This window comes from Salvelinus fontinalis, chromosome 11 (genome assembly GCF_029448725.1).
Source record: "Salvelinus fontinalis isolate EN_2023a chromosome 11, ASM2944872v1, whole genome shotgun sequence".
Classification (NCBI taxonomy): domain Eukaryota; kingdom Metazoa; phylum Chordata; class Actinopteri; order Salmoniformes; family Salmonidae; genus Salvelinus; species Salvelinus fontinalis.
In genome coordinates this window covers 31,270,922-31,331,869 of record NC_074675.1, presented here as the reverse complement: position 1 = coordinate 31,331,869, position 60,948 = coordinate 31,270,922, and the positions used below count along the sequence as shown (strand labels likewise).

The window sequence follows — 60,948 nt, the reverse complement described above, 5'->3', positions numbered from 1 at the left end:
CCAATAAACCAACACAGAAACAGAAAACATAGAATGCCCACCCAAACTCACGTCCTGACCAACTAACACATAACAAATTAACAGAAATAGGTCAGGAACGTGACAATTAGAGGAAAACATGAATAATACTTATAATATTTTGGAAAAACATATGCAAATATGTTATTCTATCATCTGAATAACAGACATAATAAATCAAAGATAATCCATTGTAATACATTTACAACAAAACAATACAATTCAATACACAATACAAAGCAGATACAATTACTGTAGCTGCAGATAAGATCCGTTATCATTACACCATACAATACAAAAGCTGTTACAGTAATACACAATCAAACCATGCTTAAATCCAATATATCTGTTGATAAATAAAATAAGAAAAAAATCCTTAATGTACAAGGTGTTATTGTGCGTGCGTGCGTGCATGTGTGCGTGCGTGCGTGCGCCCTGCCATCCCGCTATCCCTCCATCCCTCAAGGACCTGCAACATATCACCACACAAAGTAGTTTAGGACACGCAGTCAAACAAACTCTTAAGAATCAAACAAATAGACGTCCTTTAAGTAGTGTTGAAATCTAGCTTGAAATATACTTATTCATGTTATCATTCTAGAATCGATTGATTACTTCACATGTATAAGGAATGTATATGTTGGGGCCAATGAAGGGTAGATGGGAACTAGGTGTGTGGAAAGTTACTGAGTGTAGAAAGTTCATATTCTGTTCCATGTTTCTAAGGAGGGAGATGAAGGGCAATAGTTAGTCTCTGATAAGGCAGGCCAGCTGCGGAACTAGGGAGGAGCGAAGAATGCGTCTTGACGTCGAATCAACAGATGAAGTGAGAAGAAACCGCTGGGAGGGAGGCCAGAGAGGCCCACCACAATGACTCTCCTACTACAGTCCTACAGTCCTATCTCACACATACACTTCCATGGCCACAAATGTTTTAGTATCAGGCAGATCTGACTACACCAGTGAGAGGTACCAATTAAATTCCTGCCTAGCAACTGAGATGTATTGGTTGTCTAGATTTGTAAGGAGTTAACCCCGCCTATTACAAGGTTATAAATATATGTGCTTGTGTAATCATGCCTTGTCTTCGCAGATGTATGACCCAGTGGGGGAATAAACTTGGTTTGAGCTTTTTCTAGTTGTCCGTCTGAGTTTTTACTACAGTTTGTTCAGAACAATTGATACAGTATACTTTGACATTGAAGAATTAGTTCCATATTAGTATCATATTAAATATCAATAGCATACGACTATATTTAGTCTTACCTGGGGATGTGCTTGGCCTCATTAGAGAATAGACCAAATCCTCAGGTGGATTTGCAGTTTCTATAAGGGGTAAGGATAACACATCAGAATAATATAACCAGTTATATGCAGAATGATAAAAAGGTCAACCTCAGCATAGGTCACATCAACAAGTCCAGTTGCTGCTGAAAATGTACATTTCCAGTTAACAAAGGAAGGAATTAGCTTATTGCATATTCTGCATCTTCATTGAAACTCCAAAATCGCACGTTTAGATTTCACTGATTGCCAACCTATAGAATGAGTCTTACCTGTGGTCTTCCCCGTCTTGACCTCAGAATAGACTGGATTTTCTTTTGGATCAGCTGGCATTTCTGAGGAGGAGGACTTTTTTCATGAGTAAAAAACAATGCTGCTTTTTGTATTAATGTATGGGACGGTTGAGAATTACTTTTATTTTTCTTGTCCAACTTTTTGAGTTGAATCTTGGCGTACATCACATCACTTGGTCCAGCAGTAGCAGCACCAGCATCTGAAACATACAGGTGATACACTAATATCTCTACTTACTGTTAGTATGCTAGTCATATCAAACATATGAAGAATAACAGCAACAACAACTCTATACTGTATTCATGCTAAACTTCACATACAGTATACAATACCATTGTCATTATTGTCTGAGAGAGTGATTGTATCGTAGATGTTAGCGCCACCTGTTGATCAAAGAACAGATAGAAAGATGAATGTGTTGGTTTTCCCTCATGCTTGTCTAGGGACTTAAAGTACAGTAACATGTTGTATACAAAGTGAATGGTGAAAAGTTAGTGTGTGAAATTACAGAGAGGGGAGGGTAACAGTGGTGTGGACTAAGAGACTGACCATGCTTCCGACGTGTATACCAACCATCAGGAGCCTGGCCCTGGGTAGATCCTTGGTCCTGTTGGGTGTCCAGGTTGGTCCTCTGTGGCTGGGGGGGCCTACAGGGAGAGAGATAGTCATGAAACACACATATTATATTTTACTGTATGAAAAGGAAAGTAGTTGAAAGACAGGTGTACTCACGAGAAAGTCCTGTTGCAACAGGAACCTGTAATGAGAAATGCATACTATTATATCAGGTCATTAATGTTTTGAACTTTTGCAATTAGACAATTTTCTCCTAAACATGAACAAAAAAGTTTAATGAGAAATTATAAAAGTCTCACCTTTGGCGTTTTTATATCGACACAGCAGTACCAGGAGAATGGCCAGTAGAACACCAGCAACAACCAGGCCCACAACCACTCCTACTAGGACTGATGTAGAGGGTCCAGGAGTTACGCCTGGAGAGAGAACAGCAAATCACCATCAGACTCTGAGGTAGTTAAAAAAATCTAAATAAAGTAGGGGACAAAGTGAATATATATTTGGCAAATGACTTGAGATCAGATGACCAGCCTGAGCTTGCAACTCCAAACCTACAGTATGCTTTTTAACACTCCAAATCTCTGATGACCACAGATATTATGAAAATTAATGTGATCTTAATTATTTTCTCACCTCTCACTGTCACCCAGCTCTCTGGTGATTCTCCTTCATTAAATTTACACTTATAGAAGCCTTCATCTGACTTGGAAACTGCAGGGATGGTCATCTCTAATGTCGTCTCATTCCTGATGAGTACTCCATCTTTGTAGAAATCAACCTTCGGTATTGGGTTTGTTTCCTGATATCTATTTGTACAGCGTAGAGTCACAGAGTCTCCCTCAGTCATGGGATAGGCAGGGCTCTCCAAGATCAGACTGCCATCTGTGTAACATAGCATGTCAATAAAACTGTAAATCTGGAGTAATCACTCACACTATATTAACATCTGATGAGCTTGTATTCTATGAAATGCAACCATTCAGTTACAGAATTGAACATCATTATCATACATTGTAATGTTAAAAAGGTTAGTGAATGTTGGACAAAAGACGTACCAGACACTGTGATGTTGACAGCATTACTGTACTCTCCTGATCCAGACTCACACCAGTACACTCCACTGTCCTTTTTATGTGTGGATTTTATGGTACATGTGGACCCTGCTTTTGATCCCCAGTTAGAGACACACCCTGACTCCACTGCTTTCTCTCTGTATCTCTTCAGTCTCCATCCAGTAGAGTTCCTCTTCTCCTCACAGCTTAGTGAGAGAGACTTTGATCTAAAGTGTTGAGTTCTGTTAGGTCTTATTTTGAGAGACACTGAAGGTTGCGGATCTGAAACAAAGAGTGACAGAGTCAAACGTACACAGTGGTTATATATATACACATGAGGGTGACTTAAATATGATTAAATGCAGTTTCAATGCAGTTAGTTACCTCCTGACCAGACAAACTGAGGTTCACTGTAGAGTGTGTCATAGACCGGGTCTCCTCTCCCAGCTCTACACACATATCCTCCTGTGTGACTAGGACCAGCAGGGATCAGAGTGTAGGAGTCTTCACTAGTCCCATTGCCAGATAGAGGCTCTACAGAGTAGGACGTGTCCGATAGAGAGAGTAACCCAGCTGTGTAGAGAACAGTTCGGTACCAGAAGAACCTCCAGCCTGTAGATGACTCTTTAACCCCACAGCTCAGAGTAATTGAGTCTCCAGGGTTCAGCCACTGAGGAGAGACACTCAGGAGAGCTTGGGGTTGATCTGTTACAAAGGATAATGACACGATTAAATTAGCTAAATGTTCAAATAATTTCAGATAAAAAAATTACCCATTTTGTTATTATGGTATAGTACCTTACTCTAAAATCAAAATATAATTGATCATTGATCTCACTGTCTGTTATTTGACCTCATTCCTTTTGTCTTTTTCTCACTATTCTGTCTGTTTCTCTTGCAATCCCATAAAAACAGACTTACCTAACACGGTCAATTGTATAGCATTACTGGTCTGGGAGTGTTTTAAGCCATTTCTTTTCTGAAGACCTTCACAGGTATATAGACCATTCTTTGCAGGACTGATTCTGTACTCAGGCTCTGTATTCGTGTAGACCGACTTCCCACTGTTATAAAACGCATACTCAATCTCTTCTCCCCCTTGAATGTCACAACTGAGAGTGACAGTCTCGCCACTGAATATCTGGGGCCAGATGGGTTGGAGGGTCAGAACAGCCACAGGTCTCTCTGCACAGACACAACACAGAAAATAAACATTATCACACACATTAGAATGTAAAATAATGTTGATCAGCATTCATCACAACATGACCATATCATAAGTTGTCATTTCTGAACATACAGTATGCAGTCTGATTTACCAAGATCTGGTCATCAGATTACTGACATATACAGTGATGTCCATACACACACACACACACACACACACACACACACACACACACACACACACACACACACACACACACACACACACACACACACACACACACACACACACACACACACACACACACACACACACACACACACACACACACACACACGCACGCACGCACGCACGCACACACACACACACACACACACACACACACACGCACACACAACACACAATTACTCACCTTCCACAGTGATAGTGACAGGATCACTGATGATTGATGATATGGATCTGGACTGGATCTCTCCCTGACACCAGTAGAGACCCTGGTCAGACTCAGCAGCTCTACTGATGGTGAAGGTGACGCCTGTTGTAGAGTGTCTGCCAGACAAGGTCACTTCTTTAATAGTGTTGTCTTTGTACCATGTGTAGCTCCAGCCACTGTCAGACCCCACTAAACACGTCAGAGTAAGTGTCTCGCCAGCGTATGCAGGGTTTGGTGTTATGGTCAGTGTAGCTTTGGGTAGGGCTGTGTTAAAAGAGCATAATTTAAAGATCTGGAAACATGCTTAGTAATATCCATAGATTTAGCTGTTGTTGGAACGTTTTCATACTATACAAATACTAGGAAAAAATGACTTGTCTGTGCGCCAGTCACTCCCTCCTTTGGCGTTGGAGGAGATAAGGTCTGAGACAAGTTGTGTGGGGTAGTGTCTGGAACCATTGTACGTCATCTCTGATGTTACACCTATCCTGGGATAGGGTATGACCCAGAGGCTCACTCGCCTCAGGACTACAATTGATTTATGCCATATAAGTAGTTGGTGTTTCTGTACCAGGGACGAGATTAGAGCCTCGTCTTAGGGGCCTAAGCTCTGTACAATAAGAACAGTTTTCATAACAAATGCTATCTGGCTGGGGATACTCCTTGATCATATATCAAGTCTCACCTTGTGACCCATTCCATACATCTGTTGTTTGTCATGGAGACTAAGAGGGTGTATCCTTGCTATAAAATATATTTTGTATTCTTTGTGTCAGAGCTGCTAGACACAACACTTGGAAGTGTTGAGTTGACCAGTCTCATTATTGTAGAAGCAATTGCTCTATGTTCCCTTATTTACCTGTTTGGGCTGAAGGGGCAGTATTGAGTAGCCAGATAAAAGGTGCCCATTTCAAACGGCCTCGTACTCAATTCTTGCTCGTACAATATGCATATTATTATTACTATTGGATAGAAAACACTCTCTAGTTTCTAAAACCGTTTGAATTATTTCTCTGAGTGAAACAGAACACATTCTGCAGCACATTTCCTGACCAGGAAGTGGAATGTCTGAAATCGATGCTCTGTTCAACTTCCTGCCTATACATGGGCATGAAACGTAAGAGTCTACGTACACTTCATAGACCTTCCCCTGGTTGTCAAGAGGCTGTGAGAGAAGACATTTTGTGTTCATCTTGTTCTGAATTGGAATACAAGCTCTTTGTATGACGTGGCCCTCATTTCCGGTACTCTTGGCAGCGCCAGTTGGACAGTGGGATTGCCTTCTGTTTAGCTGCCGTTATGGACGACTACTATCTCCGGCTCGGATTTTATTTGATACATGTGACCATATCATCGTAAAGTATGTTTTTTCAATATAGTTTAATCAGATTATTGAAATTTTTTCGGGAGTTTTGCCGTGTTCCGTCCTCTGACTTTGTTGACGTTGGAGAGATCCGTGCCACTTGGCAAGTGCCCATGCTAAATGAAGAGGGAAATTTGCCGTTCCAGATCCAAACAACGACTGTTCTGGACAAAGGACACCTTGTCCAACATTCTGACGGAAGATCACCAAAAGTAAGAAACATTTTATGATGCTATTTCTAATATCTGTCTTGCATGTGAACTGGTCGTCGGCGCCCAAGTGTTTCTGGCTATTGTGGCTACGCTAATATAATGCTACATTTTGTTTTCGCTGTAAAACATTTAATAAATCGGAAATTTTGTCTGGAATCACAAGATGCCTGTCTTTCATTTGCTGTACACTATGTATTTTTCAGAAATGTTTTATGATGAGTAATTAGGTATTTGACGTTGGTGTCTGTAAATATTATGGCTGCTTTCGGTGCAATTTCTGATTGTAGCTGAAATGTAAACTATGATTTATACCTGAAATATGCACATTTTTCGAACAAAACATATGCTATACAATAAATATGTTATCAGACTGTCATCTGATGAAGTTGTTTCTTGGCTAGTGGCTATTTATATCTTTATTTGGTCGATTTTGTGAAAGCTACTGATGGAGTAAAAAGCTGTTGGAGTAAAAAAAGTGGTGTCTTTTGCTAACGTGGTTGGCTAATAGATTTACATATTTTGTCTTCCCTGTAAAACATGTTAAAAATCGGACATGTTGGCTGGATTCACAAGATGTGTACCTTTCATATGCTGTATTGGACTTGTTAATGTGTGAAAGTTAAATATTTAAAAAAAATATCTTTTGAATTTCGCGCCCTGCACTTTGAGCTGGCTGTTGTCATAAGTGTACCGACGTCGGGCTTGCACGCCAAACAGGTTAAAGAAAAATGATTTGCCCAATTCAAGGTGAGTAATCGGTGTTCTGATGTCCAGAAACTGTTTTCGGTCATAAGAGATTATAGCAGCAACATTACGTACAAAAACGTTACAAACAATGTGAAAAAACAAACAAAATAGCATGGTTGGTTACCCTTTCTAGGGCAGGGGTTCCGCTAGCGGAACACCTCGACAACATTCCGCTGAAAAGTCAGCGCGCAAAATTTAAAAATATTTTTTAGAAATATGTAACTTTCACACATTAACAAGTCCAATACAGTAAATGAAAGATAAACATCTTGTTAATCTACCCATGGTGTCCGATTTCAAAAATGATTTACAGCGAAAGCACAATCTAGAAGAAAAAGAAACGCACACCTATTTAGGCGAGGTGCTGGCTAGCGGAGTACAAAACTTAAAAATAAAGGAGAGCCGCACACTTGGAGCTCAGATGCAAAAATGTAATTACCAACGTTACAGCGAAAGCACATCATATGATTATGTTAGGTCATAGCCAAGTCAAAAAACCACACAGCCATTTTTCCAGCCAAGGATAGGAGTCACAAAAAGCAGAAATATAGATCAAATTAATCACTAACCTTTGATGATCTTCATCAGATGACCCTCATAGGACATCATGTTACACAATACATGTATGTTTTGTTTGATAATGTGCATATTTATATCCAAAAATCTCAGTTTACATTGGCGCGTTACGTGCAGTAATGTTTTGATTCCAAAACCTCCGGTGATTTTGCAGAAATACTCATAATAAACATTGATAAAAGATGCAAGTGTTATTCACAGTATTAAAGATAGACTTATCCTCTATGCAACCGCTGTGTCAGATTTCAAAAAAACTTTATGGAAAAAGCATAATCTGAGAACGGCGCTCAGAGCCCAATCCAGCCAAAGAAATGTCTGCCATTTTGGCGTCAACAGAAGCTAGAAAAAACACTGTAAATATTCACTTACCTTTGATGATCTTCATCAGAAGGCACTCCCAGCAATCCCAGTTAGACAATAAATGACTGATTTCTTCCGTAAAGTTCCATAAAGCCCATCATTTAGCCACTTGTTGTTAGCGTGTTCAGCCCAGTAATCCATCTTCATGAGGCGCGAGCACATCCTCCAGGCAAAAACTTGAAAAGTTCCGTTACAGTCCGTAGAAACAAGTCAACTGGTGTATACAATTAATCTGTAGGATGTTTTTAACATAGATCATCAATAAGGTTCCAACCAGAGAATTTCATTGTATGAAGAAAAGCATTTGGAACGAGAGCAACTCTGTCGGGAGTGCGCGTCATGAGACCGAGGCTCTCTGCCAGACCACTCACTCAAAGAGCTATTATGAGCCCCTCCTTTATAGTAGAATCCTCAAACCAGTTTATAAAGACGGCGACATCTAGTGGAAGCCCTAGGAAGTGCAACCTCATTCATATCTCACTGGGATTTCAATAGGCACTGTTTTGAATATTGATTTCTCACTTCCTGTTTGGATTTCTTCTCAGGTTTTTGCCTGCCATATGAGTTCTGTTATACTCACAGACATCATTTAAACAGTTCTAGAAATGTCAGAGTGTTTTCTATCCAATACTAATAATACTATGCATATATTAGCATCTGGGACAGAGTAGGAGGTAGTGCAGTCTGGGCACGCTATTCATCCAAAAGCGAAAATGCTGCCCCTAAGAGACGAAATCGGCACCCATCTTCTCCGGTGCAATTACAAAATTGATCTGACTTCTGTAGTTAGTACCGTAACTATACTTTTTTACATTCATATGGACACACAGACCATTTCATATGGACACATCGACCACACAGACCATTGAGTGACTCAAAATAAAGTGTCCATTTGTATGATAAAAAACTAAGTAAAGTAACTCACCTTTCACGGTGATAGTGACAGGATCACTGATGATTGATGATATGGATCTGAACTGGATCTCTCCCTGACACCAGTAGAGACCCTGGTCAGAATCAGCAGCTCTACTGATGGTGAAGGTGGCTCCTGTTGTAGTGTGTCTGCCAGACAAGGTCACTACTTTCTTAGTGTTGTCTTTGTACCATGTATAGCTCCAGCCACTGCCAGACCCGACTGAACACGTCAGAGTTACTGTCTCTCCAGTGTATGCAGGGTTTGGATATACGGTCAGTGTAGTTTCAGGCAGAGCTAGAAAACAAAAAGCAGAATATCAAAACATCTGGATACATGCTTGATAACAAATGAATACATATAAAAATTTAAATAAACTATATAATGTATATATTGTACCAGTCAACAGTTTGGACATACCTACTCATTCAAGGGTTTTTCTTTATTCGTTACATTGTAGAATAATAGTGAAGACTTGAAAACTATGAAATAACACACATGGAATCATGCGGGACCCAAAATAGTTTTAAACAAATCTAAATATATTTTAGATTTTAGATTCTTCAAAATAGCCACGCTTAGCCCTGATGACAGCTTCGTACATTGGGTTGAGGTCGGGTGATTGTGGAGGCCAGGTCTTCTGATGCAGCACTCCATCACTCTCCTTCTTGGTAAAATAGCCCGTACACAACCTGGAGGTCTGTCGGGTCATTGTCCTGTTGAAAAATAAATGATAGTCCCACTAAGCCCAAACCAGATGGGATGGTGTGTCGCTGCGGAATTCTGTGATAGCCATGCTGGTTAAGTGTGCCTTGAATTCTAAATAAATCACAGAGAGTGTCACCAGCAAATTACCCCCTCAACATCACACCTCCTCCTCCATGATTCACGGTGGGAACCACACATGCGGAGATCATCCGTTCACCTACTCTGTGTCTCACAAAGACTCATTGGACCAAAGGACAGATTTCCACCGGTCTAATGTCCATTGCTCGTCTTTCTTGGCCCAAGCAAGTCTCTTCTTCTTATTGGTGTCCTTTAATAGTGGTTTCTTTGCAGCAATTCGACCATGAAGGCCTGATTCACACAGTTTCCACTAAACAGTTGATGTTGAGAGGTGTCTGTTTCTTGAACTCTGTGAAGCATTTATTTGGGTTGCAATTTCAAAGGCTGGTAACTCTAATGAACTTAGTCTCTGCAGCAGAGGTAACTCTGGGTCTTCCTTTCCTGTGGCGGTCCTCGTGAGAGCCAGTTTCATCATAGCGCTTGATGATTTTTGCAACTGCACTTGAAAAAACTTTCAAAGTTCTTGAAATGTTCTGTATTGACTGACCTCCATGTCTTAAGGTAATGGTGAACTGTCATTTCTCTTTGCTTATTTGAGCTGTTCTTGCCATAATATGGAATTGCTCTTTTACCAAATAGGGCTATCTTCCATATACCAACCCTACCTTGTCACAACACAACTGGCTCAAATGCATTTAAATGGAAAGAAATTCCACAAATTCACTTTTAACAATTAATCTACAATGTAGAAAATAGTCAAAATCAAGAAGAACCCTTGAATGAGTAGGTGTGTCCAAACTTTTGACTGGTACTGTATATATTATTTTTATTATTATTAAGTTAAATGAAGACAAATGGTGTTAGTGTACCAATCAGTTAACAGTCTTTCATATCGGACGCCACGTATCGAACCTACAGATGCAGATTTGATACCCGTGCCAGCCGCCACCGGGAGACCAACGAGGCAGCTTTTGGTTTTAGTTTAGAATCCTCCAATCCTCTATATGTAATTATTGGCGGAGAGTCACGCCATATTTTTCGATATACTGTAGGCCTACCGTAGGCGACATGAGTCCCACTAGTGTTGAGTAATGTGCAGTTAACCTGTTAGTGTGTATGGGGCGCTATTTTCACTTTGGGAAAAAATCGTGCCCAAATGAAACGGCCTTGTACTCTGTTCTAGATCGTACAATATGCATATTATTATTACTATTGGATAGAAAACACTCTCAAGTTTCTAAAACTGTTTGAAGTATATCTGTGAGTAAAACAGAACTCATTTTGCAGCAAACTTCCAGACAGGACGTGAAAAATCTGAAATCGAGGCTCTGTTCCAGGGCCTGCCTATTCAACTGGCTTATATCTATCGATATACATGCACTTCATACGCCTTCCACTAGATGGCAACAGGCAGTGGGAGGTGAAATGGGGTGTCTAGCTTGATCTGAGGTCGAACAAGAGCTTTTGGAGTGACAGGTCTGGAAATTTCATTGTCTTCGAAGGCAGGAGAAGGAACCCCAGATTACCTTCTGAAAAGCGTTCGGTATACACGGCTAATATCTCCGGCTCTGATTTTATTTGATACATGTGATAATATCATCGTAAAGTATCTTTTTTCAACCGTGTTTTATCAGATTATTCAACGTTTATCGGGACTTTTGGAGTTTTCCGTTGTTTGCGTCGAGAGAAGATGGACATGTTCGCACCACTTGCCTAGTTAAGGTTGCTAAAGCGACAGGAGAAAAGGACATTCTAAAACCAAACAATGATTTCTTCTAGACCAAGGACTCCTTGTACAAGATTCTGATGGAAGCTCAGCAAAAGTAAGAACAATTTATGATGTTATTTCGTGTTTTTGTGTGAAATGTTTAGTCCTATTCTCCGCCCTTTTAGTGGGCGCTGTCTCGCAATAACGCAAGCTGAATGTCGTACTAAAGTTATTTTTAAAAATCTAACACAGCGGTTGCATTAAAAACCAGTGTATCTTTCATTTGCCATACAACAAGTATTTTTATGTAAAGTATATGTTGAGTTATTTGGTCAGAGTAGGTGAGTGTCAGAAATATATCCGGACATTCTGGGAAAAAGTTGCTACATTTTCACAATCTATAACCACGGTTTTCAGCTCTAAATATGCACATTCTCGAACAAAAAATAAATGTTTTGTGTAACATGATGTTATAAGACTGTCATCTGATGAAGTTGTCCAAAGGTTAGTGATTTATTTTATATTTATTGCTGGTTTTTGCTAAAGCTTTCTTTGCGGTGAATAAATGCGGTTGTGTATTTTGCTATTGTGGTAAGCTAATATATTTCTATATTGTGTTTTCGCTGTAAAACACTTAAAAAAAAACGGAAATATTGGCTGGATTCACAAGATGTTTATCTTTCATTTGCTGTACACCATGTATTTTTCATAAATGTTTTATGATGAGTATTTATTTATTTCACGTTGCTCTCTGTAATTATTCTGGCTGCTTTGGTGCTATTTGTGATTGTAGCTGCAATGTAAACTATGATTTATACCTCAAATATGCACATTTTTCGAACAAAACATAATAGTATTGTGTAACATGTTATAAGACTGTCATCTGATGAAGTTGTTTCTTGGTTAGTGACTAATTATATCTATATTTTGTCGGTTTTTTGAAAGCTACCTTTGCGGTGGATAAATAGCGTTGTGTGTTTGGCTATTGTGGTGAGCTAACATAAATATTTATTGTGTTTTCGCTGTGAAGCATTTTAAAAATCGGACAAGTCGGCTGGATTCACAAGATGTTTATCTTTCATTTGCTGTATTGGACTTGTTAATGTGTGAAAGTTAAATATTTCAAAAAAATATTTTTTGAATTTCGCGCTCCGCGAAGGCAGCGGAATGTTGTGGGTGTTCCGCTAGCGGAACCCAGTGGCGAGAAAGGTTAAAAGTGGTATATGTCTTATTTATTTAAAGAACATGTTGAAGTTAGAAGCAATAGGATTTGAAGCACAAACTATCAAAATACAGAGCGGTGTTGGTAAAGGTCCAGTTAAATTCAGAAGTTTACATACACCTTAACCAAATACATTTAAACTCAGTTTTTCACAATTCCTGACATTTAATCCTAGTAAAAATTCCCTGTCTTAAATCAGTTAGGATCCCCACTTTATTTTAAGAATGTGAAATGTCAGAATAACAGTAGAGAGAATGATTTATTTCAGCTTTTATTTCTTTCATCACATTCCCAGTGGGTCACACGTTTACACATACTCAATTAGTATTTGGTAGCATTGCCTTTAAAGTGTCACGAATCCCGCTTCCTGAGTCTGTGTTTGCCTGTGTTTCTGTCCTGGAGTGTGTTTCCGGTGTCCTGGAACGCACCCTGTCTGGGTGCCGGGCGAATTAGCTTGTTGGGAGATTGATGTTCACCCGCACCTGTATCCCATCAGTAATCTGCACACCTGTCCTGATCATCACCTCTCCCCTTCAAAAGCTCTGACCTGACATCCATTCCCTGCCGGATCGTTAGCCATGAACAGTATGTTGTGCCATAGTATCAGACTCAAGTTGGATAGTATTTGTTTTGTTGTTTTTGTTTACGTATTGCTTGCCTTGAACTTACCTCCGTTTGTTTTGCCTTCAGTTACTCACCCGGATCATTCACCCCATTCCCGCCTGGTTGACGGAGGATTCTGCTACTCCATTGGATTCACCTATTTCCTCTCATCAATTCACCACCGCTGCCCGCTACGCAAATCTGGATATATCTACCCTTACACATTTTCTTGTAAATAAATACTCACCTTCTTCCTACGCTCCTTGTCCTGGGCTGCATCTGGGTTCGATCTTGAAAGAACGTGACCTAAAGTGTTTAACCTGTTTGGGCTGCAGGGACAGTATTTAGTAGCCAGATAAAAGGTGCCCATTTCAAACGGCCTCGTACTCAATTCTTGCTCGTACAATATGCATATTATTATTACTATTGGATAGAAAACACTCTCTAGTTTCTAAAACCGTTTGAATTATATCTGTGAGTCAAACAGAACTCATTTGGCACAAACTTCCTGACCAGGAAGTGGAAAGTCTGAAATCGAGGCTCTGTTCTACTTCCTGCCTATAAATGGTCATGATATGTATTAGTATGCGTGCACTTCGTAGACCTTCCCCTGGATGTCAAGAGGTGGTGAGAGAAGAAATGTAGTGTTTATCTTGGTCTGAAGTGGAATACAAGCTCTTTGTATGACATGTCCCCCATTTCTTGTTTTCTGGTGAGCGCGAAGAGGGACTTGGATTTGCCTTCTGTTTAGCTGCCGTTATAGGCGACTAATATCTCCGGCTTTGATTTTATTTGATACATGTGACCATATCATCGTAAAGTATGTTTTTTCAATATAGTTTCATCAGATTCTTGAAATTCTTTCGTGAGTTTTGCCGTGTTCCCTTCTCTTCCGTTTGTTGACATGGAGAGCGTCGTGCCACTTGGCTAGTGTGCTTGCTAATTCAAGAGGGAAAATGGACGTTCTAAATCCAAACAACGATTGTTCTTGACAAAGGACACCTTGTCGAACATTCTGATGGAAGATCAACAAAAGTAAGAAACATTTAATGATGCTATTTCCTATATCTGTCGTGCATGTGAACTAGTCGCCGGCGCCCAACTTTGGGGTACTCTAGCTATACCGAAGCTGGATGTCGTAATGAAGTTATTTTTTTGAATTCTAACACTGCGATTTCATTAAGAACTAATGGATCTATCATTTCCTGTACAACATGCATTTTTTAGTTATGTTTATGAATAGCTATTTGGTCAGAAAATGTGTGTCAGAAAAAGTGTCAGAAAAATATCGTTGCTGTTTAGACGTTGTGGAAAAAGTAGCTAAGTTAGCACAATGTGTAACCATTTCAGCTCTAAATATGCACATTTTCGAACAAAACATAAGTGTATGTATAACCTGATGTTATAGGACTGTCATCTGATGAAGAATATCAAGGTTAGTCAAAAAATATATATATTTTACTGGTTTGTTACGATCGCTAACTTTTACTACTGGGAAATAGCTTGTCTTTCTGGCTATTGTGGTAAGCGAATATAACGCTATATTGTGTTTTCGCTGTAAAACACTTAATTAATCGGAAATATTGGCTGGAATCACAAGATGACTGTCTTTCATTTGCTGTACACTATGTATTTTTCAGAAATGTTTTATGATGAGTAATTAAGTATTTGACGTTGGTGTCTGTAATTATTATGGCTGCTTTCGGTGCAATTTCTGATTGTAGCTGCAATGTAAACTATGATTTATACCTGAAATATGCACATTTTTCGAACAAAACATAGATTTATTGTATAACATGTTATAAGACTGTCATCTGATGAAGTTGTTTGTTGGTTAGTTTGGTTGGTTCTTGGTTAGTTAGGTTGGCTTTGTGCATGCTACCTGTGCTGTGAAAAATGTCTGTCCTTTTTTTGTAATTGGTGGTGAGCTAACATAAATATACGTGCTGTTTTCGCTGTAAAACATTTTAAAAATCGGATGTTGGCTGGATTCACAAGATGTGTACCTTTCGTTTGCTGTATTGGACTTGTTAATGTGTGAAAGTTAAATATTTAAAAAATATGTATTTTGAATTTCGCGCCCTGCACTTGAGCTGGATGTTGTCATAAGTGTACCGGTGTCGGGCTGCCCCCGTAAAAGGTTAAGTTCTGCTTTTCTGATATATCAAATACTTATGTCATGCAATAAAATGCTAATTAATTACTTAAAAATCATACAATGTGATTTTCTGGATTTTTGTTTTAGATTCCTTCTCTCGCAGTTGAAGTGTACCTATGACAAATTACAGACCTCTACCTGCTTTGTAAGTAGGAAAACCTGAAAAATCGGCAGTGTATCAAATACTTGTTCTCCCCACTGTATATATATATCGTTTTTTTCCAGAACATTAACCATGTGTGTTTGCTTGTTTTGTACTGTTCTGTAGTTTCGATGCGATGATTCGTCTGACAAACAAAGAACTTTGCTTCCTGCAGGCCCAGCCTGTTACGCGGAGTGGAGCAGGTGAACCCAAGAGCAGACTCAGACAAGAAGACTGGGATAAGGTAACCAAGGTATATATTGAAATCTTGGGCGGGTTGCAGGGAGCCAAGTGCTGAGCCTGAGGCTGGAGCGAGGGGAGTTGGGGCTGGGTAAGCAGGTCCGGAGAGGAATCCAAGGAAGCAGAAGAGGGGGAGGGTCCAGGACAGGGTAGCAGGACTGACTAGACATGAGACTGGAGACAGGGACCAGAGTCAGAGCGGAAAAAACTGTAGCGGAGAGGAAAACAGCGTCAGGCAAGGGATAACAGGCACAACACGAAAACACGATATATGCAGGAACAAACGGCTAAAAACGCAGACTGACTGAGCAGAGGTTACGATCTGGCAGCGTGGAAGTGGCATGGCTGAGTATTTGTAGAGGTCTTGATTATGGAACAGGTTGCAGCTGGTGGGGATCTGCTCTGCCTCCGCCACACTTGTCTCCCCCCACACAATCACACACACAAAGGGAGGGAGAGAGCACTGGGGGAGTGGCGGCAGGTTAGGGAGACAAAGGAGGAGAAGTGGAGGGCGTGATGTCTTCTTCACAGACGAATCAACCGTGGCCCTTGAGCATTTTGCTCAAAATTGCTATAGAAAAAAGGAAGAAGGGCAAGCAAGCCCAAGCATCCGCTCAAACTCCATGTGTGGGGGAAAATTTCTCGCCAGGGACCAGGCCCATATTTGATGGTAAGTTTGGCAATTTACAAATTTAAATGTACATAAAATATTGTAGCCTACACCGCACAGAATGCTGTGTTCCACAATAATTCACTGTTGCCTCCTTTTTCAGGTATCATGGCCCGAGATGTCTTTGAGGAAGAAATCATCAAGAGATATGCTGACCCCTATGTCAGAAAGGTGTTTCTGGGACCACATCATTTCTTTCAAGGTAGGATTATTGCAATAATTTGTAATTTTTAGGCCTATGTACATGTATATTTATAGTATTTTACCTAATGTTGTTGGCTGTCAGGCTAAACATATTTTTTTCTTCTCCAAATGCAGACAATGACACAACACAATGCCGCTGTTAGGCGTGTATATGGGAGGCAAAGTCAAGTGCAGGAGAGCGGAGTATATTAAACAGGCACACTTTAATACCGGTCAACAACAACATCACATAAAACAGACTAGTGCCACAAACACTGTCTAATACAAAAGTGCAGTGCCTGACAAAATAATCAAGTAACAATAAACAATTACACACAAAGACATGATGGGGAACAGAGGACTTATTACATGTTGATTGATTTGGAAATGAAAACCAGGTGTGTATGGAATAAGACAAAACAAATGGACATATGAGAAATGGAGAGGCGATGGCTAGAAAGCCGGTGACGTCGATCGCCGAACGCCGCAAAGAAGAACTACTCAAGGCCATCAAGACGTTTTGGCAAGAGAAATTGACAATACTACAATGCAACAAATACATTGATCGTCTCAGCAAGGTTTTACCCGTGGTCTTGGAGCTGGGTGGAAGTGCAACTAAAATGTAGTATAAATAACCATCTGCTTTTTGAATGTCTTTTTTGTAGTTATTTTATTAACGAAAGCATAAAGACGTTGATGAAGAAATACTGTACTGCTGTTTTGAGTTAAAATGTAACACTTCAGTGTACTTAACTTCTTCGGGGCAGGGGCCAGCATTTTCACTTTCGGAAAAATAGCATGCAAAAATTCAACTGCCTGCTACTCATCCCCAGAATATAAGATATGCATTTTATGAGTAGATTTGGATAGAAAACACTCTGACGTTTTTAACCTGTTTTGGCTGCAAGGGGCAGTATTGAGGAGCCAGATAAAAGGTGCCCATTTCAAACGGCTTCGTACTCACTTCTTGCTCGTACAATATGCATATTATTATTACTATTGGATAGAAAACACTATCTAGTTTCTAAAACCGTTTGAATTATTTCTCTGAGTGAAACAGAACTCATTCTGCAGCACATTTCCTGACCTGGAAGTGGAAAGTCTGAAATCGATGCTCTGTTCTTCTTCCTGCCTATAAATGGGCACGAGACCTATTAGTATACATGCACATCATACACCTTCCCCTGGGTGTCAAGAGGCTGTGAGAGAAGAAATGAGGTGATTATCTTGGTCTGAGATGGAACACATCATCTTGGAATGACGTGTCCCCCATTTTCGGTACTCTGAAGAGCGCGAGGTGGACAGTGGGATTGCCTTTTGTTTAGCTGCCGTTATAGGCGACTACAATCTCTGGCTTTGATTTTATTTGATACATGTCACCATATCATCGTAAAGTATGTTTTTCAATATAGTTTCATTAGATTAGTGAAAATTTTTCGGGAGTTTTGCCGTGTTCCGTTCTCTTCCGTTTGTTGACATGGAGAGATTCGAGCCACTTGGCTAGCGCGCGTGCTAAATAAAGAGGGAAAGTTGCCGTTCTAAATCCAAACAACGACTGTTCTGGACAAAGGCCACCTTGTCCAACATTCTGATGGAAGATCAGCAAAAGTAAAAAACATTTTATGATGCTATTTCATATATCTGTCGTAGTCGTCGGCGCCCAAGTGTTTCTGGCTATTGTGGTAAGCTAATATAACGCTACATTTTTTTTCGCTGTAAAACACTTAATAAATCGGAAATATTGGCTGGAATCACAAGATGCCTGTCTTTCATTTGCTGTACACTATGTATTTTTCAGAAATGTTTTATGATGAGTAATTAGGTATTTGACGTTGGTGCCTGTAATTATTATGGCTGCTTTCGGTGCAATTTCTGATTGTAGCTGCAATGTAAACCATCGTCAACAAACTCAGAGAACGGAACACGGCAAAACTCCCGAAAAAATTTAAATAATCTGATTAAACTATATTGAAAAAACATACTTTAGATGATATGGTCACATGTATCAAATAAAATCAAAGCCGGAGATATTAGTCGTCCATAACGGCAGCTAAACAGAAGGCAAATCCAGGTGCCTCCTCGCGCTCTCCAGAAAACAGGAAATGGGTGACACGTCATACAAAGAGCTTGTATTCCACTTCAGACCAAGATAAACACTCAATTTCTTCTCTCACCGCCTCTTGACATCCAGGGGAAGGTCTATGAAGTGCATGTATACTAATACGTATCATGCCCATTTATAGGCAGGAAGTGGAACAGAGCCTCGATTTCAGACTTTCCACTTCCTGGTCAGGAAGTTTGTGCCAAATGAGTACTGTTTTACTCACAGATATAATTCAAACGGTTTTAGAAACTAGAGAGTGTTCTCTATCCAATAGTAATAATAATATGCATATTGTACGAGCAAGAATTGAGTACGAGGCCGTTTGAAATGGGCACCTTTTATCTGGCTACTCAATACTGCCCCTGCAGCCCAAACAGATTAACCTCTCTGGCATATGTGGGACGCTGGCCAAAAGCCAGTGAAAATGCAGAGCGTTTGATCCAGAAAAACACTGGTTCCAACTTGCGCAACGTGACTACAAAATATCTCAAAAGTTACCTGTAAACGTCGACAAAACATTTCAAACTACTTCTGTAATACAACTTTAGGTATTTTTTTAAGTAAGTAATCAATAAAATTGAAGACGGGGTGATCTGTGTTCAATACAGGAGGAAAACAAACTGTAGCTAGCTTTCTGGTCACACACCTCTATCTAACAGTACACTTGAAGTGACCCTCGTTCTGAACAGGGCTAATTCTTCATTACACAAAGGAAAAACCTCAACCAATTTCTAAGGACTGTTGACATCCAGTGGAAGCGGTAGGAACTGCAAGAAGGTCCCTTAGAAATCTGGATTCCCAATGAAAACTTATTGAAAAGAGAGTGACCTCCCATCTGAATGGTTTGTCCTCAGGGTTTCGCCTGCTAAATAAGTTCTGTTATACTCACAGACATGATTCAAACAGTTTTAGAAACTTCAGAGTGTTTTCTATCCAAATCTACTACTAGTTGAATTTGGGCATGCATTTCATCTGGATGTGAAAATACTGCCCTGTCACCAAGAAGTTAACTGACTTGCCTAGTTTAATAAAGGTTACAAGAGCATAACAGAGCATAACATTTCTACACCGTAATTGTACTCTAACCAATACCCAAAAGGAGATTCAGTCAAAATAAAAATCTCATTGATTTATCAAGACCAGTCCCCATGCTTGTCTCAGAGCAGTGCAAAACGGTGCTAAAATAGTTGTAGGCTATTGTTTCAAATCATATTGCTTCTAACTTCAATATACTCTTTAAATAAATAAGACCTACACCCCTTTTACAGCACATCACTCAACACTAGTGAGACTCATGTCGCCTACGATAGGCCTACAGTATATAAAAAAATATGACGTGACTCTCCGCCAATTATTAAATATAGAGGATTGGAGGATATTTCTGTAATTCAGTGATATTTATTCCCAAAGTAATTTGTTATGGATGCATAACTAAATAACCCTTGGCATTTTGAAAGAGTATTTTTTCATTATTTTATTAACGAAAGCATAAAGATGCCATTATTAGTTACATTGTTTTACTCTGAACGTGCAGACTGGCACTAAGAACAGCGGGACCATTTCCCTAGTCAGCGCCATTATTAGTGCAATGCCCCTTAAAGCGTTGCTCTGTGCTACCTAGTGTGGTGGGGTGGGGGTCCATCCTCCCTCTCCCTTCCTCCTCCTCCCTTCCCCTTTGGCTAGATCCATCTTCTGGCACGGCTCTGTGGCCCATCCAGTGCCCCCTGCCCTCGTGCCTTGAACCTCGTTCGCTTTCAATAGATACAGCTGGAGAACTGCAAGGCAATCCCATTGTGCGCCGCTCGGGAGCCATGACCAATATGACCAATATATATTGTCCTGCTAATAACAGGGTTAAATATATCTGTGAGAATATCCAAAGGGCTTTTATATAATTCTAAATTAATAATAATCACTTTGTTTAAAAAATAACAATATTTTGGAGATTATTTCGTTTTCAAATAATGTAAAATGAGCGAGAAAAAGGCCATTCTTGAACATGGGGTGAAACATTGTTACTAATTTGTAAATAAAGCCAGTTTTTTATTTATTTATGTTTTTAGAGGGAGAGAAACCATAAACTTACAGTCATTTCATGGTTCTCCCAGTCAAGGCCAGCACAGGTATTGACCCAGCATCAGTAGCAACACCACTTGCACTACTATGCAGTGGCTTAAACCATTGTGCCACACTCGGGAGTGGCCTACACTACTACAGTAAGAGAAAAATAATCCTTACAAAATAAAATTATAAAAACCTTAGTGTAACAGTTTTGGTAAGTAACACTGAAGTTGTGCACAATTATCAGTTTCTATTTAGGTTTATGTCGCCCATTCATTGTCAGTTAGAGACACAGTAGGACACAAAACATAATCAGTGCTCTAACTCCCCCTTGCGCTGGTCTGGAGCAATGAAGTGGTGACGCAGGGTACCGTACTAAACCACAAATTACCTTGAAGTATAATCGCAAAACCTTTAGTGGAGCAACCACTGTAGGCAGACCTTTTTTTAAATAATGAAATAGCCTCATAAAAATGGGGCCCAATGTCAAGTGGTTATGGACAAGGAGGCACTGTTGTGAATGAGAGATAAGATGACTTACCTGTCACTGTCAGTCTGACTATATCACTCCACTCTGAATGCTTCTTCTGATTAGTAATACGTGTACCCAGACACCTGTAGTCAGCACTGTCTGAAATCTTAACCTCTCTGATCTCATATTCATTCTTCCTACTGAAGGAGTCTACATCATCCTTGATCCATGTGTATTTCCAGTCAGTGACTTTTCCCCTTTGTATGTTACATCTGAGAGTGACAGACTCTCCACTGAATATCTGGGAGGATGTGGGGTATATGGTCAGAACAGCCTTTGCCTTTCCTGCACAAAATGAAATCATTATGATACAATTACTTTACACATATTATTTTGAAACACTCAAAAGCACATTTAAAAAATCACATACAAAGAAATATGATGAAGCATTAAGAGATGAAGGCTTGATCAAGTGTACAAATATAATATCTACCATCATCATCTTCAGAGTGTCCAGAGTAGATGTGTGTACTCAGCACTACAACAAAGAAAGTCACATTATTCCAATATTAGCTTGAAATAAATAGCATGCCATATTCATGTTACTGATTACCAAATCCATCCTGTACTTCATTTTAAAGGTGCAATCTGCGATTTCTACATCGATTTTTGTGCTTTTAAATGAAACACAGCCATTTATTCTTGAAGAGTGTAACGGGTGACGCTCTCCTCATCCTCTGACGAGGTGAGGAGAGAAGGATCTTCAGACCAAAACGCAGGCTCAGGGAAATAAGCCATCTTTATTAAACACGATGATGGCAAAACACGAAACGAAACAAACACTTTCCAAACTACAAAATAACAAAACGACGTTGACGAAACCTGAACATAAACTTACATAACTAGACATAAACTTACGTACAGGAAACAGACGACATCGAAACGAAAACGAAACAAACAAACGCTACAGTCCAGTGTGGTACGAACAAACATACTGACACAGGAGACAATCACCCACAAACAAACAGTGAGAATGCCCTACCTAAATATGACTCTTAACTAGAGGCAAACGCAAACCACCTGCCTCTAATCAAGAGCCATACCAGGCAAACCGAAACCAACATAGAAACAGATAACATAGAATGCCCACCCAACCTCACGTCCTGACCAACTAACACACAAAAACTAACATAAATAGGTCAGGAACGTGACAGTACCCCCCGCACAAGGTGCGAACTCCGGACGCACCAGCACAAAGTCTAGGGGAGGGTCTGGGTGGGCATCTAACCACGGTGGTGGCTCAGGCTCCGGGCGCGGTTCCCACCCCACCATAATCCATCCTAGCCCCCTCCCTTCAAGAATGTCCACCCTCTTACTTCCCCCACAAAATCCTCCTAATAACATATCTAATAATGACAATACCGGGACAGAGAGATAAACCAAGACAGAGGGATAGATAAGACTATAGAGGTAGATAAAGATAGAGAGGGAGATCAGGATAGAGGGGCAACTCCGGACTGAAAAGCAGCTCCGGACAGAGAGACAGCTCTGGACTGATGGGCAGTTCTGGGTATCTAGCCTTTTCAGGCTGAAGGGCAGCTCATGGCTGACTGACGACTCTCGATGCTCATGGCTGGCTGACGGCTCTCGACGCTCATGGCAGGCTGACGGCTCTCGACGCTCATGGCAGGCTGACGGCTCTCGACGCTCATGGCGCTCTGACGGCTCTGGCTGCTCATGGCGCTCTGACGGCTCTGGCTGCTCATGGCGCTCTGACGGCTCTGGCTGCTCATGGCTCGCTGGCGGCTCTGGCAGATCCTGTCTGGTTGGCGGCTCTGGCAGATCCTGTCTGGTTGGCGGCTCTGGCAGATCCTGTCTGGTTGGCGGCTCTGGCAGATCCTGTCTGGTTGGCGGCTCTGGCAGATCCTGTCTGGCTGACGGCTCTGGCAGATCCTGTCTGGCTGACGGCTCTAGCGGCTCCTGTCTGGCTGACGGCTCTGTAGGCTCATGGCAGACGGGCGGCTTTGCAGGCTCATGGCAGACGGGCGGCTTTGCAGGCTCCTGGCAGACGGATGGCTCAGACGGCGCTGGGGAGACGGATGGCTCAGACGGCGCTGGGGAGACGGATGGCTCAGATGGCGCTGGGGAGACGGATGGCTCAGATGGCGCTGAGGAGACGGATGGCTCAGATGGCGCTGGGGAGACGGATGGCTCTGGCCGGATATGGCGCACTGTAGACCTGGTGCGTGGTGCCAGAACTGGAGGCACCGTGCTAATGACAAGCACCTTCCTACTAGTGCGGGGAGCAGGGACAGGGCACACTGTATTCTCAAAGCCTACTCTATCCCTGATGCGTGGTACCGGCACTGGTGACGCCGGGCTGAGGACAAGCACATCAGGATTAGTAGGGGGAGAATATACAGTGTGTACAGGGCTCTGGAGACGCACTGGTAGCTTAGTGCGTGGGGCCGGAACTGGAGGCACCGGGCTAGATACACGCACTACAGGGAGAGTGCGTGGAGGAGGAACAGGGCTCAGGATACGCACTGGTAGCCTAGTGCGTAGTGTATACACTGTAGGTACTAGGCTGGGGCGGGGAGGTGGTGCCGGAAATACCGGACCGTGGAGGCGTACTGGCACTCTTGAGCATTGAGCTTGCCCAACCTTACCTGGTTGAATACCCCCGGTTGCCCGACCAGTGCGGGGAGGTGGAATAACCCGCACCGGGCTATGTAGGCGAACCGGGGAAACCATGCGTAAGGCAGGTGCCATGTATGCCGGCCCGAGGAGACGCACTGGAGACCAGACGCGTTGAGCCGGCCTCATGACACCTGGCTCAATACCCAATCTAGCCCTACCAGTGCGGGGAGGTGGAATAACCCGCACTGGGCTATGCACTCGTACAGGAGACACCGTGCGCTCTACTGCGTAACACGGCGCCTGCCCGTACTCCCGCTCTCCACGGTAAGCCTGGGAAGTGGGCGCAGGTCTCCTACCTGCCCTTGGCCCACTATCTCCTAGCCCCCCCCCAAGAAATTTTTGGGAATTACTCACGGGCTTTTTTGGCTTCCGTGCCAGACGCGTTCCCTCATAGCTCCGGTTCCTCTCCTCGGTAGCCTCTGCTCTCCTCCGTGCCTCCAGCTCAGCTTTGGGACGGCGATTTTCTCCTGCCTTAGCCCAGGGACCTTCTCCATTCATTATTTGCTCCCATGTCCAGAAATCCTTTCTCTCCTGTCCCTTACTCCGTTTAGTTTCCCTTTGCCGCTTGGTCTTAGCTTGGTGGGTGATTCTGTAACGGGTGACGCTCTCCTCATCCTCTGACGAGGTGAGGAGAGAAGGATCTTCAGACCAAAACGCAGGCTCAGGGAAATAAGCCATCTTTATTAAACACGATGATGGCAAAACACGAAACGAAACAAACACTTTCCAAACTACAAAATAACAAAACGACGTTGACGAAACCTGAACATAAACTTACATAACTAGACATAAACTTACGTACAGGAAACAGACGACATCGAAACGAAAACGAAACAAACAAACGCTACAGTCCAGTGTGGTACGAACAAACATACTGACACAGGAGACAATCACCCACAAACAAACAGTGAGAATGCCCTACCTAAATATGACTCTTAACTAGAGGCAAACGCAAACCACCTGCCTCTAATCAAGAGCCATACCAGGCAAACCGAAACCAACATAGAAACAGATAACATAGAATGCCCACCCAACCTCACGTCCTGACCAACTAACACACAAAAACTAACATAAATAGGTCAGGAACGTGACAAAGAGTATAATTTTGAATTCCCTCATTAGCTTAGTACAACTGTCTTATCCCATCATAACCTACAATATGGTTATTTTATTACAATTATTGTAAACAATGTAGATGAATGAATTTCCTTAGCCCCATCCCTCAGCCGTATACCACAACAAGCGCAGGCTGACTGTTTTGTGGTATTTTGGATTACATTACTGCAGCATTTTATATTCATTGTCATTGACAACACATTTTGCAACCACTGAGTTAGCACCACTCTTTAGTTCCTGAGTAAGGACCTGGTTAAATGCACACCACCACACTAACCAGGTCTGCATGGCATTGGCTAGAAAAGCTCACACGGAGATACAACATCAATGTAGAGTGGTCACTCACTCTCGCTTCATATATTCCTACAAGATATTTGCTGCAATTTCCTATTAGTGCTGTTTACTAAGCGTTTGCATGTTCTCAATAAGGGATAAAACACCATTTACATTCATGTCTTATTCCTTTTTACCTCAAATTCTTAGTAAATCAGGTAATTAGTGTTCATAAACAAACACACTAACTCAGTACTTACATAGCAGCAAACAGAGCAAGGTGTGCTCCATTCTGTCCCCACAGACAAGTGACTTTCTCTACAACTACAGTCCTTCTAACAAACGCCTTTACTTCCTATATGATGACAGTCTGCTTAGATCACACCACTTCACTCTGAGATCACACCTCTTCACCGTACACAGAAAAACAGAGAGAATGATTCTAGAGAAATGTACAAAGATGGAAAATAGAATAGCCGTTGACAGCGTGTTTACATTTTGATCAACTTCTTCTTTATGGTTGGCTACATTGCCACATACTGGTTCCTTCCTCATTATTGGAAGACACTAGGATGGAACAAGAATAGAGACCTGAATTGACGAGATCAGAGCTTGTGGTTTGACATCAAAATGTGCAGATGTTTGTTTCATATTGCACCCACCAAGCACATTGATTGGTAGATAGATAGATAGATAGATAGATGTGTTGGCCTTCCCTCAAACCTTTGCTCAGTTGTCAGGTGGCAAGCCAAGCCAGCTAACCTCAGTTGTATTGTGTTTAAAATGTTCAAATCAATACAAATCATTATAAAACTTACCATAGTGGAGGTAGGAGAAGGAATATTTCCTGTTCCGAGAAGCAGGAGAAGGGACCACCAGACATCTCTTTATGGTGTTGTATGACTGTTTCCTCTGGCTACATGTCCCTATCTATCACTGTCACTGGTAGCTAGCAGTTGACTATCCAAAACACACAGAGAAGAAAGAGTAGAGAGGAGAAAGAGCAGAGACTTCCTTTTGATGAGGGCTGCTGTTCTATAAAATAATTCCTGTATGATAGCTGAAAAAGAAGTCACATTCTACAGTTGCTCTCTGAAAATACCCCTTCACTCAGCTTGAGAGTTAGAAGATGAGTTTTGGGGTCTGTCACTGTGTTGATCAGTCTGATGGTGGTGGTTTTGGAGTGTGGTTCCTAGCTGCTGCTGGTTGTGTGGTTCATGGTCATGGTGTTTCACAGACACCGGTAGCTTTGTTACTTTATGAGCAGACCACTCAATGTTGCAGAGAAACAGAAAGGAGGGAGATAGAGAGAGGGATTGGGGAAGAGAGAGAGAGAGAGAGAGAGCGAGACAGACAAAGATAGAAAATGATAGACAGAGAGAGAAAGAGACATAGGAAGAGAAAGACAGAGAGAGGAAGGTTAGAGAGAGCGAGTGAGAGAGAGCAAAAATATCATAACAGTGTGTGCATTTTCATCTTGGCTTCATATACCTGCAGAAGTGTTTGCATGACTTCTTCTGCATGCTATATAGGTCAGTGTGGCTGAGGGACATGAAACACCTGCCAACTTTTTCAGAAGGTAGTGGGTCCCAGGATACTGACAAAGGCCCTCCTTCTACGTTTCAGGTAACATCTTGTGGTGATGTCACTTCCTGTGATTTGTGGTCTCCGTGGCGACCTGTTTCTGTTTCTCAGGAGCAGTGACAATGACCGGGCTGCTGGGTATCTGTCTGACAACATAGACATAAACACATAGACATGGAAACACCCTAACTGGAACAGTGACCTCCCAGACCATGCAGGGACACTGGAAATAGCAGTCAGTCATACACCACTGATGTCATTAATCGTCATGACCTGTCTGTAGGATGAGGAGGTAATATGGGAGAACTGGTAGTCATTCATACGTAGGTTACTATGTGGAATTCAACACAGAAATGAAAATATTTAATATTGTTTCCCTTTAGATACCACACCCTGGCTAATGAGTCTTACCTTTGCTTACTTGGAAGATCCCTTTGCCATCATAGACGTGCATGTCCACATTTCAATATTAAAAAAGTGATACACAGTACCAGAACTAACCAGCTCCTCAGAACTCCAGCAGAGTATATGACATCGTAAAACTGATAAGAACTGTTCTTTTCAGGCACACTCTTCCCCCAAAAGTAATTCTGAAAAATGGTGTTCGGCATTTGAACTTTGTTCATGAGGCATTTATGTTATATTTCTCAAGATTCAATGGGTAGATATAATTAAGTCCAAAAATGGATGCAGAAATAGCAGATTGCCCCTTTAACCTAAACATTTGGGAGCCTAAGATCTATACTAGACTTAAAGGAGGTTCGACCGAATTAGGTTGTATGTAAACATTTACGATGCTAACATCCATTTACTGTAAGAAAGCACTCATTCCATCAGGTGGATAAAAATAAAAAAAGTTTATAAAAAAGCATAATGCAAAGATAATGTAAAAGTACAGGCCATTAGAAGAAAACATGAATAATACTTATAATATTTTGGAAAAACATATGCAAATATGTTATTCTATCATCTGAATAACAGACATAATAAATCAAAGATAATCCATTGTAATACATTTACAACAAAACAATACAATTCAATACACAATACAAAGCAGATACAATTACTGTAGCTGCAGATAAGATCTGTTATCATTACACCATACAATACAACAGGCTGTTACAGTAATACACAATCAAACCATGCTTAAATCCAATATATCTGTTGATAAATAAAATAAGAAAAAAATCCTTAATGTACAAGGTGTTATTGTGCGTGCGTGCGTGCATGTGTGCGTGCGTGCGTGCGTGCGTGTGTGTGTGTTTGCGTGTGTCCCGCCATCCCGCTATCCCTCCATCCATCCATCCCTCAAGGACCTGCAACATATCACCACACAAAGTAGTTTAGGACACGCAGTCAAACAAACTCTTAAGAATCAAACAAATAGACGTCCTTTAAGTAGTGTTGAAATCTAGCTTGAAATATACTTATTCATGTTATCATTCTAGAATCGATTGATTACTTCACATGTATAAGGAATGTATATGTTGGGGCCAATGAAGGGTAGATGGGAACTAGGTGTGTGGAAAGTTACTGAGTGTAGAAAGTTCATATTCTGTTCCATGTTTCTTAGGAGGGAGATGAAGGGCAATAGTTAGTCTCTGATAAGGCAGGCCAGCTGCGGAACTAGGGAGGAGCGAAGAATGCGTCTTGACGTCGAATCAACAGATGAAGTGAGAAGAAACCTCTGGGAGGGAGGCCAGAGAGGCCCACCACAGTGACTCTCCTACTACAGTCCTACAGTCCTATCTCACACATACACTTCCATGGCCACAAATGTTTTAGTATCAGGCAGGTCTATGACTACACCAGTGAGAGGTACCAATTCAATTCCTGCCTAGCAACGGAGATGTATTGGTTGTCTAGATTTGTAAGGAGTTGACCCCGCCTATTACAAGGTTATAAATATATGTGCTTGTGTAATCATGCCTTGTCTTCGCAGATGTATGACCCAGTGGGGGAATAAACTTGGTTTGAGCTTTTTCTAGTTGTCCGTCTGAGTTTTTACTACAGTTTGTTCAGAACCTAACAATTGATACAGTATACTTTGACATTGAAGAATTAGTTCCATATTAGTATCATATTAAATATCAATAGCATACGACTATATTTAGTCTTACCTGGGGATGTGCCTGGCTTCACTTGAGAATAGACCAAATCTGCCTCAGGTGGATTTGCAGTTTCTGTAAGGGGTAAGGATAACACATCAGAATAATATAACCAGTTATATGCAGAATGATAAAAAGGTCAACCTCAGCATAGGTCACATCAACAAGTCCAGTTGCTGCTGAAAATGTACATTTCCAGTCAACAAATGAAGGAATTAGCTTATTGCATATTCTGCATCTTCATTGAAACTCCAAAATCGCACATTTATATTTCACTGACTGCCAACCTGTAGAATGAGTCTTACCTGTGGTCTTCCCCATCTTGACCTCAGAATAGACTGGATTTTCTTTTGGATCAGCTGGCATTTCTGAGGAGGAGGACTTTTTTCATGAGTAAAAAACAATGCAGCATTTTGTATTAATGTATGGGACGGTTGAGAATTACTTTTCTTTTTCTTGTCCAACTCTTTGAGTTGAATCTTGGCGTACATCACATCACTTGGTCCAGCAGTAGCAGCACCAGCATCTGAAACATACAGGTAATACACTAATATCTCTACTTACTGTTAGTATGCTAGTAATATTAAACATATGAAAAATAACAGCAACAACAACTCTACCCTGTATTCATGCTAAACTTCACAGACGGTATACAATACCATTGTCATTATTGTCTGAGAGAGTGATTGCATCGTAGATGTTAGCGCCACCTGTTGATCAAAGAACAGATAGAAAGATGAATGTGTTGGTTTTCCCTCATGCTTGTCTAGGGACTTAAAGTACAGTAACATGTTGTATACAAAGTGAATGGTGAAAAGTCAGTGTGTGAAATTACAGAGAGGGGAGGGTAACAGTGGTGTGGACTAAGAGACTGACCATGCTGCAGACGTGTATACACAGCATCAGGAGCCTGGCCCTGGGTAGATTCTTGTTCCTGTTGGTTCGTGCTCTGGGTCTGGGGGGGCCTACAGGGAGAGAGATAGTCATGAAAAACACAGATTCTATTTTACTGTATGAAAAGGAACGTAGTTGAAAGACAGGTGTACTCACGAGAAAGTCCTGTTGCAACAGGAACCTGTAATGAGAAATGCATACTATTATATCAGGTCATCAATGTTTTGAACTTTTGCAATTAGACATTTTTCTCCTAAACATGAACAAAAAAGTTTAATAACAAATTATAAAAGTCTCACCTCCGGCGTTTTTATATGGACACAGCAGTACCAGGAGAATGGCCAGTAGAACACCAGCAACAACCAGGCCCACAACCACTCCTACTAGGACTGATGTAGAGGGTCCAGGAGTTACGCCTGGAGAGAGAACAGCAAATTACCATCAGACTCTGAGGAAGTAAAAAAAAAATCTAAATAAAGTAGTGGACAAAGTGAAACAATTCTGTAGATACATTATATATTTGGCAACTGACTTGAGATCAGATGACCAGCCTGAGCTTGTAACTCCAAACCTACAGTATGCTTTTTAACACAACAAATGACTGATGACCACAGATATTATGAAAAGGTCATGTGATTATAATATGTTTTTCACCTCTCACTGTCACCCAGCTCTCTGGTGATTCTCCTTCATTAGATTTACACTTATAGAAGCCTTCATCTGACTTGGAAACTGTAGGGATGGTCATTTCTCCTGTGGTCTCAATCCTGATGAATACTCCATCTTTGTAGAAATCAACCTTCGGTATTGGGTTTGTTTCCTGATATCTATTTGTACAGCGTAGAGTCACAGAGTCTCCCTCAGTCATGGGATAGGCAGGGCTCTCCAAGATCAGAGGGCCAACTGTGTAACATAGCATGTCAATAAAACTGTAAATCTGGAGTAATCACTCACACTATATTAACATCTGATGAGCTTGTATTCTATGAAATGCAACCATTCAGTTACAGAATTTAACATAATTATCATACATTGTAATGTAAAAAAGGTTAGTGAATGTTGGACAAAAGACTTACCGTCCACTGTGATGTTGACAGCATTACTGTACTCTCCTGATCCAGACTCACACCAGTACACTCCACTGTCCCCTGTGTATGTGGACCTGATGGTACATGTGGACCCTGCTATTGATCCCCAGTTAGAGACACACACTGACTCCACTGCTTTCTCTCTGTATTTCTTCAGTCTCCATCCAGTAGAGTTCCTCTTCTCCTCACAGCTTAGTGAGAGAGACTTTGATGTAAAGTGTTGAGTTCTGTTAGGTCTTATTTTGAGAGACACTGATGGTTGCGGATCTGAAATAAAGAGTGACAGAGACAAACGTACACAGTGGTTATATATACACATGAGGGTGACTTAAATGTGATTAAATGCAGTTTCAATGCAGTTAGTTACCTCCTGACCAGAGAAACTGAGGTTCACTGTAGAGTGTGTCATAGACTGGGTCTCCTCTCCCAGCTCTACACACATATCCTCCTGTGTGACTTGGACCAGCAGGGATCAGAGTGTAGGAGTCTTCAGTAGTCCCATCTCCAGATAGAGGCTCTACAGAGTAGGACCTGTCTGATAGGGACAGTAACCCAGCTGTGTAGGGAACAGTTCTGTACCAGAAGAACCTCCAGCCTGTAGATGACTCTTTAACCCCACAGCTCAGAGTAACTGAGTCTCCAGGGTGCAGCCACTGAGGAGAGACACTCAGGAGAGCTTGGGGTTTATCTGTTATGAAGGATAATGACACAATTAAATTACTTAAATGTTCAAATAATTTAAGATAAAAATTACCAATTTTGTTATTATGGTATAGTACCTTACCCTAAAATCTAAATATAATTGATCATTGATCTCACTGTCTGCTATTTGACCTCATTCCTTTTGTCTTTGTCTCACTATTCTGTCTCTTTCTCTTGCAATCCCATAAAAACAGACTTACCTAACACGGCCAATTGTATAGCATTACTGGTCTGGGAGTGTTTTAAGCCATTTATTTTCTGAAGACCTTCACAGGTATATAGACCATTCTTTGCAGGACTGATTCTGTACTCAGGCTCTGTATTCGTGTAGATCGACTTCCCACTGTTATAAAACGCATACTCAATCTCTTCTCCCCCCTGTATGTCACATCTGAGATTGACAGTCTCTCCACTGAATATCTGGGGCCAGTTGGGTTGGAGGGTCAGAACAGCCACAGGTCTCTCTGCACAGACACAACACAGAAAATAAACATTATCACACACCTTAGAATGTAAAATAATGTTGATCAGCATTCATCACAACATGACCATATCATAAGTTGTCATTTCTGAACATACAGTATGCAGTCTGATTTACCAAGATCTGGTCATCAGATTACTGACATATACAGTGATGTCCACACACACACACACACACACACACACACACACACACACACACACACACACACACACACACACACACACACACACACACACACACACACACACACACACACACACACACACACACACACACACACACACACACACCACACAATTACTCACCTTCCACAGTGATAGTGACAGGATCACTGGTGATTGATGATATGGATCTGGACTGGATCTCTCCCTGACACCAGTAGAGACCCTGGTCAGACTCAGCAGCTCTACTGATGGTGAAGGTGGCTCCTGTTGTAGAGTGTCTGCCAGACAAGGTCACTTCTTTAATAGTGTTGTCTTTGTACCATGTGTAGCTCCAGCCACTGTCAGACCCCACTGAACACGTCAGAGTAATTGTCTCGCCAGCGTATGCAGGGTTTGGTGTTATGGTCAGTGTAGCTTTGGGTAGGGCTGTGTTAAAAGAGCATCATTTAAAGATCTGGAAACAGGCTTCGTAACATCCATAGATTTAGCTGTTGTTGGAACGTTTTCATACTATACAAATACTAGGAGAAAATTACTTGTCTGTGCGCCAGTCACTCCCTCCTTTGGCCTTGGAGGAGAAAAGTTCTGAGACAAGTTGTGTGGGGTAGTGTCTGGAACCATTGTACGTCATCTCTGATGTTACACCTATCCTGGGATAGTGTATGACCCAGAGGCTCACTCGCCTCAGGACTACAATTGATTTATGCCATATAAGTAGTTGGTGTTTCTGTACCAGGGACGAGATCAGAGCCTCGTCTTAGGGGCCTAAGCTCTGTACAATAAGAACAGTTTTCATAACAAATGCTATCTGGCTGGGGGATACTCCTTGATCATATATCAAGTCTCACCTTGTGACCCATTCCATACATCTGTTGTTTGTCATGGAGACTAAGAGGGTATATCCTTGCTATAAAATATAGTTTGTATTCTTTGTGACAGAGCTGCTAGCCACAACACTTGGGAGTGTTGAGTTGACCAGCCTCATTATCCTAGAAGCAATTGCTCTATGTTCCCTTATTAATAAGGTTTGAATAAAGTAATATCCTGATTGGTGATTGACCTTGTCTCTACTCATTATTTATTAGAATTTCCACGACAGAAAACAGCCTCAATTCTTCTTGGGTAAAATGCTACAAGCTTGGCACACCTGTATTTGGGGAGTAATCTCCGATTCTTTCGGTTGGATGGGGAGCGTCGGTGCCCATCTATTTTCAGGTCACTTCAGAGATGTTTGATCGGGTTCAAGTCCGGGCTCTGGCTGGGCCACTCAAGGACATTCAGATAGTCCCGAAGCCACTCCTGCGTTGTCTTGGCTGTGTGCTTAGGGTCATTGTCCTGTTGGAGGGTGAACCTTTGCCCCAGTCTGAGATCCTGAGCGCTCTGGAGCAGGTTTTCATCAAGGATCTCTCTGTACTTTGCACCGTTCATCTTTCCCTCGATCCTGACTTGTCTCCCAGTCCCTGCCGCTGAAACAAATCCCCACAGCATGATGTTGCCACCACCATGCTTCACCTTAGGGATGGTGCCAGGTTTCCTCCAGTTGTGACGCTTGGTATTCTGGAGTTCCATCTTGGTTTTATCAGACCAGAGAATCATTTTTCTCAGGGTTTGAGAGTCCTTTAAGTGCCTTTTGGCAAATTTCAAGTGGGCTGTCATGTGCCTTTTTCTGTGGAGTGGCTTCCCTCTGGCTTCTCTATAATAATGGCCTGATTACTGGAGTGCTGCAGAGATGGTTGTCCTTCTGAAAGGTTCTCCCATCTCCACAGAGGAACTCTGGGCCTCTGTCAGGGTGACCATCGGGTTCTTGGTTACCTCACTGACCAAGGCCCTTCTCCTCTGATTGCTCAGTTTGGCCGGGCGGTCAGCTCGATGAAGAGTCTTGGTGGTTCCAAACTAAGTATGTAAATAAGGCACTTGCCAGTTGGTCAGCACATGCTCGCAGTACACGTCCTGGTAATCCATCTGGCCCTGCGGTCTTGCGAATATTGACCTGTTTAAAACCTTTTGTCAATAGGGGGGCGCCATTTCGACTTTGTAAAAATTCGTTCCCAAATTAAACAGCCTCTTACTCAATTCTTGCTCGTACAATATGCATATTATTACTATTGGATAGAAAACACTCTCTAGTTTCTAAAACCGTTTGAATTATTTCTCTGAGTGAAACAGAACTCATTCTGCAGCACACTTCCTGTCAGGAAGTGAGATTTCTGAAATCGAGATCCCTGCTCTAGGGTCAGTTCAGAAGTCCCCATGTAAGCTATGGGGCTACATGCACTGCATACGCCTTCCTCTAGATGTCAGTAAGCGGTGAGAATTTGAATGGAGTGGATTGCACCATCTGGGGCACTATAAAAGCTCATGGGACGGAAGTACTGTTCTTTTCAACGGGGCGCCTGGCGCAAGAGGGACATCACAATGGCGTCCTGAAAAGCTTTCGTTTTAGCAGTTCTATATCTCCGGCTCTGATTTAATTAGATTTTTGTCTTAAAAACTTCATAAGGTAGTTAATTTAAACCGACTTATAGCAGTTTATATCAGTTTATTGCGATTTTCTGGGATTTCTTTGTAACGCGCTATCACGAGTTGGACACCTCTCCGGTGGATGGCTAGCGTTAGCTGCTATTTCTACAGGAGAAGAGGACATCTTTCAACCAAAAGACAATTGTTCTGGAGAAAGGACACCTTGCCCAAGATTCTGATGGAAGCTCAGCAAATAGTAAGCAGTCTTTATGCTGTTAATTCGTATTTATGTTGACAACTGTCAAATAATAATTCCGCCATGAATTTCGGTGCGGTCTCGCTTTAGCGCACGCTGTATGCGTAGTAACGTTAATTTAAAAAATCGAACACAGCGGTTGCATTAAGAACTAATGTATCTTTAATTTGCTGTCCAACCTGTATTTTTTTGTCAAGTTTATGAATACTTATCGATTAGAATAGGTGCCTCTCCAAGATGGCGCCGGACAGATTGCTTGATGTTTGGCCACTAATCACATTGTATAACCACGATTTGTGCCGCTAAATATGTACATTTTCGAACAAACCCTATATGCATTGTGTAATATGATGTTACAGGACTGTCATCTGATGAAGAATATCAAGGTTAGTCAAAAATTATATATCTTTTGCCTGTTTGTTACGATCGCTAACCTTTGCTGCTGGTAAATGGTTTGTGTTTCTGGCTATTGTGGTAAGCTAATATAATGCTATATTGTGTTTTCGCTGTAAAACACTTAGACAATCTGAAATATTGGCTGGATTCACAAGATCTGTGTCTTTCATTTGCTGTACGCTGTGTATTTTTACGAAATGTTTTATGATGAGTAATTAGGTAATACACGTTGCTCTCTGTAGTTATTCTAGTTGCTTTGGTGAGAGTTGTGATGGTGGCAGCAATGGTAAACTATGATTTATACCTGAAATATGCACATTTTTCTAACAAAACATATGCTATACAATAAATATGTTATCAGACTGTCATCTGATGAAGTTGTTTCTTGGTTAGTGGCTATTTATATCTTTATTTGGTCGAATTTGTGATAGCTACTGATGCAGTAAAAAAGTGGTGGAGTAAAAAAAGTGGTGTCTTTTGCTAACATGGTTAGCTAATAGATTTACATATTGTGTCTTCCCTGTAAAATATTTTAAAAATCAGAAATGATGGCTGGATTCACAATATGTGTATCTTTCATCTGGTGTCTTGGACTTGTGATTTAATGATATTTAGATGCTAGTATTTACTTGTGACGCTATGCTAGGCTATGGTAGTCAGCTTTTTTACTGATGGGGGTGCTCCCGGATCCGGGTTTGGGAGGAACTAGAAGTTAACTTCTTTTACAGCGAAAACACAATATAGCGTTGTCGTGTCTTTGCTATCGTTAAATTGAAGACTTATAGTTTTTATCATAGATTCCTGTAATTAGGGCTTACGCTATCACTTGAGTAATAACGTAACTAATTAACTATGAATTCGAGGGCACCAGGGAAAGTTATTAGATTACAAAGTTATAATTTCCCAATATAACCTTTCAGATATTTTCATATCTGATCAATAGTCTTCTGATTAATGATTTATTTACTGTACCTCACGTCAGTCTCATTCCAAACGTCGTAAATCCATACATCAATTGTCTTAAATCATTTATTTATTACTAACTAATTAATTCACAGAAATGCATAAACAAACAAACAAACTTAAAATAGTTACATGAAATGATGGGAGCAATATTCCCTAGTGGGCTGAACCGGCATGGCGGCTTGTTAGACAAAAGGGATGGACGGGGGGTCGATTCAGAAGTCACTACAGAGTATACTCTTTATAACAATTGACATGCTAATCCTTACACATGAACGCTCACTCATTCGGGAACAATTGCAATCAATATATATATATTTACGCTCATTGTTTGTGTCGTCTTGATCGTCGGAGAGAAGTTCGTTTTTTTGGAGCTCCTTCTGTTGTAGTTATTGTAGATTGTTCAGAGTGACATTCGTTATAGAATGCTTGTTTCGGCGGTTGTCTTTCTTCGCGTTCAATGATACCGAATTCCTAGCTGCAGAATAGTAGTCAATATCAAAGACTTGTTCTCATTCGTCTTAAGAGTTTAACCACGTGGTATGGTTAAAGATGAACCAATGGTACTTTAACCTTCGTTCTCCTCCTAATGGAGAAAAGCATGGTCTAAATGGTCATTTCTTAGAGTTGACTTTCATTCAGATAGCAGAGAGGGGTGGTACCATGGTCTCTGACCCAACTGGCTCAGGGGCGGTCCTTGGATTTAGTTCAAATACAACAGGGAGTTGTATTTTCCTTCATTAAACAGTTCAAAATCATATTACACAATTATACAAACAGTATCATACTCACTCATTCATTTTATACAACAAACAGGTGTAAACCTCATATCTGAGGTTATTATATAAACAGCGGTATGGTAATGTGGTCCCACAGTCTCTCCTGAGTTTCCCACATGGGGACAAATGGACATGTTAATAGCTAGGATCTTCACCGATCTTTCCTACTTTGGCAGGAACATGAAATATGTTCGTACCTCAAGTTCTGTGAGGTGGAAGAGAATTCCTTTGTCCTGAAAGTTTACCCTCTGTCTATAATACTATTGGCCATGAGGAGATTCTCAGGAATTTACGACATCTCTCTGTGATCACCGCATGGGTTGTGGTAGGAAAGGGAGAGGCAGAGAGAGGGGGATGGGGTTTGAAGTACCCAAGCAGGCAACATCATGACAGCGTTATATTAGCATACCACAATAGCAAACATCACAACAGCATTGATTCAAGCCAAACATAGCGATTACGTATAAACCACCAAAAGATATAAATTTTTTCACTAACCTTCTCAGAATTCTTCAGATGACAGTCCTATAACATCATATTACACAATGCATATAGAGTTTGTTCGAAAATGTGCATATTTAGCGGCACAAATCGTGGTTATACAATGAAAAAAGCAGCCAAGCTGCAAAGAAAATGTCAGGAGAAATCTTGGGAAAGGCACCTATTCTAATCGAAAACTATTCATAAACTTGACTAAAAAATACAGGTTGGACAGCAAATGAAAGATAAATTAGTTCTTAATGCAATCGCTGGGTTAGATTTTTAAAATTAACGTTACTGCGCAATACAGCGTGCGCTAAAGCGAGACCGCCCCATAATTCATGGCGGAATTATTATTTAACATTTGTCAACATAAGTACGAATTAACAGCATAAAGACTGCTTACTATTAGCTGAGCTTCCATCAGAATCTTGGGCAAGGTGTCCTTTCTCCAGAACAATCGTCTTTGGGTTGAAAGATGTCCTCTTGTCCGGTCGAAATAGCCGTTAATGTTAGCCACCAACTGGAGAGGTGTCCAACTCGTGAAAGTGCATGACAAAGAAATCCCAGAAAATTGCAATAAACTGCTATAAACTGCTATAAGTCGGTTTAAATTAACTACCTTATGATGTCTTTAACAACGAATAAAAACATGACCGGAGATATAGAACTACTAAAACGAAAGCGTTTGCAGGACGCCATTGTGATGTCTTCTTGCGCCAGGCGCACCGTTGAAAAGGACGGTACTTCTGTTCCACGGTCTTATATAAGGTCCCAGATTGCGCAATCCACTCCATTCAAATTCTCCCCGCTTACTGACATCCAGAGGAAGACGTATGCAGTGCATGTAGCCCGATGGCTTACATGGGGACTTATAAACTGACCTCAGAACAGGGACCTCGATTTCTGAAATCTCACTCCCTGACAGGAAACGTGCTGCAGAAGGAGTTCTGTTTCATTCAGAGAAATAATTCAAACTGTTTTAGAAACTAGAATTGAGTACGAGGCAGTTTAATTTGAGAACGATATTTTACAAAGTTGAAACAGCACCCCCTATTTTGACAAGAGGTTTTAAAATATGGATTATCATCACGCTGCATTTTGGTACTCCTCTCTTTCACCCGAAGACGATCGTTACAGAATCACCCACCAACCAAGGACCAAGCAGGGTGGTAACGGGCAGGAGCAGGAGAGGCAGTGATGTCAGGATTTCTGGACATGGGAGCAGAATCTGGACTGTAATACTTGGGAAGAGATAGACAGATGGGCGGTCGACCCAGGGAGAGTGCCCGAGCCCAACTGGGATTCGCTGGAGCAGTGCGAGGAGGTATAAAGGAGAATGGAGTTGGCAGAACGAGCACGGCGGCGCGGTAAGAAGCCCGAGAGGCAGCCCCAAAAATGTATTGGGGGGGGGGAAACACAGGGAGTGTGGCGAAGCCAGGTAAGAGACCTGCACAAACTCCCCATGCTTACTATGGAGAGAGAGAGCGTCGTACTGGTCAGGCACCGTGTTATGCGGTAGAACGCACGGTGTCTCCAGTACGCGTGCTTAGCCCGGTTCGCTACATCCCAGCTCCCCGCATCTTCCGAGCTAGGGTGAGGATCCAGCCAGGGAAGATGGTGCCAGCCCTGCTCTCCAGACAGCCAGTGGGTCTCCTCGGGCCAGGATATCCTGCGCCGGCGTTGCGCACTGTGTCTCCGGTATGTCTGCACAGCCCAGTGAGTCCTGTGCCTCCGCCCCGCACGTGCTGAGCTAGAGTTACCATCCAGCCAGGACGGGTTGTGCAGGCCATTAGCTCGAGACCTCCAGTGCGTCTTCACGGTCCGGTCTATCCAGTACCACCAGTGCCAACACCACGCACCAGACCTCCAGTACGCCTCCACAGCCCAGTACATTCTGTTCCTTCTCCCCGCACTAGCCCTGAGGTGCGTGTCCCCAGTCCGATACCACCAGTTCCGGCACCACGCACCAGGCCTACTGTGCGCCTCCAGGGTCCAGTACGTCCTGTTCCTGCTCCCCGCACTAGCCTTGAGGTGTATGTCCCCAGCCCGGTACCACCAGTTCCGGCACCACACTCCAGGCCTACAGTGCACCTCGGCAAGCCTGAGCTGCCCGTCTGTCCAGCGCCGCCTGAGCAGCCCATCTGTTCAGCGCCGCCTGAGCTGCCCGTCTGTCCAGCGCCGCCTGAGCTGCCCGTCTGTCCAGCGCCGCCTGAGCTGCCCGTCTGTCCAGCGCCGCCTGAGCTGCCCGTCTGTCCAGCGCCGCCTGAGCTGCCCGTCTGTCCTTAGCCGCCAGAGCCGCCCGCCAGTCAGGAGCCGCCAGAGCCGCCCGCCAGTCAGGAGCCGCCAGAGCCGCCCGCCAGTCAGGAGCCGCCAGAGCCGCCCGCCAGTCAGGAGCCGCCAGAGCCGCCCGCCAGTCAGGAGCCGCCAGAGCCGCCCGCCAGTCAGGAGCCGCCAGTGCCGCCCGCCAGTCAGGAGCCAACAGAGCCGCCCGCCAGTCAGGAGCCGCCAGAGCCGTCCGCCAGTCAGGAGCTGCCAGAGCCGCCAGTCAGTCATGAGCTGCCCTTCAGTCCGGAGCTGCCCTTCAGTCCGTAGCTTCCCGTCAGTCTGGAGCTGCCCCTCAGTCCGGAGCTGCCCGTCAGTCCGGAGCTGCCTGTCAGTCCGGAGCTGCCCGTCAGTCCGGAGCTGCCCGTCAGTCCGGAGCTGCCTTTCAGTCCGGAGCTACCCCTCAGTCTGTTTCTATGTGGGGTTTCTTGTTTGGTCTGATATGGTTCTCAATCAGAGGCAGATGTTAGTCATTGTCTCTGATTGGGAACCATATTTAGGTAGCCTGTTTTGTAGTGTGTTTTGTGGGTGATTGTTCCTGTTCGTGTTTTCATCTGTTCTGTGTTCACTAGTTCGGGACTGTAGCGTCTTCGGTTCTTTCTGTCAGTTTGTTTTTTTGTTTGTTGTTTAAGTAGCCTATTAAAATATGGATTATCATCACGCTGCATTTTGGTCCTCCTCTCTTTCACCTGAAGACGATCGTTACAATTACGCTATAGCAGAACAGCATAACGGGCCGGACGGCCCTTGCTGTGCCTGGTGACCAGTTGGTCAAGTTCTGTTGTCAGAAGAGGAATGGAAATGTCAGGGTGAACCAACAACCTGACGAACCTGCCAGGTATGTTGACTCTGCCTGTCGGAGGGGGAGTTACAGAGCTCACAGGTGTGCCTGGCATGGATTGTGACTCCATCTTGTTCCACGCCCTCTTCAACGCGTCATTCTCCGCCTGACTCTCCGCTAATGAGGAGTGACTCTCCGCCAATGCCGCCTGGCTCTGGACCAATGCATCAGCTGTCGCCCGTATCTCTGCCCTCAGATAATGTTTCTCTTTCTGCTGGTCTGTCTTCAATGACTCGATCTCGGTCTTAAAAGTTTGAATCTGATCCATGTGCACCTTCATCAGATGAACAGAATGGTACCGCCCTGAGCCCCCATCGATTACAGTGGCATATGAACAGGTACAGCAGGTGACAATACTGTAAAATAGGCCTAATAATGCTAAAAATAATGCATAAATAAATCTTAACCATATGCTGCACATTTTTACATTGTATTCCATTTCCAGGGAGACTATTCAAGACTGTCTTTTGACTGTCTTTTGACTGTGATTATAGCGATGTTGGTGTTGCCATAGACTCATTCAGTGAGTCGATGGCAACACCAACATCGCTATAATCACAGTCAAAAGACAGTTGAAGAAACTTGCATGGACTTATGGAAAAGCTCGGTAAGACATGTTTTATATATATATATATATATATAGTTATTTTTTTACTCCAGAACATTAATAAAACCTCTTGTCAAAATAGGGGGTGCTGTTTCAATTTAGTAAAATATCGTTCTCAAATTAAACTGCCTCGTACTCAATTCTTGCTCGTACAATATGCATATTATTATTACCATTGGATAGAAAACACTCTCTAGTTTCTAAAACCATTTGAATTATTTCTCTGAGTGAAACAGAACTCATTCTGTAGCACATTTCCTGTCAGGGAGTGAGATTTCAGAAATCGAGGTCCCTATTCTGAGGTCAGTTTATAAGTCCCCATGTAAGCCATCGGGCTACATGCACTGCATACGTCTTCCTCTAGAAGAAAGTGTTGTCAGTAAGTGTCAGTAAGTGGGGAGAATTTGAATGGAGTGGATTGCGCAATCTGGGACCTTATATAAGACCGTGGAGCGGAAGTACCGTCCTTTTCAACGGTGCGCCTGACGCATGAAGACATCACAATGGCGTCCTGCAAACGCTTTCGTTTTAGTAGTTCTATATCTCCGGTCATGTTTTTATTCGTTATACGTGTTAAAGACATCATAAGGTAGTTAATTTAAACCGACTTATAGCAGTTTATAGCAGTTTATTGCGATTTTCTGGGATTTCTTTGTCATGCGCTTTCACGAGTTGGACACCTCTCCAGTTGGTGGCTAACATTAGCGGCTATTTCGACCGGACAAGAGGACATCTTTCAACCCAAAGACGATTGTTCTGGAGAAAGGACACCTTGCCCAAGATTCTGATGGAAGCTCAGCTAATAGTAAGCAGTCTTTATGCTGTTAATTCGTACTTATGTTGACAAATGTAAAATAATAATTCCGCCATGAATTATGGGGCGGTCTCGCTTTGGCGCACGCTGTATTGCGCAGTAATGCTAATTTTAAAAATCTAACACAGCGATTGCATTAAGAACTAATTTATCTTTCATTTGCTGTCCAACTTGTATTTTTTAGTCAAGTTTATGAATAGTTTTCGATTAGAATAGGTGCCTCTCCAAGATGGCGCCGGACAGATTGAGGTTTTGGACACTATTCTCATTGTATAAGCACGATTTGTGCCGCTAAATATGCACATTTTCGAACAAACTCTATATGCATTGTGTAATATGATGTTATAGGACTGTCATCTGAAGAATTCTGAGTGTAAGGGCTGTCGTTCTCCTCTTCCTCGGACGAGGGGAGGAGAGAAGGATCAGTAGACCAAAATGCAGCATTAGGGAAATAAGCCATCTCTTTATTATAAACGACGGCAACACGAAAACAAAATACTTTCAAAATACAAAACAAGAAAACGACGTAGACGAAAACCTGAACATGAACTTACTTAACTAAAACGTAAAACTCACGGACAGGAACAGACTACATCAAAAACGAACGAACAACCAAACAGTCCCGTATGGTGCAAAACATAACACAGATACGGAAGACAATCACCCACAAACAAACAGTGAGAACACCCTACCTAAATATGACTCTTAATTAGAGGAAAACGCAAAACACCTGCCTCTAATTAAGAGCCATACCAGGCAACCAAAACCAACATAGAAACAGAAAACATAGACTGCCCACCCAAAACACACGCCCTGACCATAAACACATACAAAAACAACATAAAACAGGTCAGGAACGTTACACTGAGAAGGTTAGTGAAAAAATTAATATATTTTGGTGGTTTATACGTTATCGCTATTTTTGCCTTGAATCAATGCTGTTGTGAAGTTTGCTATTGTGGTAAGCTAATATAACGCTATATTGTGTTTTCGCTGTAAAACACTTAGAAAATCTGAAATATTATCTGGATTCACAAGATCTGTGTCTTTCAATTGCTGTACGCTGTGTATTTTTAAGAAATGTTTTATGATGAGTAATTAGGTAATACACGTTGCTCTCTGTAGTTATTCTAGTCGCTTTGGTGAGAGTTGTGATGGTGGCTGCAATGGTAAACTATGATTTATACCTGAAATATGCACATTTTTCTAACAAAACATATGCTATACAATAAATATGTTATCAGACTGTCATCTGATGAAGTTGTTTCTTGGTTAGTGGCTATTTATATCTTTATTTGGTCGAATTTGTGATAGCTACTGATGGAGTAAAAAAATGGTGGAGTAAGAAAGTGGTGTCTTTTGCTAACGTGGTTAGCTAATAGATTTACATATTTTGTCTTCCCTGTAAAACATTTTAAAAATCAGAAATGATGGCTGGATTCACAAGATGTGTATCTTTCATCTGGTGTCTTGGACTTGTGATTTAATGATATTTAGATGCTAGAATTTACTTATGACGCTATGCTAGGCTATGCTAGTCAGCTTTTTTACTGATGGGGGTGCTCCCGGATCCGGGTTTGGGAGGAACTAGAAGTTAACCATGTGTGTTCGCTTGTTTTGTACTGTTCTGTAGTTTCGATGCGATGATTCGTCTGACAAACAAAGAACTTTGCTTCCTGCAGGCCCAGGCTGTTACGCAGAGTGGAGCAGGTGAACCCAAGAGCAGACTCAGACAAGAAGACTGGGATAAGGTAACCAAGGTATATATTGATATCTTGGGCGGGTTGCAGGGAGCCAAGTGCTGAGGCTGAGGCTGGAGCGAGGGGAGTTGGGGCTGGGTAAGCAGGTCCGGAGAGGAATCCAAGGAAGCAGAAGAGTGGGGGGTCCAGGACAGAGTAGCAGGACTGACCAGACATGAGACTGGAGACAGGGACCAGAGTCAGAGCGGATAAAACTGTAGCGGAGAGGAAAACAGCGTCAGGCAAGGGATAACAGACACAACACGAAAACACGATCTATGCAGGAACAAACGGCTAAAAACGCAGACTGACTGAGCAGAGGTTACGATCTGGCAGCGTGGAAGTGGCATGGCTGAGTATTTGTAGAGGTCTTGATTATGGAACAGGTTGCAGCTGGTGGGGATCTGCTCTGCCTCCACCACATTTGTCTCCACCCACACAATCACACACACAGAGAAAGAGAGGGAGAGAGCACTGGGGGAGTGGCGGCAGGTTAGGGAGACAAAGGAGGAGAAGTGGAGGGCGTGACAAGCGCAGATGTAACACAGGCATGGATCAAAGCTGGCGAGACATGCAATGATGTCATCTTCATAGACGAATCAACAGTGGCCCGTCAGCAATTTTCTCAAAATTGCTATAGAAAAAAGGAAGAAGGGCAAGCAAGCCCAAGCATCTGCTCAAACTCCATGTGTGGGGGGAAATTTCTCACCAGGGACCAGGCCCATATTTGATGGTAAGTTTGGCAATTTACAAATCTAAATGTACATAAAATATTGTAGCCTACACCGCACGGACTGCTATGTGTTCCACAATAATTCACTGTTGCCTCCTTTTTCAGGTATCATGGCCAGAGATTTCTTTGAGTAAGAAATTATCAAGAGATATGCTGGCCCCTATGTCAGAAAGGTGTTTCTGGGACCCCATCGTTTCTTCCAAGGTAGGATTATAGCAATATTTTGTCATTTTTAGGCCTACGTACATGTATATTTCTAGTATTGTACCTAATGTTGGCTATTAGGCTAAATCTCTTTTTTTCTTCTCCAACTGCAGACAATGACACAAAATACACTGCTGTCCGGGTTTGCATTGCAAATGAGGGCATAAACTGGGTCAAGACGCCAACAGAGTAAGTAGACCTTTATGTAGTAAAATAAAGGTTAAATAAAAATAAATAAATAAAAGGCCTACAACACCTACGGTAGCTCTACAGTATTTCTAAAAAAAATTGTTTTTCTCTACATGTATGTCTCCTGATTTAAAGCCGATCGAACTTGTTTGGCATCAACTGAAAACCTTCATCCGTATCTCTGCCAAGCCTACAAGCAAAGTTGAACTATTCAAGGCCATCAAGACGTTTTGGCAAGAGAAATTGATGATACTACAATGCAACAAATACATTGATCGTCTCAGCAAGGTTTTACCCGTGGTCGTGGACCTGGGTGGAAGTGCAACTAAAATAGTAGTTTAAATAACCACCTGCATTTTGAATGTATTTTTTCTAGTTATTTTATGAATGAAAGCATAAAGACGTTGATGAAGAAATACTGTACTGCTGTTTTGAGTTAGAAATGTAACACTTCAGAGTACTTAAGCGTCAAATACATTGCAGGTAGGGGGATGTTCACATCTACAGTAGCCGGGCTATAAAGTGTCTATTGTCCTGCTAATCGGGCTACAAGTGTTTGAAAACCTGTTTTCAAAATGCCACCAGCAGTCCATCACTACTGTCAATAAAAACACAGCATCTTGTTTACATTCTTTATTGGAACCACAGTGTCACAAATAATTTGTATCTACCTTTCCAATTACTTTTAAGAGTTTGGGATTAATTTGATTAATATTATGGTGTTTCTATTCCAAGAAAAACGAAAAACCTTCTGGGTTACCAGACAGAAAATTTGGCGCGGTACAACGTGACGGTCGGGAGTAGGCTACAGTACTGGGCTATTTAGCTAAAGAATCCCTGTGTCGTGCGGGCACGCGGGAGACTGGGGTTCAATTCCCCGAAGGGGAAGACGGAATAGGCTGTCCTTGAAAATAAGAATCATTTCTTAACTGACTTGCATAGTTAAATAAAGGTTACACTAAGAGCATAACATTTCTACAATGTAATTGTAGTCTAACCAATACCCAAAAGGAGATTCAGTCAAAATAAAAATCTCATTGATTTATCAAGACCAGTCCCCATGCTTGTCTCAGAGCATCACGAAACGGTGCTAAAATAGTTGTAGGCTAATGCTTCAAATGCTATTGCTTCTATTAAACAATATACTATTCAAATAAATAAGACCTACACCACTTTCAACAGCAAATTACTCAACACTAGTGAGACTCAAGTCACCTAGGGTAGGCCTACAGTATATAAAAAATATGACGTGACTCTCCTCCAATAATTACATATAGAGGATTGGAGGATATTTCTGTAATTCAGTGATATTTATTCCCATAGTAATTCGTTATAGATGCATAACTAAATAACCATTGGCATTTTGAAAGAGTATTTTTTTCATTATTTTATTAACGAAAGCATAAAGATGCCATTATAAGTTACATTGTTTTACTCTGAACGTGCAGACTGGCACTAAGAACAGCAGGAACATTTCCCTAGTCAGCGCAATTATTAGTGCAATGCCCCTTAAAGCGTTGCTCTGTGCTACCTATTGTGGTGGGGTGGGGGTCCATCCTCTCTCTCCCTTCCTCCTCCTCCCTTCCCAATTGGCTAGGTCTGTCTTCTGGCGCGGCTCTGGGGCCCATCCCGTGCCCCCTGCCCTCGTGCCTTGAACCTTGTTCGCTTTCAGTGGATACAGCTGGAGAACTGCAAGGCAATCCCATTGTGTGCCACTCAGTAGCCATGACCAATATGACCAATATATATTGTCCTGCTAATAACAGGGTTAATAATATATCTGTGAGAATATCCAATGGGTGTTTATATAATTCTAAATGAATAATAATCTTTATTTTTATTTTTATAACAATATTTTGGAGATTATTTAGTTTTCAAATAATGTAAAATGACCGAGAAAAAGGCCATTCTTGAACATGGGGTGAAACATTGTTACTAATTTGTAAATAAAGCCAGTTTTTTATTTTTTTATGTTTTTAGAGGGAGAGAAACCATAAACTTACAGTAATTTCATGGTTCTCCCAGTCAAGGCCAGCACAGGTATTGACCCAGCATCTGTAGCAACACAGCTTGCACTACTATGCAGTGGCTTAAACCATTGTGCCACTCAGGAAATGTAGAATGGGACCACTCGGGAGTGGCCTACACTACTACAGTAAGAGCAAAATAATCCTAACAAAATTAAATAATAAAAACCTTGGTGTAACAGTTTTGGTAAATAACACCGAAGTCGTGAACATTTATCAGTTTCTAGTTAGGTTTATGTCGCCCATTCATTGTCAGTTAGAGACACAGTAGGACCCCAAAACATAATCAGTGCTCTAACTCCCCCTTGCGCTGGTCTGGAGCAATGAAGTAGTGAGGCAGGGTACCGTACTAAACCACAAACGACCTTGAAGTACTGCAGCATAATCTCAAAACTTTTAGTGGAGCAACCACTGTAGGCAGACCTTTTTAAAATGATGAAATAGCCTCGTTAAAATGGGGACCAATGTCAAGTGGTTATGGGCATGGAGGCACTGTTGTGAATGAGAAATAAGATGACTTACCTGTCACTGTCAGTCTGACTGCATCACTCCACTCAGAATGCTTCTTCTGATCAATATGTGTACCCAGACACCTGTAGTCAGCACTGTCTGAAATCCTAATCTCTCTAATCTCATATTCATTCTTCCTATTGATTGTGTCTACAACATCCTTGCGCCATGTGTATTTCCAGTCAGTGACTTTTCCCCTCTGTATGTTACATCTGAGAGTGACAGACTCTCCACTGAATATCTGGGAGGATGTGGGGTATATGGTCAGAACAGCCTTTGCCTTTCCTGCACAAAATACAACCAACATGATACAATTACATTACACATGTTATTTGGAACACTCAAAAGCACATTTAAAAAATCACAAACAAAGAAATATGATGAAGCATTAAGAGATGAAGGCTTGATCAAGTGTACAAATATAATATCTACCATCATCATCTTCAGAGTGTCCAGAGTAGATGTGTGTACTCAGCACTACAACAAAGAAAGTCACATTGCACCAATATTAGCTTGAAATAAATAGCATGCCATATTCATGTCACTGTTTACCAAATCCATACTGTACTTTATTTTAAAGGTGCAATTTGCAATTTCTACATCGATTTCTGTGCTTTTAAATGAAACACAGCCATTTATTCTTGAAGAGTATAATTTTGAATTCCCTCATTAGCTTAGTACAACTGTCTTATCCCAGCATAACCTACAATATGGTTATTTTATTACAATTATTGTAAACAATGTAGATGAATGAATTTCCTTAGCCCCATCCCTCAGCCGTATACCACAACAAGCGCAGGCTGACTGTTTTGTGGTATTTTGGATTACATTACTGCAGCTTTAAATGTCCACTGACTTTCCATAAATGGCACTGACTTCCCAGAGAGAGTACAGAGATCCAAAACACCAGTCATTAATCTCTTAACACAGTTTACTATAACTGTAGTGAAGGAACCCTCGACCATTTACAATAATCACAACTTGATAATACAACACATCCAACAAATATTGCATTTTATATTCATTGTCATTGACAACACATTTTGCAACCACTGAGTTAACACCACTCTTTAGTTCCTGAGTAATGACCTGGTTAAATGCAGACCACCACGCTAACCAGGTCTGCATGGCATTGGCTAGAAAAGCTCACATGGAGATACAACATCAATGTAGAGTGGTCACTCACTCTCGCTTCATATATTCCTACATCATATTTGCTGTAATTTCCTTTTAGTGCTGTTTACTAAGTGTTTGCAATGTTCTCAAGAGATAAAACACCATTTACATTCATGTCTTATTCCTTTTTACCTTAAATTCTTAGTAAATCAGGTAATTAGTGTTCATAAACAAACACACTAACTCAGTACTTACATAGCAGCAAACAGAGCAAGGTGTGCTCCATTCTGTCCCCACAGACAAGTGACTTTCTCTACAACTACAGTCGTTCTGACAAACTCCTTTACTTCCTATATGATGACAGTCTGCTTAGATCACACCACTTCACTCTGAGATCACACCTCTTCACCGTACACAGAAAAACAGAGAGAAAGATTCTAGAGAAATGTACAAAGACTGAAAATAGAATAGCCGTTGATAGCGTGTTTACATTTTGATCAACTTCTTCTTTATGGTTGGCTACATTGCCACATACTGGTTCCTTCCTCATTATTGGAAGACACTAGGATGGAACAAGAATAGAGACCTGAATTGACGAGATCAGAGCTTGTGGTTTGACATCAAAATGTGCAGATGTTTGTTTCATATTACACCCACCAAGCAGATAAAAATAGAGAGATAGTGTAGGCCTTCCCTCAAACCTTTGCTCAGTTGTCAGGTGGCAAGCCAAGCCAGCTAACCTCAGTTGTGCCACAATGGAAATGGACATCTTCAACCTCTGTCAGGACAGAACCCAGAAGATGAGGCAGACACAGCAGTACTAGAGATGGTGGTTTAATAAAAGGAAAAGATCTTCAGGCAAAGAATCTAAATCCACAACTTCCACAATAAAGCCAAGAGGCAAAAATGGATATCCTCCAAAATACAAAGAAACTCCACAAAGTGGTAAAAACAGCAGGGAACAAAACAGACCTCAAAAGACTAATACAAAATAAACAAGAACAAAACCAGAGAACCTCTGGAAAATCCAACAATAGAAATATATGTTCACAACAAGGCTGGGTGCTAACATACAAACACTGAGCAAAGAACTGAGGAACACACAGGGTTTAAATACCAACAAGAAAACGACACTCAGATGCAAACAATAATTAGAGCAAGAAAAAAAACAAAAGGTTCAAAAAAGGTGCAATGGGGACATCTAGTGACCAAAACCTGAACAATCCTGGCCAAATCCTGACAACCACCCCCTCAATTCACACACACACACACACACACACACACACACACACACACACACACACACACACACACACACACACACACACACACACACACACACACACACACACACACACACACACACACATACACACACACACATCCGCACATAACCGCAGATGGTTCTGTTAAGTTCAGGTAAATGCTGTCTATATATATATGTGTTTGTTATTCTGTATTTCAATTTGTTTGTTTATGTGATGTGCCTTAGGGTTATTATGTGTGTGTGTGTGTGTGTGTGTGTGTGTGTGTGTGTGTGTGTGTGTGTGTGTGTGTGTGTGTGTGTGTGTGTGTGTGTGTGTGTGTGTGTGTGTGTGTGTGTGTGTGTGTGTGTGTGTGTGTGTGTGTGTGTGTAAACATTTGGAGATTAAATATAGTTCACATCTTGTCAGTCTAAGCCAACTCAGTCTGTTTTGCGCCATAGTTCTGCAAGCATTGGTTTTGTTGCTAAACAACCAGTTTTCTGTCCACTCGAAAAGGGATTAAATAGTGTGCTGAGTTCGTTCCACGTTCTGAACATGGACTTTTCAAAATAGAAGCCACTTCCTGTTTGGATTTTCCTCAGGGTTTCGCCTACAATATCAGTTCTGTTATACTCACAGACAATATTTTGACAGTTTTGGAAACTTTAGAGTGTTTTCTATCCAATACTACTAATAATATGCATATATTAGCAACTGAGACTGAGGAGCTGGCCGTTTACAATGGGCACCTTTTCATCCAAGCTACTCAATACTGCCCCTGCAGCCATAAAAAGTTAACTGATCACTAACCAATCACTGCTTTACTGTAGTATAGGCCTATAAATAGGTCAAAGGTCAGATTACCTGTTTTGAACAATGGATGCCAACAATGGACAGAGAGCAAGAGGAGTAGGAGGGAGAGGGAGATAGAGATGAAGAAGAGGACGAGGGCAAAGAAGAGAAGGAAGGGGAGCCATCTCTGATGAGATTAGGGCAACACTTGTTGATCATGTGATCAACCACGGTTTGACCATGAGAGAGGCTGGACTGAGAGTCCAGCCCAACTTTAGTCGATTTACAGTGGCGTCCATAATTCGAACCTTCAGAAATGAGAACAGGTATGCAACTATCTAATTACTATTTTTGCATTACAGTAATGTACTGTAAAATACGTATGACTGCATAGTATTGCATCAACATTTGTAACTCTAAGCCATCCATTTACTGCACTGCATTGAATGAATGAGGTTGGTTATCATGCTGTACTACATTTTTTTGTACATTGTTTACAGTTCCTATGCTGAACACATACTGTGTTTGAATTCTGTACAGAGTGGAAAGGCAAAAACATCATGGAGAACGAGTACGCTTGTTTACAGATGTACAAGAGACTGCAATTATAAATATGGTTTTGGCCAACAATGCAATTAGGATTCGAGAGATAAGAGAGCATATCTTGAATAATGACACCATATTTAACAACATCAATGCTGTAAGCCTGTCGACCATACAACGCATCCTCCAACGGCCCTGAGTGACGATGAAACAACTTTACAAGGTGCCATTTGTGTCAGGATTTGGCCAGGATTGTTCCGGTTTTGGTCACTAGATGCCCCCATTGGGCTTTTTTGACCCTTTTGTTTTCCCTTATTTCCAGTTATTATTTGCACCTGTGCCTCGTTTCCCTTGTATGTATTTAAACCCTTAGTTTTCCTCAGTTTTTTGCTCTGTGTTTGAATGTTAGCACCCAGCCATGCTGTGAACTTTTGTTACTCCAGTTGGATTCTCTTGAGGTACTCTGTTTTTGTTCTCATTTATTTAGATTTTTCTTTTGAGGTTTTTTCCCTGCTGTACTTACCACTTTTGTGGATTTACCTTGTGACTTGGAGGATATACCTTTTTCTCTTGGAATTACTTTTGACGTTGTGGATTTTTATTTTTGCCTGAAGTACTTTCCTTTTTACTTTATTAAAGCACCGTCTCAAGTACTGCTGTGTCTGCCTCATCTTCTGGGTTCTGCCGACTATTAGTGGCTCAGTTTGCTAAGTGACTGTTTCTCTCACCGGAGACCCGAGTTCGTAACCGGGTCCTAACAATTTGAGAGAAACTCTGACAGAGTCAAGAATATGCGACATGACTTTGTAGAGGTATGTAATGCAACACTACTTCCAGTACTTCAGACATACCATATTTACTCATCTGTATATCCTTTTGTCTGTTACAGAGTATTGGAGCTGGATGCCCATGTAATTCGCCATTAATTTATTTATGTGGATGAGGTTGGCTTCAACCGCAGAAGAAATGTAATAGGACAGAGGGCAATTACCAATGTCCCTGGACAGCGTGGGGGTAATATAACTGTGTGCTGCCATCACTCAAAACGGGGTCCTCCATCACAATGCCACACTGGGTCCGTACAACACCGGCCATATGCTCACTTTTCTGGATGCAATTTACACAATGCTTGTCCCTGATCCAGATCAGGAGCCTGCTAGATTTGTGGTTTTATGGGACAATATTAGTTTTCACCGGGCTGTTCTGGTCCAAAACTGGTTTGCCACCCATCCACAATTTGTAGTTTTGTACCTACCCCCATATTCACCTTTTCTAAATCCCATAGAGGAATTCTTCTCAGTCTGGCGCTGGAAAGTGTATGATCGCCAACCCTATGCCCGCATGCCGCTTCTCCAGGCAATGGAGGACGCATGTGGGGACATAGAGGTTGCCTCTGTCCAAGGTTGGATACGCCATGCTAGGAGATACTTCCCTCGATGTTTGGCAAGAGAAAACATATCTTGTATAGTGGACGAAGTATTGTGGCCAGACCCAGAAGAGATGAAGCGTAGTTTAGCACTGGTGACTGCCCCCGCCCCCCCCCTACCAATTCCCCCCGGGACCCCACACACACAATTGTGTTCTTTACTGTATTCTAAAGAATATACTATTGGTTTACATACGTTTATTGTTTTGTTGTATGCTACTGTATACAACACTAATGTTTGGCCTAATAAATATTTTCTGTTTCTACTTTGCATTGGTGTTTACAGTGTACAGTTACCCCTCAGCAGATTAATTTCACTGTAGAACATTGTATTGAAATGTAGATATAAACCTATGAAAGACCAAAGAGCTTTAGATTTAGAACAACAGTGTTTACATGGTATATCCAAAAATGTACTATTATGAAAGCAGTGTTTGCCATTTGATGCAAATGCTTCATTCTGACATGTGTTTATGGCATTTTGAACGCAGGGTTACATTTTGAAGGAGATGTGGCATTTTGCATTGTGTGTACAGTTTTGGGAATTGTTTGTAGAGTTTTGAAAAAAGGAGAGTTTTGAAAACGTGTGTAAGCAGTTGGAAAAAACTATAACTTCACCATTCTCAAAGATATTCAATGTCAGCTTTTTTTTTTTTTTTACCCATCTACCAATAAGTGCCCTTTGCGACACATTGAAGATGTGTCAAAGATAATAATAGATAATTGTATGTGTGGAGATAGATAATTGTATGTGTGGAGTACAGAGATGAGGTAGTCATAAAAAAAAATCATTTAAAATTCAGGCTGTAACACAAAATGTGAAAAAAGTCAAGGGATGTGAATACTTTCTGAAGGCACTGTAGTTTTTTGATAGTATGACCATCTCTAGACGATTTACAGATGGAAAATCCGGACTATCCAAATAAAGTGTGATCAAAAGCCGTACTCAGAATTAGTAGAATTCCATTAGTGATGGAGTATCAATAATGAAGTAATCTTTCTTTCAATGCAAAACCCACCACTAGTACAGTATGCGTTGTCATTGAGTGTACTAACCAACCCAGCAACTTTTTTGGCAGGTTTTTGCATAAGACTACAATGATTTCTATATTTGTCTCTCTCTGTCCACAGTGGGAAAGACAACTTCACACACTTCCTTTACAAACACACACTGCTAAAGAGGAAGGGAGAAATATGTCGGTTTGTGGTGTTGGAATCGGCTAAACTTTGAACATTGAGATATTAAATGAATGATAAAGAAGCCTTGAATAGGAAGAGTGAAAGAGACTGGGTTGTGTGTCAGAAGTTAATGGTTCTCTGTGGGAAGACAGACAGCTTTGGAATGTGCTGGGTGGAAGGGAGTAGAGCAGCGGTTGAGATAGGGGAGACAGATGGACATCTGTGGACTAGGGGAAGGAGGGGTTGAGGTCAGGAGGTGAGGTCAGTTCCCCTTAAGGGAGTAATCAGGGTTTAGTATTTGGTTACCTTCTTTCTGTTGAACCATAAGATGTAAGGATTGGAGAGAGGAGTGGTATGTATATAACTGTGATGGTGAGCAACCATTCGATTACTGCCCAAACCTCTAACCATAGCCTACCAAACTTGCTGGTACTCAGCACACTATTTAATCCCTTTTTGAGTGGACAGAAAACTGGTTGTTTAGCAACAAAACCAATGCTTGCAGAACTATGGCGCAAAACAGACTGAGTTGGCTTAGACTGACAAGATGTGAACTATATTTAATCTCCAAATGTTTATTGAAAACATAAATACATTTGCACAATGACCACTTGTGTCTCAAATACATCGTTACTGTAACGGTAGTCCTCCTCTTCAACTGAAAAGGAGGAGTAGTGATTGAACCAAGGCGCAGCGGGTTGTGAATACATAATTTAATAAAGACACGACAAAACAATGAAGACAGAAAACGACCTATACTTGAATAAACTACAAAAGAACAAAACCGAAATGTATAGACAGACCTGAACAATACGAACTTACAAATAACGCGAAGAACGCACGAACAGGGAAAATAGACTACACAAAAAGAACGATGAACAAACAAACCGAACAGTCCCGTATGGTGCGACAAACACTGACACAGGAGACAACCACCCACAATGAACACTGTGAAACAACCTACCTAAATATGACTCTCAATTAGAGGAACGCCAAACACCTGCCTCTAATTGAGAGCCATACCAGGCAACCCTTAAACCAACATAGAAACAGACAACATAGAATGCCCACCCAAACTCACGTCCTGACCAACTAACACATACAACAAACTAACAGAAATAGGTCAGGAACGTGACATAACCCCCCCCCCCCCCCCCCCCCCCCCTAAAGTGCGAACTCCGTGCGCACCAGCACAAAGTATAGGGGAGGGTCTGGGTGGGCATCTGACCACAGTGGTGGCTCAGGCTCTGGGCGAGTTCCCCACCCCACCATAGTCAATCCCAGCTTACGTCTTCCCCTTAGAATGACCACCCTCCTATTACACCCACTTAATATACATGGTACCATCAAGATAAGGGGCAGCACCAGGATAAGGTAGCGCAGGACAGAGAGATAGCTCACGACAGAGAGGTAGGTCAAAATAGAGAGGTAGCTCAGGATAGAGGGGCAACTCCGGACTGAAGGGCAACTCCGGACTGAAGGGCAGCTCCGGACAGAGAGGCAGCTCTGGACTGAGGGGCAGTTCAGGATTAATGGCCGCTCTGGGCTGAGAAGCAGCTCATGGCTGGCTGACGGCTCCGGACGCTCATGGCTGGCTGACGGCTCCGGACGCTCATGGCTGGCTGACGGCTCCGGACGCTCATGGCTGGCTGACGGCTCCAGCAGATCCTGTCTGGTTGGCGGCTCCGGCAGATCCTGTCTGGTTGGCGGCTCCGGCAGATCCTGTCTGGTTGGCGGCTCCGGCAGATCCTGTCTGGTTGGCGGCTCCGGCAGATCCTGTCTGGTTGGCGGCTCCGGCAGATCCTGACTGACGAATGGCTCTAGCGGCTCCTGACTGACGAACGGCTCTGACGGCTCGGGACAGACGGGCAGCTCTAATGGCTCGGGACAGACGGATGGCTCAGACGGCACTGGGCAGACGGATGGCTCAGACGGCGCTGGAAAGACGGATGGCTCAGACGGCGCTGGGCAGACGGATGGCTCAGATGGCGCTGGGGAGACGGATGGCTCAGATGGCACTGGGCAGACGGATGGCTCAGATGGCACTGGGCAGACGGATGGCTCTGGCCGGAATAGGCGCACTGTAGGCCTGGCGCGTGGTGCCGGAACTGGAGGCACTGGGCTAAGGACACGCACCTTCAGGCTAGTGCGGGGAGAAGGAACAGGGCATACTGGACCCTGGGGACGCACATTAGGCCTAGTGCGTGGTGCCGGAACTGGTGGTACCGGGCTGGGGACACGCATCTCAGGGCTAATGCGGGGAGCAGCAACAGGATGCACAGGACTCTGGAGACGCACAGGAGGCTTGGTGCGTGGTGCCGGAATTGGTGGTACCGGGCTGGAGACACGCACCATAGGACGAGTGCGTGGAGGAGGAACAAGGCTCTGGAGACACACTGGAAGCCTGGTGCGTGGTGTAGGCACTGGTGGAACTGGACTGGGGCGGGGAGGTAGCGCCGGAAATACCGGACCGTGCAGGGTATTTTCTCCCTTGAACACTGAGCCTGCCCAACCTTACCTGGCTGAATGCTCCCCGTCGCCCGACCAGTGCGGGGAGGTGGAATAACCCGCACCGGGCTATGTAGGCGAACCGGGGACACCATGCGTAAGGCTGGTGCCATGTATGCCGGCCCGAGGAGACGCACTGGAGACCAGACGCGTTGAGCCGGCTTCATGACACCTGGCTCAATGCCCAATCTAGCCCTACCAGTGCAGGGAGGTAGAATAACCCGCACCGGGCTATGAACACGTACAGGAGACACCATGCGCTCTACTGCTTAACACGGTGTTCGCCAGTACTCCCGCTCTCCACGGTTAGCCTGGGAAGTGGGCGCAGGTCTCCTACCTGCCCTCGGCCCACTACCTCTAAGCCCCTCCCCCAAGATTTTTTTTGGTCTGACTCACAGGCTTCCTACCACGTCGTCGTGCTGCCTCCATTCGCTGGTATCCCTCCTCACACTGCGCCAGAGAATCCCAGGCTGGCTCCTGCACTCGCCCTGGGTCGATCGCCCACCTGTCGATCTCCTCCCACTTAGTGTAGTCCAGATTATGCTCCCATTTCCATTCCTCCTTGCGCTGCTCCTGTTGCCGCTTTTCGCGCTGCTTGATCCCGCATTGGTGGGGAATTCTGTCACGGTAGTCCTCCTCCTCTTCAACCGAAAAGGAGGAGTAGTGATTGAACCAAGGCGCAGCGGGTATTCCTCTTCAACCGAAAAGGAGGAGTAGTGATTGAACAGGGAAAATAGACTACACAAAAAGAACGATGAACAAACAAACCGAACAGTCCCGTATGGTGCGACAAACACTGACACAGGAGACAACCACCCACAATGAACACTGTGAAACAACCTACCTAAATATGACTCTCAATTAGAGGAACGCCAAACACCTGCCTCTAATTGAGAGCCATACCAGGCAACCCTTAAACCAACATAGAAACAGACAACATAGAATGCCCACCCAAACTCACGTCCTGACCAACTAACACATACAACAAACTAACAGAAATAGGTCAGGAACGTGACAGTTACGGTTGTTGGTTGGCTAGCAAGCAATTTTTTTCCACATTAGCATAGACATGACATCACCTCAAAACAAGACATGGTATCAACACTAAGATGCAACTAGCTGAAACGAGCCACCGACAATTCCCCACATGGCAGCTTCTTGTCATTAGCCCCATTTATACCTGGTGTTAACTTGCATCCTTTGTCCTGATCTTGTCCACATTTTTAGACAGGTGTAGAAAATCAAAAGACACATTGATCTGATTGTCTGGATATCTTACAAGTGTAGACAGATCTGGACAGAACATTTTAATCATTATTTCGCCCTCTAAAATCATTGACAGGTGGCACCATTGACTGATTACATCAAGTTTCTAACAATACATAAATGATTAAATGGAAAGCTGTGAAATGATTTGCCTAAAGGAAGGGACACATTTCTTGAAATGTAGGCATAATCAGAATGTAGACAAGATCAGGACAAAGGACCCATGTTAGCACCGGTTATACACAGGGCTGTTGCTAGCTATCTGGCGTTCAGAACAATAACACAAGACTTCCGTCCACATCGATCTGCACGCATGATTTTTGGGACATTGTTTCCCAACCCGTCTATACCTGTGTTTGCATGTACTTTGATCGGTTGATTAATCTTATGCTACAAAAACATTTCTTTAAACAATAACAAACACAATAAAAAAATAACAATTTTACATTTTCTAAACTAATCCAATCTGTTATTTTATTTCCAAAATGCTATTTCCACCAATTTTTCACATTTGTATTTCATCAGAAATGATTGCTTATGGATACCTTTGTGTGTAAAATAATGCTGTTTCCAGATTTTTTTTATTCATAGATTTTAGATGTGGAATGCTAAATGCTACAGATGTATCCATTGTTTAGCTGGAATGGAATGTGCTGATACTGTATATTTGACTGTGTGGTTGTTTCATCTAGCTATCTTAAGATGAATGCACTAACTGTAAGTCGCTTTGGATCTACTAAACGACAAAAAATATCAAATGTCAATGTTTTACATACAGATCTCATATTACTCTATTGAATTATGTATTTATTGTTAAACTTGTCAGAAATGTACTGTATCGTTTGCACATTTTTATTAATAAGGTAGTTAATTGTTACATTTGACTGTGCAATATCTAGCATTACTACTTAGTTCTGTGGCGGATAAATAGCATTTAGCAAAGAAACATGATTATTTGTCTCTCTGAAATGAAACCATGAAGTAATAGATTTTAAACAAATACGTGTCTGTCATTGAACAACCCCATGTAATGATTAGACAGTTAAATAACACACCAGTCTCTTTCAGAATGTCTTTCAACAATAAAAGCTATTTTACCAACATTTCTGAAAATGGATACATGGCGTTTTGGAGTTAAACTCTATTACAGAATCCCCCTGCCGAGGGCGCTGTGGGAATAGTTTCCAGCGTGTGTGTTTGTCTGGCTGGCGCCTGATAGTCTAGCTCTCACCTCCAGCTCGTGGCTTCAGCCAATCACTCTCTCCATGCCCTCCACACTCTGTCCATGGACTGATCACGCATTCTCTGATTGGTCAGATGCTCATAGCTAGCCATGCACTGGTCAGACAGGTCCGTTACACGCTCATGTAAGGGTATAAATATTGCCCTGAGCCTGACCGTGTTAGATGCGTGAACACAAAGTTATAGTTGTTATTTAACCCCTAGAGTCTGATGCACCAGTGCGTCATATCAGTAACATAATAACAAATCCCCAAATCTGTCAGTTTAAGGTAGAGACGCATATATCTGGGGTTTTGCATGGGCTGCGTCACAATCCACCGCATCCACCTATGGTGGCCTTCCGCTTCTGCGGTGGAAGGTGGCTGAGCTACAGAGGTATTTGTCAGACCATGAGATCCCAAATATCGGCCTTCTCACAAAAACGGCTGTAGAGTCTGAAAGGCTTGGGCCTGTAACTAATATGACCTCTCTATAATGGTGGTCGCATTTTTGCTCCACGACTCCCACAAGCCCCACGGGACTCGTCGATGTGCCAACTTCTGTTTGTAGCATCTGTATTGTTTGGGCTACAAACTAATGTGACCCCACGGTGGCGTTCTCCATTTTGCCCATAAGTGTCATGGGACTCCTGAAGGTACCAGTAAACATTTTTATGGAGGTAGTTTTCTGTCCACTCAAAAAGGGATTACATGTTTAAAAATATGTTTCCTGAGTTTTCTTATATTTCCTAGATATAGAACAGACACTTCAAGACCTTATGCCTTACGGTTTATTTTTGGTCCGTCTTTTTTGACATTTAATGTGTTATTCAAAGCGTTTCTATGGGAATTGGTACTAAAGGCCAAATTCAATATTTATCAATTACTTTTTTATATTTTGGTTTTTAACCTAAAGGGGTCCTAAAATTCTAAATCAAATAGCTGAATGATCATCTTAGTATCATCATCAAAAGTATGATCATCTTAAAACAATTCCTATTGTCAGCTTATAACCCCCCCATGTCTGTCTATAAGTAATCATAATATAACAATTACTATGTTAAGTATGTATACTCTACCATGTACTTGTAGCTCTGCTTTAGGTAACTTACCATCATGTAAATACAGTCCTTTCTTACACTGCCATTGTATATTCCTTGTTAGCAAACAAGCTAGTCCTTAGCCTACTCTATCATACAATATGTCCTTATTAGATACAGCTTTTGTTATCGAGGATTGCTGTGTAATAGCCTACTGTTTATTTCTGCAGTGTGATCCTATAGAGTCCTTCATATTGTGCTATTGTAGTTCTACGCCATTACATGGTTATAGCTCATTCATGTCCATTCACTACTCTGCTCTATCCAGTGTGTCCGTCTGTCCCTGCATCACAATAAGATTCATTGAGTTCTAGCTTCCATCACTAGGGCTGTTGCTAGAAGTTGCAAAATTCTGACCGGCTTACGTAATGGTGGTGGCTTGGCTCTATTTTACCTCGTAGCGGTCGCGAAGGACGGATGACACCGGTACTTCTAATTCTATTTCACCTCATAAGCGCTCGCTCAGTCGGCCCAAAATTACCACTTCCCGAATTGCTCTCCAAGGATGGTGTTTTTGATGGTGACTACCTGCTGACTACCTACTGCTTCAGAAGACTGGAAAGAACACACATTCTTTACCATATATTTGTCTTATGTAGAACAAAAATGTAAGCTGTTAGATTGACGTTGCTAGCTACCGTACATAAACTCAGCTAAAAAAGAAACAGCCCTTTAAAGGACCCTGTCTTTCAAAGATAATTCGTAAAAATCCAAATAACTTCACAGATCTTCATTGTAAAGGGTTTAAACACTGTTTCATATGCTTGTTCAAT

The 60,948-nt window shown here is 42.1% G+C and overlaps 2 protein-coding genes across 2 annotated transcripts; both read right to left on the bottom strand.

Annotated features, from left to right (window-relative positions):
- Positions 1-1,860: 1,860 nt before the first annotated feature.
- On the bottom strand, positions 1,861-27,472 carry LOC129864708 (basement membrane-specific heparan sulfate proteoglycan core protein-like). Its single transcript, XM_055937014.1, has 11 exons — positions 27,430-27,472; positions 21,415-21,690; positions 9,009-9,293; positions 4,805-5,089; positions 4,146-4,409; positions 3,609-3,929; positions 3,228-3,506; positions 2,806-3,054; positions 2,472-2,588; positions 2,329-2,353; positions 1,861-2,243 (listed from the first exon to the last, which is right to left on the bottom strand). Exons 1-11 carry the CDS (start codon positions 27,470-27,472, stop codon positions 2,036-2,038), a joined length of 2,352 nt encoding a protein of 783 aa, XP_055792989.1. The 3' UTR covers positions 1,861-2,035.
- Positions 27,473-29,613: 2,141 nt separating this feature from the next.
- On the bottom strand, positions 29,614-41,226 carry LOC129864707 (Fc receptor-like protein 5). Its single transcript, XM_055937013.1, has 10 exons — positions 40,999-41,226; positions 32,600-32,894; positions 32,011-32,274; positions 31,476-31,796; positions 31,097-31,375; positions 30,675-30,923; positions 30,320-30,436; positions 30,177-30,201; positions 30,003-30,091; positions 29,614-29,836 (listed from the first exon to the last, which is right to left on the bottom strand). The coding sequence occupies exons 1-10, from the start codon at positions 41,224-41,226 to the stop codon at positions 29,766-29,768; spliced, it is 1,938 nt and encodes a 645-aa protein (XP_055792988.1). The 3' UTR covers positions 29,614-29,765.
- Positions 41,227-60,948: the final 19,722 nt, after the last annotated feature.

Bases quoted from the DNA above. Each gene is read 5' to 3' on its own strand.
- LOC129864708 (XM_055937014.1), bottom strand. From the start codon at position 27,472: ATGCACGTCTATGATGGCAAAGGGATCTTCCAAGTAAGCAAAG. The intron at 3,055-3,227 runs GTACGTCTTTTG...TATGTTACACAG, and splicing joins TGTCAACATCACAGTGTCTG to ATGGCAGTCTGATCTTGGAG. The intron at 2,354-2,471 runs GTGAGACTTTTA...TTCTCATTACAG, and splicing joins TCGATATAAAAACGCCAAAG to GTTCCTGTTGCAACAGGACT.
- LOC129864707 (XM_055937013.1), bottom strand. From the start codon at position 41,226: ATGGATCAGATTCAAACTTTTAAGACCGAGATCGAGTCATTGAAGACA. The intron at 30,437-30,674 runs GTGAAAAACATA...TTCTCTCTCCAG, and splicing joins GAGCTGGGTGACAGTGAGAG to GCGTAACTCCTGGACCCTCT. The intron at 29,837-30,002 runs GTCAGTCTCTTA...TTTGATCAACAG, and splicing joins GTATACACGTCTGCAGCATG to GTGGCGCTAACATCTACGAT.